Source organism: Argentina silus (genome assembly GCF_951799395.1).
Source record: "Argentina silus genome assembly, chromosome: 7".
In the NCBI taxonomy this organism is placed as follows: domain Eukaryota; kingdom Metazoa; phylum Chordata; class Actinopteri; order Argentiniformes; family Argentinidae; genus Argentina; species Argentina silus.
The window spans coordinates 23,977,431-24,046,040 of NC_139661.1; the positions used below are offsets into that span (position 1 = coordinate 23,977,431).

The 68,610-nt window shown below is 45.0% G+C and overlaps 6 protein-coding genes across 8 annotated transcripts in view; 3 read left to right on the top strand and 3 right to left on the bottom strand.

The window, feature by feature from the left end:
• Window positions 1-3,216, bottom strand: part of pole (polymerase (DNA directed), epsilon) — a gene marked incomplete at its 5' end in the record, with an annotated part of 16,070 nt that extends 12,854 nt beyond the window's left edge. Inside the window, 13 exons of one of the 2 annotated variants that reach the window (XM_083673581.1) lie at window positions 59-191; window positions 307-426; window positions 529-614; window positions 707-817; window positions 939-1,046; window positions 1,366-1,446; window positions 1,585-1,729; window positions 1,884-2,038; window positions 2,240-2,332; window positions 2,445-2,489; window positions 2,573-2,653; window positions 2,821-2,956; window positions 3,140-3,216. In XM_083673581.1, coding sequence (XP_083529707.1) covers window positions 59-191; window positions 307-426; window positions 529-614; window positions 707-817; window positions 939-1,046; window positions 1,366-1,446; window positions 1,585-1,729; window positions 1,884-2,038; window positions 2,240-2,332; window positions 2,445-2,489; window positions 2,573-2,653; window positions 2,821-2,956; window positions 3,140-3,216 — 1,371 coding nt within the window. Of the gene's footprint in view, window positions 1-58; window positions 192-306; window positions 427-528; window positions 615-706; window positions 818-938; window positions 1,047-1,365; window positions 1,447-1,584; window positions 1,730-1,883; window positions 2,039-2,239; window positions 2,333-2,444; window positions 2,490-2,572; window positions 2,654-2,820; window positions 2,957-3,139 lie in introns of those variants that run through there. The other variant, XM_083673582.1, reaches the window with a different exon arrangement.
• A 5,090-nt stretch (window positions 3,217-8,306) lies between these two features.
• On the top strand, window positions 8,307-28,295 carry acacb (acetyl-CoA carboxylase beta). The gene is made up of 53 exons (XM_083672602.1): window positions 8,307-8,416; window positions 10,392-10,524; window positions 10,732-10,870; window positions 11,068-11,177; window positions 11,347-11,428; window positions 11,548-11,646; window positions 11,875-11,984; window positions 12,115-12,225; window positions 12,324-12,533; window positions 12,653-12,823; window positions 12,974-13,135; window positions 13,230-13,393; window positions 13,491-13,641; window positions 13,766-13,869; window positions 13,966-14,047; window positions 14,133-14,278; window positions 14,408-14,558; window positions 14,682-14,816; window positions 14,927-15,073; window positions 15,200-15,388; window positions 15,716-15,816; window positions 15,926-16,014; window positions 16,145-16,269; window positions 16,390-16,503; window positions 16,653-16,766; window positions 16,859-16,948; window positions 17,102-17,220; window positions 18,121-18,144; window positions 18,715-18,858; window positions 18,989-19,088; window positions 19,493-19,600; window positions 19,738-19,794; window positions 19,926-19,967; window positions 20,082-20,297; window positions 20,416-20,571; window positions 20,741-20,944; window positions 21,681-21,836; window positions 21,948-22,070; window positions 22,168-22,437; window positions 22,558-22,655; window positions 22,795-22,915; window positions 23,019-23,129; window positions 23,316-23,459; window positions 23,946-24,066; window positions 24,198-24,294; window positions 24,430-24,526; window positions 24,629-24,764; window positions 24,881-25,058; window positions 25,181-25,293; window positions 25,437-25,591; window positions 26,115-26,285; window positions 26,404-26,540; window positions 26,707-28,295. The coding sequence occupies exons 1-53, from the start codon at window positions 8,367-8,369 to the stop codon at window positions 26,831-26,833; spliced, it is 6,804 nt and encodes a 2,267-aa protein (XP_083528728.1). The 5' UTR covers window positions 8,307-8,366; the 3' UTR covers window positions 26,834-28,295.
• Window positions 28,296-29,135: 840 nt separating this feature from the next.
• foxn4 (forkhead box N4) lies at window positions 29,136-34,912 on the bottom strand (the record flags this gene model as incomplete). The annotated part of the gene is made up of 9 exons (XM_083673629.1): window positions 29,136-29,386; window positions 29,513-29,902; window positions 30,055-30,262; window positions 30,388-30,484; window positions 30,602-30,726; window positions 30,849-30,956; window positions 31,158-31,270; window positions 31,575-31,741; window positions 34,833-34,912. 9 exons carry the CDS (start codon window positions 34,910-34,912, stop codon window positions 29,136-29,138), a joined length of 1,539 nt encoding a protein of 512 aa, XP_083529755.1.
• Window positions 34,913-43,941: 9,029 nt separating this feature from the next.
• Window positions 43,942-57,408, top strand: myo1ha (myosin IHa; the record flags this gene model as incomplete). Its single annotated transcript, XM_083674098.1, has 31 exons — window positions 43,942-44,091; window positions 44,192-44,307; window positions 44,435-44,633; window positions 44,717-44,797; window positions 44,873-45,052; window positions 45,305-45,403; window positions 45,524-45,637; window positions 45,738-45,809; window positions 45,976-46,095; window positions 46,193-46,260; window positions 46,365-46,470; window positions 46,625-46,705; window positions 46,834-46,925; window positions 47,203-47,297; window positions 47,413-47,459; window positions 47,832-47,912; window positions 48,129-48,234; window positions 48,385-48,502; window positions 48,599-48,712; window positions 54,887-54,963; window positions 55,065-55,133; window positions 55,255-55,339; window positions 55,449-55,611; window positions 55,711-55,794; window positions 56,166-56,259; window positions 56,352-56,407; window positions 56,563-56,698; window positions 56,784-56,854; window positions 56,978-57,075; window positions 57,170-57,269; window positions 57,382-57,408. The coding sequence occupies exons 1-31, from the start codon at window positions 43,969-43,971 to the stop codon at window positions 57,406-57,408; spliced, it is 3,072 nt and encodes a 1,023-aa protein (XP_083530224.1). The 5' UTR covers window positions 43,942-43,968.
• Window positions 57,409-57,992: 584 nt separating this feature from the next.
• Window positions 57,993-62,059, bottom strand: kctd10 (potassium channel tetramerization domain containing 10). The gene is made up of 7 exons (XM_083673736.1): window positions 61,931-62,059; window positions 61,195-61,408; window positions 60,523-60,692; window positions 60,306-60,392; window positions 60,146-60,198; window positions 59,818-60,013; window positions 57,993-59,468 (listed from the first exon to the last, which is right to left on the bottom strand). Exons 1-7 carry the CDS (start codon window positions 61,931-61,933, stop codon window positions 59,250-59,252), a joined length of 942 nt encoding a protein of 313 aa, XP_083529862.1. The 5' UTR covers window positions 61,934-62,059; the 3' UTR covers window positions 57,993-59,249.
• Window positions 62,060-62,330: 271 nt separating this feature from the next.
• Window positions 62,331-68,610, top strand: part of ube3b (ubiquitin protein ligase E3B) — an 11,444-nt gene continuing 5,164 nt past the window's right edge. Inside the window, exons 1-21 of one of the 2 annotated variants that reach the window (XM_083674187.1) lie at window positions 62,331-62,510; window positions 62,969-63,090; window positions 63,315-63,484; window positions 63,699-63,816; window positions 64,055-64,114; window positions 64,236-64,340; window positions 64,442-64,538; window positions 64,634-64,719; window positions 64,866-64,948; window positions 65,286-65,391; window positions 65,500-65,620; window positions 65,846-66,023; window positions 66,277-66,443; window positions 66,676-66,843; window positions 66,931-67,102; window positions 67,313-67,431; window positions 67,559-67,673; window positions 67,814-67,913; window positions 68,016-68,135; window positions 68,329-68,505; window positions 68,601-68,610. The exon at window positions 68,601-68,610 is cut by the window's right edge and continues 101 nt beyond it. In XM_083674187.1, the coding sequence (XP_083530313.1) occupies window positions 63,324-63,484; window positions 63,699-63,816; window positions 64,055-64,114; window positions 64,236-64,340; window positions 64,442-64,538; window positions 64,634-64,719; window positions 64,866-64,948; window positions 65,286-65,391; window positions 65,500-65,620; window positions 65,846-66,023; window positions 66,277-66,443; window positions 66,676-66,843; window positions 66,931-67,102; window positions 67,313-67,431; window positions 67,559-67,673; window positions 67,814-67,913; window positions 68,016-68,135; window positions 68,329-68,505; window positions 68,601-68,610 (2,263 nt within the window). In that variant the 5' untranslated portion in view covers window positions 62,331-62,510; window positions 62,969-63,090; window positions 63,315-63,323. Of the gene's footprint in view, window positions 63,091-63,314; window positions 63,485-63,698; window positions 63,817-64,054; window positions 64,115-64,235; window positions 64,341-64,441; window positions 64,539-64,633; window positions 64,720-64,865; window positions 64,949-65,285; window positions 65,392-65,499; window positions 65,621-65,845; window positions 66,024-66,276; window positions 66,444-66,675; window positions 66,844-66,930; window positions 67,103-67,312; window positions 67,432-67,558; window positions 67,674-67,813; window positions 67,914-68,015; window positions 68,136-68,328; window positions 68,506-68,600 lie in introns of both variants that reach the window. The other variant, XM_083674186.1, reaches the window with a different exon arrangement.

Genomic DNA, 68,610 nt, shown 5'->3' on the forward strand with positions numbered 1-68,610 from the left:
ACCTGCCTACAACACATTCACAGCTAACAGCGGTGCCTGTGTGACTCCCTGAATGTACCTGTGGCTCCTCGGTGGCCATGCGACACATCTCCTCAGGGTCCAGCTCCACAGGGTCGTAGCTCAGCTTGGCCTTTGCTGCTGCCTTCAGGTTTTGGCTGCCCACGGGCAGGTAGCTGTCTCTCTTAACCCACCTGACACAGAGAGGGAGAGTAGAATATGTGTATGTTAGTGTTCGTGTGTGTGTAAGTAAGTATTTGTACAGACAAATTACAGAGAATTCAAAATGTATCAAATATAGCACCCTACCTGTAGCAATCCATGTGGATGGCCTGACTGGCCTTGTACTCTCCCTGACTGTCCTTCTGGAAGCCAATCTCCCTGTACATGGTCAGTCCATGTTGGGCAGCCCTGGTCTCCACAAAGGGCCTGGAGGAAATGGAAATGATTAGCATAAGTGGACAAAACCCCATGTAGGAGGCAGAGAGACAATAAAGTTGAATGAAGAGGGTATCTGATCTTCTGACTCACCAATCGAAAAAGTCACCATTGTAGGTGACAAAGATGTTCGGCTTGGTTTCCAGGATATGATCAAACCACCTTTGTATGAGAGCTGCCTACAACCAGAGAAAATGCAAATAATTAAGCATTTATTGTATTCACTCAAACATTGCCCTTCACCTTGTTTTAATATACACCCCCTCTTTACCTCGTCAGGCTCATTGAAAACAGTGAAAGGTCCATCATACTCTGGTTTAGGGGTGAACTCAAAGTCCTCAATGTCCTCAGAGACGATCTCTCTGTTAGTGATCAGGTAACCCTGTCAGGGACAGGAAGAGACAGGAAATCAGTTGAAGCAGCAGGCACAGATACTCTCTGGTTACTGGCATCATTAGAACCAGGATGTAAACGTTTCACAGTCTCATCACGGACAAACAGACCTGTCCATCAATCATGTAGGAGAGCATCATAATCTGATCAGTCTCTGCGTCTGGGAATTTCAGAGGAAGTTTGGTGGTCTCTATGTCAAAAGCAAGCACAACTGGGTCCTGAAGAACAGATAAACAGAACAAAAAAACTGGTCAGAGACTTTAATAAATGTAACTTTAACTGGTCAGAGACTTTAATAAATGTAACTTTAACTGGCCAGAAACTTTTATAAATTCAGATTTATCTAAGAATCTCTGATGACTGAGCATCTTGTGAGGTGAGAGTGGAGATAAACATTTTTCTACCATAAGAGCACAACAAGAGACAGATGGATAAATAAAAAACGAATATATATATATACACACACACATAATTGGCAAAGACATCATATAAATATACAAAATATATATTCAAAATATAGGGCTAAATTGTTCTTACAGGTCGCTCCACAAGGTCATCTCTGTGTATGATCTCAGGTGGATAAGCACTGCCCCTGTATCGGACGTTGTACCAGTGAGCCTAGGGAGGAACAAAGGCTGAGTCAGCCACACTCCACACAGAGAGCCACACAGAGAAACATAATCACTCTGCTGACAGAGGAACATAATCACTCTGCTGAGTGTCTACCGTCATCCCAAGAACCTGCCATTTCCTTACCACGTGGATCTTGAGGTCAATAGACAGCCGAACATGGTAAGGCACATCATACTCTCTAATGTCCAGGATATTATCCATCTGGTCAGAGATCTTCTTTGACATTCCATCCTCATCTGCTGCCATCACACTTCCACCTGCCAATGCACTAATGAACAGAGATCACTTAAGAGAGCTCTCATCACAACCTGAACAAACCAGAAAAAGAAGCTCAATAGCAAGACCTTATCGTTTATGCCGTACAATCCACGACTAATCACAGTCATTCTGCCCCTCCTAAGGAGCAGCACCTGAACAGGTACCTTGACAACAGAGAAGTGTAGGTGTCGCTGGACTTCTCCCTCTCCCGGTTCTTGCGGACAGCTGGAAAGATCTCACGCTTGACCTTCATGAGGTCATCCACAGTGTTGAATGACAGCTTGACGTAGTTCCTCTTCAGTCCCACCAGGTGGTTGGGCTGTGAAGAACAGACAAGTGATTGACAGGTTGACCAGCATCTCAGCTTTAGGCCATGGCAAAAATTAACTAGCAACAATAACACTGGAGGCTCATCATACATTCATTCACACATTCAGGCAGATCAGACAACATATTATAATGGACACTGTATAAATTCATTGTCCATTGCGTATAAATGGGGCACAGATTGTTTTCTCACCAGATCCAGGTCCTCTTTGGGAAGCATCTCAAGCTTTGCCACCTTCCCTTGGAACTTCTTGGACAAGAATGAGATGACCTCTCTCTCACAGTTCTGGATGGGGCACGGAGGTGGATACAGTCACATACTACAGTACTTTGTCTTCTACGTAATAAGTAGGCTGCATCTTCATTTCAAAATGATAAAATGAGGAATCAAGACTTACCTTTTTAGTGGCTATGTACAAATAGGGCTTAAAGGGGAGGGCCACCTACAACACACAAGCAGGTGAGATGGCAGAAAAGAAGAGTTTTCATCGCTATTTCAGCAGTGCTGAAGTGCTCTGATCCTCACCTTGAACCTGCTACCATCTTCCTGGATGAAATAATAATCCACAGCACTGATCATCCTTTTGTCATCATCCAGGATCTCTGTCTGAGAGAGAAACATGAGGATACATTGACAATTATCAGGTATTGATTAGAGTAAAGATATGATGTGGTTGTCCATGTTGACAGAGATCCCTGCATTGGTACTACAAATGTAAGATGAACAACGATATAGACCATTTCATCCACAGAGCTCTTGTCTGGGTGACCTACAGAGTGCATATTGATGAGCCAGCCTGTCTTCTCCCCCGGGTCCTTCATCCGTTCGAAGCCGAAGCGAGCGTCCATCTCGTCGGTGAACTGGCTGCGTTCCAGCCGCTTGGCTGCCGACATGTCCGACTTATCATCCCTGGATGAAACATAACAGCCAGTCAGACATACACATCGGTAACAGTTAGGTACAGCTGTGTATTTAGTTTGTACGTGACAGATTTTTGACTAGATATCAGTTGCAGCAGGTGTTTTCTAGACAATGACATCAGCTGACACAAAATCTAAAATGTGCCATTGATATATGAGCTGACGATCTTACTGTTGATTGTCTTCACCATCCCCGCCTTTTCCACGCTCTGCCCACGGCTTGTACCTTCCACTGTTTTGTAGAACCATGTTAGTTTGCAGGTAAGGGGAGGACAGCCACGGTCCTCAGTGAGAATGCAGGTAAGGGGAGGACAGCCACGGCCCTCAGTGAGAATGCAGGTAAGGGGAGGACAGCCACGGCCCTCAGTGAGAATGCAGGTAAGGGGAGGACAGCCACGGCCCTCAGTGAGAATGCAGGTAAGGGGAGGACAGCCACGGCCCTCAGTGAGAATGCAGGTAAGGGGAGGACAGCCACGGCCCTCAGCGACCACCGGGAGGTCGACTCTACCAGGCTGTAATGTCGCCTAGCAAACGATGCTAGTAGAGTTCGTAGTCCTTAGCAAGCTAATGTCACCCTACTGTGCTGAAAACACAAACTAATTGTAAAACTTTTCTCTAGCATCAGCAAACACTAGCTGCCATACACAAACCGTCATATCGACATTTATGTGACGATATGTTACAATATCTAATTGTATTTAACGCTGTAGTTTAAAGACTGGTTAGATCTTTTGACAGATGTTGTTCTCTGCAGTCAGAATTTGGCGCGCTCTCCGCCGTTCCCGCGAGATCAGAACCATTAACTCCGCCTCTGGGAGGGGCCTCGCCGGCCAAACCCCTCCCCTTTTACGTGCTCAGCTCACGCCCTGATTCAGGACATTCTGTGATAGTTACTAAATGGCTATTTTTCCATCTTACATTGTTAACATAGTATTTTCTTTCTTTGTAAGGAAATGTTGATACGTAAGTTCCATCTAAAGCCGTATGAGAGTAAAGCATGTATAGTAAGTGCACTTGAATTTATGGCACATCATCAACTAGCATAACTTGCAACTGAGGAGCCTCACCAGTTACAACTAAATCGCTAGCAACTGGACTCTATCCCAACATTTTCAAGTATTTACAAAAAGATTCAAGTCAAAACAAAATAAAACATTTTTTTTGTTTATTGGCAAGGACTCACGCATTAGCTGGTGAGTATTCAACAGTCGTGTGCTATTTAAAGGTACTCCAGGGAGTGCATACTTCAACAAAGAATCTTGTTTTCACTTTATGCACCTCTCTTATGTGCAGCATGAAAATAACTATGGCAACAGTCCCCCGGACATTCTGACGTTTATGGCCGGGAGGAGATTCTTAACACTTATATTTAATGCAAAACCGATACCAGATACAAACCCGAAATCGCCAGCTAATGTGGACAAAATATGATATGCGCGCTTCCCTAGACATGGCTCTCTACATGAACCATCTGCATGAGCATCTGACTTGGTTGGTAAATAGTGTCCTCGGTGTTGTGATGAACCTGGTTTGTTTGGTTGATAAGCGGATCGCCAGCAGGTGAGCGAGCTAGCCTAGCCCCGGTGCTGCTGCTGCACGCGTGGCCGCGGCGGTCGACGGCACGGTTAACGTCAGTCCGCGCGGCAGGAGGAGGTTGCAATGGACGGTAGAGGTGAGCCCACTAAACCACCCTCAATTAATTGACAATAGCTAAAAGTTATAGCAATTGAACATTGCATCATTGTCTGCAATTAATAGGATATAACAATATGATTATACACGTACATCTACAGTAACATGCAGTATTAGTCCATTGAGTAATTTCTGAGGCATGTAGCTGTGTCTACCTATGTTCTAGTTCTTTGAATGCTTTCCTCTGACACTTTTGGTCTTTTTAAGTATATTTTGCAGTGTCTGACAGAGGACGTAACCAGCAGTTGTTGTGCGTGGGATTTGAAATAGTGTGAAAAGAGAAGGTATTATTGGTCATGTAAGGCAATTGTATGAATATCTGAATATGTATATTTTGTATATGAGTAGAGTAGCCCCTGAATAATGTGGTAACACAGTGAACACGAGTTTAATGGAGTTTGTCTATAGTGTCGGCAACCTCCACTAAAAGCAGAGCTTCTTACTCTCCATCTTACTCCTCATCCTCACTGTCATGATCAGTTTGGATGCAGAACATTGTTTGTGTTTGTGCCCAAATCTAAACTAATGTGTCAGAACATACTAGAAAACGGCCATGTGTGCAGCCTGTGATTTCAACAGTACAGTTTCAGATCCCAGGTAATTTGAAGGTCATGAGGACTTTGTATGGGAATGTAAAGATACAGTAGGAATTATCTCTTGCAAAGATATCTTGTTTTGAACAGTTTTTGTATTATATGACTCAGCGGCTTGTACATCCTTTGATGCTTCCTCCTATACTCTGTTATTGTTTGTTTGACTAGGTTGTCTGTCCCTCCCCCGCCCACTTCATTCCCTCACGGCCGACCTTTACTCCATATGGCACAAGGACAACCATGCTTGTATGAAGCACACTCTGCTCTCTCTTGTCAGCTGCCAGAGGCAGGCTGTTTACTGTCCAGTAGTGAAGGAATAGCATGCTTAGCTCTGCCTGTTTACAAATACCATGTGTCTCCATTTCTGGAAATGCCATGGTATCAAACACATACGCACTGAGCAAAATTTGATCAGAAAATAATTAGATTAGATTAGTTTATTTCCACAGCCATTTTTGATGCACGATGTTCTGCTCAGGCATGTTCCTTTGGTTGCTCGTAGTTTACATTCCTATTTGGGGTGGGCTGCAGAGAGGGGCCTTTTCTTCTCCCTATGAGAGAGCCTGACAAGTTGCCTGTAACCACAGATCGAGGATCAGATTACCCTACTCCCTGACCTAAACTATTAGTGGGATTAAAAGACATCTGACCCCTGACCCCTGGTTTGTGGCAACCCCTGATTACTCTGTGCTTATCCAGTCAGTGGATCAGTGTTTCTCAGGTCTTGCAGAGGAAAAAGTTACGTACTGTATGAAGGATTTGTAGACTGGTGTTAACTACTGTTAATATTCTCCTAGGACCCTTTGAACATTGAATACAGCTTAATGTTTAATTTAATCTTTTCATGGATTGCAGTTTGAAGAGGATGTCTGTGAATGCCCCCACTTCTACTCGCAGGACTAAGCCTACTGATTTTGTGGCTACTCTGGAGGATTATTGAGACCAAGCTAATGTTAGAGAAAGGGGAAGACACTCAGACTGGCTGTGAAACCCCTGCAGCACAGGAGGAGATGCAAGCTGGTGGGACAACTCCACATGGCTTTGCTCTTGTTGAGCATTCCACAGCAATGGTTCCTACATCTACCTCCACAGACAGTGGGGAGAACAGTCTCCTAACCCACAGTGCCTCAGCTGCAGGTCCCATACCTAAAACAGGGGATCTTCAACCTCCCCAGGCCTCTTCAGAGGTGAAGACAGAGCACCCACATCCATCACCATCACCCGTCGCCCAGGCTCCCAGAAGAGTGACCAGACCCAAGTTCAGTTCGGGCCCTGAGGCCAGAGAACGCCTGAAATTCATCCTGGGAGCATCAGAGGACAATTCTTCTGATGATGAGCCTGTAGTCAGCAAACCACCCACTGGTTCTTATGTGCCGTCTGCCACCTTCCCACCCCCACAGCAATCTAGATCAACTACCGCTGCTGCTGCCCCCACCCCCGGCATGAGGTAAGCTCTCTCTTAACAACTGTTTGTTGTTTTGTTTTCATTGATTGATTGTCTTTACTGTAATGATGTCTGTTGAATATAGACATGAGCCCTTCTGTGCAGAAATGGGTGGCAACAAAGGCAAGAGCTTTCACTGTAAAACCAGTGAAAAACCAAAATAGACTGATAGTGACTTGAAACCATAGCAGATAATAAGCCAATGAATCATCAACAGGTAAGAGTACAGTACAGTGCAGTTGCTTTGCATTGCCAACAGAGTGCACTGTGTCTCTACAGATAAGTGTCAGGTAAAGAGAAAGCTGCAGCCACGTTGTCATATTGCAGTCATGTACACTCACTGAGCACTTTATTAGGAACACCTGTACACCTTCTCATGGTGGAGGAACACCTGTACACCTTCTCATGGTGGAGGTGGTGTGTTCAGTGAGTTCAATGAGTTCAGTGTTCTTCAGTGGCCTTCCCAGTCACCGGATCTGAATCCAATAGAACACCTTTGGGATGTGGTAGAACGGGAGATTCACAGCTTGAAAGTGCACCTGAAAAATCTGCAGGAATTGCGTGATGCAATCGTGTCATCATGGACCAGAATCTCAAAGGAATGTTTCCAACATCTTGTGGAATCAACGCCACGAAGCTGTGAATTGAGGCTGTTTTGAGAGCAAGGGGAGGCCCTACCCAGTATTAGTATAGTGTTCCTAATGAAGGGAGGCCCTACCCAGTATTAGTATAGTGTTCTTAATGAAAGGAGGCCCTACCCAGTATTAGTATAGTGTTCCTAATGAAGTGCTCTGTGAGTGAATGCTCTGCCCTCACAACCAGGCTGTGATCACCTGACCCACAGCGTTCTGTGTTTTATTGTTGCGTGCCGCACGTCTCTGCTCTATTATTGGAACAAGTGTTTCTGACTTTGACTTTGAAAACATGGTCCAGGGCACGATACCATACTGCCTGCTTGGAAGACTGCAGCGCTGATTGTATTATTTTATACACGTTTGGAAGACCAACATTTCTACTATCCTTTGGGGTCCTCTGCAAAGAAATATGACTGTAGTCTGCAGGTGTTCAGGATAAGAAGCTATTGTTTATAATTTTCTTCTCAGAGTCTTGATTTGTGACATTATGGATATCTCAGGTAGTTGGTCAGCTGTCCATACCATGGTCACCAACTTGACGTAAGTTCAGTTGGCTCAACTTTCCCATTGCAAATGGATAATGGGTCACTCAATTGAGCCCTGAAAGCTTGTTTGTATACTTGAGCAGCACGTGCAGGAATTACCATGAGAGGTAAGACAGCTTTTAATGCGTCAACTGTGAAAAGCACTTTAAGTTACTGTTTACACATAACGTGACTGTTTACCTGCCGTCTGTTTGCAGCCTACGATTGGCTGCTGAAAACTAGGCTAACTTCTGGTTGAAGTTTTGTTTATTACATTAGGTAGCGGAAGTTCAAGTTAGGATTGTTGGTGAAAAGACATTGTATGAAAATTGAATCAGAACGTAAACTGTGTGTGTGTCACTTACTGTGGGTGAATAATGTTTTGCATGAGGGAGGAGGGAGGGAGGGAGGGAGGGGCTGAGAGAGGAAGGGACTGGTGGAGGTCGTATTGTTTTGGTGTTAGATTACAACTCTGCGCTCCATACATCTTAAATGTGTCTGATAATCTGCCATGGAGGGAGATGGCAGGCAAAGCCTCAACTGGTTTCAGTGTCTCAAAAGGTTAGTCTCAGACAGTCAACTAGGCTACTTTGTTTTACAATTTAGCGTTTCTTTGATTCTTGGAATGCATGCTTTGTATGCAACAGTTTATTCCTAGTTTTGCAATTTCAGGAATATTTACATAATTCTTCAAAGTAGTTTGAGACGTTTAGGTTTCCATTGCTGATGGCAAATGTGTCCATGAGTTGACGGACAGGAAGGCTGTGTAGTAAACAGTGATGCCTCTGAACAGTGTGGCTGTTATGTAACTGTACAGAGCTTTGCTAGTCTGGGCACGTGTGTGCTTGAGGAAGTCAGTGAAATACGAAAAAAGAGAAATCCGAGTGTTTTCCCCTCTCTGCAACTTCCTTGTACATTAGAAGCCGATATCATAAAGTAATAGACCCACTAGGTCTTTCAATACTTTATATTTAAAAACTATTGATCAGAGTTGGAGTGTTACATCTTGATGCAGCTTGTGTGCACTTGCAGCTCCTCGGGATTAGACTTCAAATACCCTCTTTTTGTTTTAAGACTTTAAGAACTTGATTCCCTGCATAAACCTACAGTATGTTAATAACTGACATAACACCCAGTTTTTCCATCCTCAGACTTTGCAAGCTTCAGTAGAATAAACAAAGCAGTGTTATTGTAATGCCAAACATTTCCATCCTCGCGGATGGTTTTCCATGTGATGGCTGGAGGGTTAGAATGATCAGTAGCAGCCAGAGAGAACTTTACTAAACTGATTGCCAGCAGTTTACTGCCCCGCCAGTACGTCATATCACATCATTTGTGACTCGTGTTCCTGCCGCCTGTGTGTATTTCCTCATGGTCTTGAGCACCCCTTCACTCTGTAGCTTATTGCTCAGTGATCATTAATCATTCTCTTTAGGACAGTATAGTCTCGGCTTACTTCTCTGTAAGGCCTGGTGATATTTGCTCATGAAAATGCTTTGCAAGCACTGTTGTGTCACCTGAAGGTTTGCTTTTTCAGATGGCTCCAGTGCCTCTGGGCCTGGAAGTGGCAACCCTTGTTTGAACTCTTTCCTGTTCATCTTGAATATGTGATCATGCTCTTTAATGCACTTTCATTTGTCAATATTTTTTGTTGTGATTATTTATCTTTATTTAGGCCGATGAGTGATTCTAGACATTTTAGAATGACTGACCACAAGTAAATAAATCTATATCATTTGATCAGAATAGCAAATATCTACAATATCTAATTTCTTCATGCTTGTGTACAGTTTTCATACTGGCATTATTCATCTAAAGTTGATGTGGGTTGCCACGGTGGATCTGGCAATACAAGGGTTAATGGCCTGTGTGAGTGTGTATTTTTCCTGATAACATGTTAACCTTTGATTGGCTCTGGTCCGGTGAACATTTATATGAGAAAGGTACCAGACACAAAGATAGCTCAGAGGTACCTCTGCAGATTACAGAGAGGACTAGCATTTAGCCTACGTGTGATTGTGTCACTTGTGATTGTAGTGGAGTTGTAAAGTGTCTGTCAAAGGGCTGAACACCTTGCTAGGATGTGGCTGACGTGATCTACGGTTAATTTTACAGATGAGGTAAGACGTGTATGACAGGTATAGCATGAGGAACACAGCCTTTACCTTCTGGAGGGACTGAACTTTGGGCTGGTTGATGTTCGGGTCTGAACTTTGGGCTGGTTGATGTTCGGGACTGAACTTTGGGCTGGTTGATGTTCGGGTTAATTGATTTCCAATGCTGTTGTTTACTCTTTGTGGTCATGAATTTGGTTTGTGACATGTTGAACTATGGTATGATCTCTTACATTGAATTGGAGTGGTAATCTGAATATTCCTCTCGACTACAGTGTTGTACATTCTACTTTATATGGCCTTAGATTTGTCTCAACACATAAACATTGGGTGTTGCTTGAAAATGTGCTTTACAATGTGATTGACAAAATACATTGTTGTTGTGTGCTATCCAGCTAGTTTATTTTCCTTTCTTCCTCCAGGCCTAGCATGTCTGGCCCACACCTGGTGAAGAAGGGACGTGAACACAGAAAAATGGACCTGCAGCGAGACTTCACTGTGGCCTCACCGGCTGAGTTCGTCACACGCTTCGGTGGAAACAGTGTCATAGATAAGGTGAGATGTCAGTCCCTGTCTGTCTGTGCCTTGATGAGTGTTGCAAAATCCTTTACTCCTGTCAGTAAACTAAGTGAGACAAACTAAAGACCCTTTGGCCTTTAAAACCAACTGTAAATGCTGCCGAAAGTACAGCTGGAACAGTATTCAACAGTCCTGTACTGTATAGTTTTCTTAAACTGTCAGTCCTATTTGTCTTTTCTGAAGGTGCTGATAGCTAACAATGGCATAGCAGCGGTCAAATGTATGCGTTCCATCCGCCGCTGGTCCTATGAAATGTTCCGGAATGAGAGGACCATCCGCTTTGTGGTGATGGTCACTCCTGAGGACCTGAAAGCGAACGCAGGTCAGACATGCTGTCCTGAAGCTCCACAGCAGACTTCTCCCTCATTGTATCACTCAGCACATTTGCAGATAAAGTCAGTTGGGGAAACTGGTTAACTGGGTCTGAGTCATCTGCACTAGATTTAACAACATTGTTCATTGGAAGACTTGTGATTGACTTCCCAGTAATAAGAGATGCTACGTGTGATTCTTTTTAAGAGTATATAAAAATGGCGGACCACTACGTCCCAGTCCCTGGTGGTGCCAACAACAACAACTACGCCAATGTAGAGCTGATAGTGGACATTGCCAAGAGGATCCCAGTACAGGTGCTCCACTATCACTCACAGACACAGAATATGGGTTTAGATCTGATATGATAGAGAACGATTCGTCAGCGTTTGTCTGAATGGCCTCCACATGAAGTCTAATGTGCTTGACCTTGTTTCAACTGTCAAAGTCTTTCTTAACAGTTTTTTTCTTTATCATTGTTTACAGGCAGTCTGGGCCGGCTGGGGTCATGCCTCTGAAAATCCCAAACTGCCTGAGCTCTTGAACAAGGCAGGGATATCATTCTTAGGTACAGCTGAACATAAAACTGTCAGTATATGATATATTATTCTTTTCCAGTGCCAGTTTCAGTTCTGAAGGAGCTCCATTTATTTGGTGTGCCGTAAATGTTGTTGGTTTTCTTGCCAGGTCCGTCCAGTAAGGCCATGTGGGCACTAGGAGATAAGGTGGCCTCTGCGATTGTGGCCCAGAGTGCAGACATCCCTACCCTGCCATGGAGTGGATCAGGTGATACACCCCTCTAATATTCCCCTCTATAATCACATTACTACATTATGGATTACCTACATATGGTGTTAGGATTCCTAGCCACAGTGATTGTGTTGTATCTGCAGACCAATGTCTAGGTAATATTTTGTCTGCTGTAGATTTGTTTTTCCATGATAAGAGTGTATTGGTCATGAGCAAGGTCTTACTATGCGCCCCACGTCTAATCTTGTCTCTTCTGTCTACTAGGTCTTAGAGTAGACTGGGAAGAGGAGGACCAGATCTTCGGTCATGTGATTAGTGTGCCTCCAGAGGTTTACGTGCATGGCTGCGTGCGCGATGTGGACGATGGACTGGAGGTAAGCTGCCCAGTGCCATGAGCAGCGGTGTACTCCAAATAATTGCTTGATCTACTGTGCTCTGTTTGTTTAAAGCTGTGCCCTTTGATGCCTTTAGCCAACATCATTCCTCTATGCTTTGTCCTTGAAGGGAGCAGAGAGAATTGGCTATCCTGTTGTGATCAAGGCTTCTGAAGGAGGAGGGGGGAAGGGGATCCGGAAGGTCGAGAGTGCGGAGGACTTTGCCAACTTCTTCAGACAGGTTTGTCCAGACACATTACACTGTACTGTAATACACTCCTATGTTAGTTTCCTGAGGGATGCAAGTTTGACCATGAGTGTTGCTCCGTCCACCCACAGGTGCAGGCTGAGGTACCTGGCTCGCCTATTTTCATCATGCAACTGGCCCAGCATGCCCGGCACCTGGAGGTGCAGATCCTGGCCGACCAGTACGGCAACGCCATCTCTCTGTTTGGCAGAGACTGCTCCATCCAGAGAAGGCATCAGAAGATCATAGAGGAGGCTCCAGCCACCATCGCGTCCCCCACAACATTTGAGCTAATGGAGCGGGTGAGGGGGGGTTTCAGATCATTTGATCCACCATTTAAACTTGCTCTGATAAACTTAACCTATTACAGTTATTTAATTTTAACAGTAAAAGGTACAAACCTCTTTCCCTCTCCGGTTAGTATGCAGTGCGTCTGGCTAAGATGGTGGGCTACGTGAGTGCAGGCACGGTGGAGTACCTCTTCTCTGAGGATGGAAGCTTCCACTTCCTGGAGCTCAACCCCCGTCTGCAGGTGGAACACCCCTGCACAGAGATGATTGGAGACGTCAACCTGCCTGCCGCCCAGCTCCAGGTACACTACAGACACAGGTCAACAGAGCAGTGATGACAGAGAACGTTTCAAATCACAAAGCCATGGCCGATTAGCCTCATGGTTAATTTCAATGCTCCAAGACTTTAGGAGAAGATATGCCATGTTAACTCTCTGTCTCATCCCTGGTAGATTGCGATGGGGATCCCCCTCCACCGGATAAAAGACATCCGCATGTTGTATGGAGAGACTCCTTGGGGGGACACGATCATTAACTTTGAGGCCCCCGAGTGCACCCCCTGTCCAAGAGGACACGTCATAGCAGCCCGGATCACCAGCGAAAACCCAGATGAGGTGGGCATATACTGTGGAGGAGCTAGTTTATCACATTCAAAATTCAAGAGGCAGCTTTAGGTAGCCACTGACCTGTCCTCCATGTCCCTCCCAGGGCTTCAAGCCCAGCTCAGGGACAGTGCAGGAGCTGAACTTCCGCAGCAGTAAGAACGTCTGGGGCTACTTCAGTGTAGGTGCCACCGGAGGCCTGCATGAGTTTGCCGACTCCCAGTTTGGCCACTGCTTCTCATGGGGGGAGAACCGAGAGGAGGCCATCTCGTGAGTCTAACTTTGTTGTTTCTGTTGACCACCTACAGTACATGTATCTGATCAGTGGCTATCAGTGGATCATCATGTGACTTACTGTGTGGTGCAGGAACATGGTGGTGGCCATGAAGGAGCTTTCAATCAGAGGAGACTTCAGGACCACAGTGGAGTACCTCATCAAGCTGCTGGAGACAGAGTGCTTCAGGAACAACGAAATCCACACGGGCTGGCTGGATCATCTCATCTCAGAGAAAGTACAGGTAGGAGACCGATGACACGAAGCCAATATGGCCCATGTGAATCATTGAATAACTATCCCTAAGGGTATAGCAGGTTGAAACAAAACCCCTCCTGTGAGTGAATACATGTTTGCTTTCCCTGAAGGCGGAGAGGCCTGACACCATGCTGGGGATCGTCTGTGGGTCGTTACATGTGGCGGACGCCAACTTCAGGAAGAGCATGTCTGACTTCCTGCACTCACTGGAAAGGTACCACACCATCTCCCCCAGCCTAATGTCCTATCACTGTAAATCCTAAGCCTAAACACCGTTTCTAAACACAGCATCTGAAATGTACCCCTTTAGGGGCCAGGTGCTGCCTGCAGACAGCCTGCTCAATACGGTCAACGTGGACCTGATATATGAGGGTGTCAAATACAGCCTCAAGGTACCAAAACCTCTTTGGCTATCTCTCTCTTTCAGACTGTACCTCCCTCTCGACCCTGTTTAACACTAAGCTGTGTTTCTGACAGGTGGCCCGCCAGTCCCCGACCACGTACGTTATCTTCATGAATGGGTCCGACATTGATATTGACGTCCATAGGCTGAGCGACGGTGGTCTCCTGCTCTCCTACAACGGCAGCAGCTACACCACCTACATGAAGGAGGAAATAGACAGGTGAGACTTCCTGCCTGCCTGATATCGGCATGTAGTCTCATACAGTGTTTCTGATGTTATGAGCTCTAAATAAGCTTTGTGTGTTACACTTCTTTCTGCTCCATGATCATATCTACTTTGATGCTCTAGCTACCGCATCACTGTTGGCAACAAGACCTGCGTGTTTGAGAAAGAGAAGGATCCCACGGTGCTGAGGTCGCCCTCTGCTGGTAAACTCCTGCAGTACATAATGGAGGATGGAGGCCATATCTGTGCAGGGCACTCGTATGCAGAGATAGAGGTGAACTGAGCTAATGACAAGCAAATATGTTCTCACAAATGGGCTGGATGTGTGACGTCTTCAGTGTGTGTGTGTGTGTGTGTGTGTGTGTGTAGGGACTGACTCTCTATGTTGTGGCTCCAGGTTATGAAGATGGTGATGACTCTGTCAGTGCACGAGTCTGGTTGCGTCCACTTTGTGAAGAGACCCGGGGCGGTTCTAGAGCCTGGCTGTGTGGTGGCCCGTATGGACCTGGATGACCCCAGCAGCATCCACCCTGCAAGTTACCCTCATAGCCCTTGAACAACTAAACACAGCTAGTTACCCGTGCCACATTTCAATACTGAATATATTCTTCTCTCTCTCTCTCCTTTGGTCTCCCACCGTAGGTGGAGCTGAACATAGGCTCTCTCCCTGCCCAGCACCCACTGCCTATGGTGGGGGAGAAGCTCCACCAGGTGTTCCACGGCATTCTGGAGAACCTAATCAACGTCATGGAAGGGTTCTGCCTCACAGAGCCCTACTTCAGCAACAAGGTGAGGGTCTCCATGGTCTGCAACACTTTACAATACAGTGAATGGAAGCTTGCAGAGACGTAGTTCTGTAAACTGTGGATTGGTTCAGCTGGATGAGGTTGTGATGGTCGTATGTCCCCTCTGCAGGTGAAGCAGTGGGTGGGCACACTGATGAAGACACTGCGGGACCCCTCTCTGCCCCTGCTGGAGCTCCAGGAGATCATGACCAGTGTGGCAGGTCGCATCCCGCCCACTGTGGAGAAGGCTATCCGCAAAGTCATGGCCCAGTATGCCAGCAACATCACCTCTGTCCTCTGCCAGTTCCCTAGCCAGAGGGTGAGTGATCCAGAGCACCTAACTAGCAGTACCACTGTTACTCCTGGGATTAAGTCAACTGGCACAGTGCATCCCCTTCTTCAAGCCTTTTACATGTGGTCCTCTGTGGCTCAGTTGTGGTCCTCTGTGGCTCAGTTGTGGTCCTCTGTGGCTCAGTTGGTAGAGCATGGCGCTAACAACGCTAAGGTTGAGGGTTTGATTCCCACTGGGACCATATATACTGAAATGCATGCACTCACTGCAATGTAAGTCGCTTTGGATAAAAGCGTCAGCTAAATGGCATATATTATACATTATAAATACTGAATTTTTCCTCCTCCATTCCAGATTGCCAATATTCTGGACAGCCATGCGGCCACCCTACAGAGGAAGGCAGACCGTGAGGTGTTCTTTATGAACACCCAGAGTATCGTACAGCTGGTGCAGAGGTCAGAGGTCGTCCCACTTCACATTTGGATCTTCATCCCATTATGTACATTACCTTTTGGAGTAATTAGAGGTTATGAGAGATTATAGTAGTTGATGTATGTTCCGCAGGTATCGCAGTGGAATTCGAGGCTACATGAAGTCTGTGGTTCTGGATCTGCTGAAGCGCTACCTGCAGGTGGAGATGCAGTTCCAACAAGGTAACTTAGACTCACTGGGTATAAGTGGGATACGTTGTACTAGATGTAAAGGCAAGATTTATAGCCGTTTATGATGTACTGTGGATTGGGTTGATACATTTTATGCCAAGGCTTTTCCTCTCATGAACAGCTCACTATGACAAGTGTGTGATCAAACTGCGGGAACAGTACAAGCCTGACATGACGCCTGTGTTGGAGTTCATCTTCTCTCACGCCCAGGTCTCCAAGAAGAACGTCCTAGTCACCATACTCATAGTAAGACTGTTCTCTCACTAAACCACACACCTGCTTTGTTTTTTTACTAGAAGAAAATGAATTGATCATGGTTTCTATAACACCCACCAATACTGATGAGGTGCCTCTGTTGATGTTCAGGACCAACTCTGTGGACGGGACCCAACCCTAGCAGATGAGCTGATGACCATCCTGAACGAACTGACACAGCTCAACAAGATGGAGAACTCCAAGGTGGCCCTGCGTGCCAGACAGGTAAGACCTCCACCAGGTAAACTAACCTGGTCTGAATTGGACAGTGCACCTAATGCTACACTCTCGTCACTTGAGAGTGAAGACTTTGGAGAGTCGAATAGCTACTACACGATGGAGGTGATATTGATGATCTGAAGTGTGTTTTACAGGTTTTGATAGCCTCTCATCTACCCTCTTATGAACTGAGGCACAACCAGGTGGAGTCCATATTCCTGTCTGCCATTGACATGTATGGACACCAGTTCTGCCCTGAGAACCTCAAGGTGAGCTCATCTTGTGTGGTAAAGTACTATCTTGACTGGCAATTTGTTTCTTTAAACAAGCTCTGAAGGATATTATCTTCAAATCTCTGCAGAAACTGATCCTCTCTGAAACCTCCATCTTTGATGTCCTGCCCAATTTCTTCTACCACTCTAATCGGGTCGTGTGCATGGCTGCGTTGGAGGTAAGCAGTGTACTGTAGTCAGGGTCCTGAGTTTTGGGTCCTTAAGTTTAATGTATGGTAGAAACCTGGTTTCGTTAAATCCGTAGCTGTTTTGTTGAATTCCCTCCTTTTATATTATCTGTCCAATGGGACGTCTTGCTCTGCCCTCCCTAGGTGTATGTGCGTAGAGGCTACATCGCCTATGAACTCAACAGCCTCCAGCATCACCAGCTGCAGGACGGGACGTGTGCTGTAGATTTCCAGTTCATGTTGCCTTCATCTCACCCTAACAGGTACCCAGACATTCGGCCCAAAAAAACTCAAAATATATACAAGATTCCACACCGACAGTACAGCACAAAGCAAGCTGTGCCATTTATCCCATGACACAATACTGCTGATTTAGTCAAAAAGACCTCCACCCCCTACAATTAATTTATTCACCACATACCTGTAAATATGAATGGACACCTATTACATCTTTGTAAGGTAATGTCAGTGATTGAATCCATTATGGTACGTTTTTATACCATGTCTCTGTAGTCCAGTCTTCCTCTGGTTTTCATTGACTTGTTTACCATCTCTCCCAACAAGCGAGCGATTCACCAGAGTGATTCCCTCTATGAGAACAAACACGTAATACATTCTGCCTCCTCAGCATCTCTCAGGCAGCGTTTGTCACGCCCCATTGAGAGCACTAACACGGCCTATAACACATGGTAGTGGTGCAGTGTGCTTCCATTGGGCAGAACAGTAGGAACATCTCAATATTGACATCCCTAATACTTCCTCCAATGCCTTCATTCCCGGCGGCATTTTGTGTAGACATTGACAGGGTAACCATATGATTGTGATTCACTTTTGTTTTATCAGATTGCTCTCAAGATGGCGAAACTCCGATTGCACAAACCAGGAAAACTATTAAGCCAATTATTTTAAAAGAGACTTTAACAAAAGCTAATACAGTTAAATACATACAAGTTACAAAAATGAAGAAAAAGAAAAAAAAGAACCTAATACATAGCTAATCATGGCTTTAGCTGCTTTAACTATTAATGCAGAGCAATTTGATCCTTGGGCATTAATGTGTACAGAGCTACAGATTCATAGAGTGCTTTACACTAATGAGAATGCATAGAGATAGAGCTTGATTATCTACTGCTAACATTCACCTGTCAATCATCTTATTTCAGAGGGAGCAGCCCTACTCTGAACAGGTAGAGTAAAGCTCCTCCCAGCCACCGAAACCACTTGGCTCTGTGTATGTCTCATAGCAAAGCATGCACTGTGTTGTATCTTCTAGCAAGTCCTTCCCGTTGTCTTTTTTTTTTTTTCTCTTTTTTGCTTTTAAAATTGAATTTCCTTTCTCAGTTTTTCATAATGTTAAGTTGCATTTGAGAGGAACGTGTCATTTGTCAAATTCAGTGTGCCTCTTAAAACCTCAGCCTGATATTTGTTAGCCACAGGTAATTCTGTATTTTCCATTTTTCCAGATTTGACCAATCAAACACAGTAAAAGAAATCCCGTCTATACCTGCATATGAAAGATGAACGATTTATAATCTTGAACATGTCTGCTTTGCTTTGTGGAAAAACATATACAGTATTAGCATTAGCAACAGTATTAGCATGGTGATTTGTTCTCCGTGCTGTATTACATCATCCTTAGTGCTGATGGCCGTACATCATCCTTAGAGCTAAACATCCCACCCTCATCTGTAGCTGACTGCTGCTCCCAGTGCCCATGGCAACCCTACCCATGGGTGACCTGTGTGTCCTCCTCTCAGGGTGGCAGTGCCAGCAGTCAACAGCTCGGGGCAGTTTGAGATGAGGCGCCAGGGCAGCGAGCTCTTCCTGGAGGGGGCGTTCTCCCCCCCGTGCCAGCGCATGGGCGCCATGGTGGCTTTCCAGTGTTTTGAGGACTTCAAAAGGTAAAACGCAGTGTTTACCCCAACTTGAGTACGTATGAGTCTATGCCATATTCAGTATCATTCAAAATGCCTGAGTGCAGGCATTAGATACCCAGGACAGACATCAGAACATGGCTATCTGTTTCTACAGGAACTTTGACGAGGTGATTTCCAGCTTTGCTGACCCGCTGCTGGAGAGCCCGATGTTTTCAGAGGCCTGCTCCAGCCTGTATGACGAGGACAGCTGCAAGGTGAGGGGAGGGGAGCATTAGAGAAGCATTGAGAAAACAAGGGGAACCTCAGATGTACATTTACATTACATTACATTTATGGCATTTACCAGACGCCTTTATCCAAAGTGACTTACAACAAATACATTTGTTTAAGTAAGTGAATCATGTATCCAACAGTCATCATAAGATAAAGTAATCAATGCTCAGACCAGGGGCCATAGGCAGTCATAATGGTAGAAGAAGGATATATATATATTTTTTTTATTAACAGGAGAAAAACTTATACAGGGGGGTAGTGGGGGTGAAGAGGTCTTTAGGAGCGACCGTCAGATGTAGCCTGAAGAGATGGGTCTTCAATCTACGGCGGAAGGGTGGTAGTGATGTCCGTGGTGTCACTGATTGTTTCCCTTCCTCCCCTGCAGAACACGAGGGAGAACCCCATTCACATCATTAACGTGTCTATAAAGACAGCTGACACTGAGGATGATGATCCCTTGGTCACCGCCTTCGCTGCCTTCGCCCAGTCTAAGGTTGGTACTGTTCAAACCTCAAACTCTCCCTTTTTGTTGCGGTGGATGTGCTTCCCATTATGGCTGACATTACAGTAAATACAGTGTACCTTTATCTCTGCACTAGATAATAACTCGTATGACATTTCTAATTACAGAAAGCTCTACTCTTTGAGCATGGTATCAGAAGGATCACCTTTCTAGTTGCACAAAAGGTGAGATCTTGACATCTTTACGACAATTTGTCACTCAGAATTTCACCTTTCTGTTGTATATCAAGCTATTTACGATGTTTCTAATAGATAAAAGCATACAGTATAATGCTGATTATCTTTTTTCTTATCAGAGAGAATTTCCCAAGTTCTTCACCTTCAGAGCTAGAGATGGGGTAAGAAATTACCTCTCTCACAAAGTGCTTACCACAGTGACAGCACACTGTGATCATGATTCAGAGAGTGTACAGAGCAGCCATTGAACCCTCCCCATCTGCCCCTCCCCTCAGTTCCAGGAGGATCGTATCTACCGCAACCTGGAGCCGGCTCTGGCCTTCCAGCTGGAGCTCAACCGCATGAGGAATTTTGAACTGGCAGCTGTGCCGTGTTCCAACCACAAGATGCACCTGTACCTGGGCGCCGCCCGCCCGCAGGCAGGCGCTGAGGTCACAGACTACCGCTTCTTCATCCGGGCCATCCTCCGCCACTCTGACCTCATCACAAAGGTATGACGATGGAAGCATCCTGCAGTTTCATTTGTAACTTAGAGGGGAAACCATATGGGTAATGATGGTGTTGGTGTTCCCTCTATAACCTTTGCACCCCTCTCTCTGTGCCACCCAGGAAGCCTCCTTCGAGTATCTCCAAAATGAGGGAGAGCGTCTGCTGCTGGAGGCCATGGATGAGCTGGAGGTGGCCTTCAGCAATACCAACGTCCGCACAGACTGCAACCACATCTTCCTTAACTTTGTCCCCACTGTCATCATGGACCCCTCCAAGGTCAGTGTGTGCCCTACCTCAGAGTGAGTGCCCATAGCATGTGCTTGCGAACTAGAAGTACAGTACATTGTGTGACCTCCTACCTGTCCTTGTGTAGGTAGTTGGTAGTGTCTGTGGCAGCTCTCTGACGCATTACGTTCGTCTCTGTCCTCTGACGCGTGGTTCTTAGATCGAGGAGTCGGTGCGCTCCATGGTGATGCGGTACGGTAGCCGGCTGTGGAAGCTCCGGGTTCTCCAAGCAGAGCTCAAGATCAACATCCGCCTGACGCCCACCGGGAACGCCATCCCCATCCGGTTGTTCCTCACCAACGAGTCTGGATACTACCTTGACATCAGTCTGTACAACGAGGTCACTGACCCAAGCTCTGGACAGGTATACACTAGAATCAGCTCCCTGGGTTACTGTAGCAACAGAAGATTCACAATCTCTATTAGTTCTTACTTACTGAACTCCTCTGCAGCACCTATCAGTTATTGATAGTTATCAGTTATTGATACCAGCTCCTAAAGGCTTTAGAAAAAGGGCACTTCTATGGCTATGAACTGGCAGTGGTCATTCTTGGGCTCATTATTTACATGTATATGCCATTTAGCTGATGCTTTTATCCAAAGTGACTTACATTGCAGTGAGTGCATACATTTCAGTACATATGGTCCCAGCGGGAATCAAACCCACAACTTAAGCCACAGAGGACCACATATTTATGTACATTCACATTATGCGGTCCAAAACTTCTGAAAGTTGCATATTTAAGAGATATTCATACTCACTGACCAAAGTTACACCGAAGCCTAAACAAGCCTAATGATACCAGTAAGATAGCAACATAGAATCTTGCTAAGGAAAGTTTGGTCAGTTGACCAAAAACATTCATAACTTTAAATGCTCATATGTTTTAATAGTTTTGGACCACATAATGTGAATGTCCATAAATGTATGTAAATATTGAGCCCATGAATGACCGTTGCCAAGCTCAAAGCCATAGAGGCAACACAGTACGAGAGAGTGGCCTTTGGAATATTAATAGAGGACAGGACTTTGTTTATGTTTTGTTTTTTTTATATCAATTCAATAACTAAAATGACCTTACTGTGCTCTGTCTCCTCAGATAATGTTCCAGTCCTATGGAGACAAGCAGGGCCCTCTGCACGGCATGCTGATCAACACTCCCTACGTGACCAAAGACCTCCTCCAGTCCAAGCGCTTCCAGGCCCAGACCCTGGGCACCACCTACGTCTACGACTTCCCTGAGATGTTTAGACAGGTGCTGCTTTGTCACTGTCTCAATCAGAAATGTTTTAGAGGGAGCATCCGTTTCTGTTTAAAGTGTGGGGGGCTGTTTTTTTTTTACCCTTTTCTATTATGTGTCTTGCAGGCACTCTTCAACCTGTGGGGTCCAGGGGACAGTTATCCTAAAGATGTGGTGATGTGCACTGAGCTGGTTCTGGACCCTCAGGGCCAGCTGGTGCAGATGAACCGCCTTCCTGGGGACAATGAGGTAGAACGCATGCTCAACGTATACTCTCACTGAACCAAAACCTACTTTAAGGTCTTTAAACCCTTCTTGGCAAATAACACCCTTCACTCTTCCTCAGGTGGGAATGGTAGCCTTCCGGATGAAGATGAAAACTCCGGAGTACCCAGAGGGGCGTGACATCATCGTCATCTGCAATGACATCACCTACATGATCGGGTCGTTCGGGCCCCAGGAGGATCTGCTGTTCCTGCGGGCGTCAGAGCTGGCCCGGGCTGAGGGGATCCCCCGGATCTACATCTCAGCCAATAGCGGGGCACGTATCGGCCTAGCTGAGGAGATCCGCCACATGTTCCAGGTGGCCTGGATCGACCCTCAGGACCCCTACAAGGTGACTCACTGGTTGGGCTTAATGGAGGCATAATCCAAATCCTCTCTACATAGGAATGCCTTGTAAGACTTATCTTACCTAGGCGCTGTGTTGAATGGTGTCTTTTGTTTCCATCTGGAGGGTTTCAAGTATCTGTACCTGACACCCCAGGACTACACCCGCATCAGCTCCACCAATGCTGTACACTGCCACCATGTGGAGGAGGGTGGAGAGTCCAGGTTAGAACACGTCCCTCACCCTTCAGACTTAACCCAAAAATGTAACAAACTGGGCTTTGGCGTAAAAAAGCCTTTTTCTTAACCCAGAGAATCAACGACTCACCTTAACACTGTCTCCTGCACCGCCTATTGACTCCAGGTACATCATCACTGACATCATAGGGAAGGAGGACGGGCTGGGGGTGGAGAATCTGCGGGGATCAGGTACCATCGCTGGGGAGACCTCTCTGGCCTATGATGAGATTGTCACCATCAGCATGGTGAGGAGGACACTGCACCTGGTTCTGTGTCGGAGGTTGCACACTAGAGATCTGCAGGTGTCCTGGCCTCTGTTAGAGCTGTGTTCTGCCCTGTTTGTTACAGGTGACGTGTCGTGCCATCGGCATTGGGGCCTATCTGGTCCGTCTGGGGCAGAGGGTCATCCAGGTGGAGAACTCCCACATCATCCTGACTGGCGCAGGAGCCCTCAACAAGGTTTCCACCTCATCTCTTTCATTCTAATGAGTCTCATACGTGTTGCGTTTCTGTGGATAACACCAGCCAGTCAGACATAATCATAATCAATCACAGTGTCATTGTGAAATATACTATCTGTGATACAATCAGCTGGATATAAGGTTGTATTTTTAGGGTTTTTACATTGTAGCTGTTTAACTGCAGGTTCTGGGTAGAGAGGTCTACACCTCCAACAACCAGCTGGGAGGGGTGCAGATCATGCACAACAATGGAGTCACACACACCACCGTGCCAGATGACTTTGAGGGCGTTCTCACTATCCTGCAATGGCTCTCCTATATCCCTAAGGTACATTAGAAGATTCTTATTAGGTGTTTTAACTCTCTACATACCTAACCCTAACCTTAACCCTAACCCTAACCCATAGCTTATCCATACCTAACCCTAACCCATAGCTTATCCATATCTAACCCTAACCCATAGCTTATCCATACCTAACCCTAACCCATAGCTTATCCATACCTAACCCTAACCCTAACCCATAGCTTATCCATACCTAACCCTAACCCATAGCTTATCCATACCTAACCCTAACCCATAGCTTATCCATACCTAACCCTAACCCATAGCTTATCCATACCTAACCCTAACCTTAACCCATAGCTTATCCATACCTAACCCTAACCCATAGCTTATCCATACCTAACCCTAACCCTAACCCATAGCTTATCCATACCTAACCCTAACCCTAACCCATAGCTTATCCATACCTAACCCTAACCCATAGCTTATCCATACCTGGGGATCTCTAACATTGAAGTTCTCTCATTACAGAACAACCATTCTCCAATGCCGGTGTTAGCAACGAAGGACCCAGTGGACAGGGAGATAGAGTTCACCCCCACCAAGGCTCCCTACGACCCCCGCTGGATGCTGGCCGGGAGGCCCCACCCCAGTGAGACTCCCTGCATACTGAAACTCTGACCCTCTGAGTGGATACACATGGGTCCATTCCTATTGTTTGTTGTGTTTGTGTTGTTGTGAATGTGCAATTAAACATAAATTATATATTTTTAATGTTTTTAGCTGTTAAAGGATCCTGGCAGAGTGGATTCTTTGATCATGGCTCGTTCATGGAGGTGATGGGGTCCTGGGCCCAGACGGTTGTGGTGGGCAGAGCCAGGTTAGTGCAGTACAGACTGGCACCATAGAGAGACATCGTACAGAAGACTAGATCACTTGGATGTGTTCTTAACACAGGTTATCTCTCATGTGGCTCCTATATTAACCTATTAAACTAATTTATGGAAAAATACAGGTTAGGGGGGATTCCCCTCGGTGTCATCGCCGTGGAAACACGCACTGTGGAAGTTGCCATCCCAGCAGACCCGGCCAACTTGGACTCAGAGGCCAAAGTGAGTCGTTTTATATGCTGTGATGTTTTGTGGAGCAGTAGTTGTGGTGCCTGTCTGCAGCAGGGTTTAACCTGCCCTCTGGGTGGTTGGTTTGTCTCTCAGCTCCTGCAGCAGGCTGGCCAAGTGTGGTTCCCAGACTCTGCCTTCAAAACAGCCCAGGCCATCCGGGACATCAACCGCGAGAGACTGCCTCTGATGGTGTTCGCCAACTGGAGAGGCTTCTCTGGAGGGATGAAGGGTATGGGAGGGAGCGCTGCAACTGGGAACAACGTTTCTCAAAGCAATATTATATAAAAAAAAAAAAAAAATCATAAAACCATATTCCCACAACTGGACTACTCTTTTGCCTCCCAGACATGTATGACCAGGTGCTGAAGTTCGGGGCCTACATCGTGGACAGCCTGCGTGAGTTCCGCCAGCCCGTGCTGATCTACATCCCGCCCTACGCAGAGCTGAGAGGAGGATCCTGGGTGGTCATAGACCCCACCATTAACCCTCTGTGTATGGAGATGTATGCAGACAAGGAGAGCAGGTGGGGAACAGGGACTTATTGCTGTAAGACAGGAGGAAAACCACCCTGAGATACAGCAGTGTGTGAATAAGGTTTTTTCCCTAACCCTAACCTTCCCTCCCTCCCTCCCTCTCTCCGTCCAGGGGTGGTGTGTTGGAGGCAGAGGGCACAGTGGAGATCAAGTTCCGCAGGAAGGACCTGTTAAAGACCATGCACAGGATAGATTCAGTTTACTCCAGTCTGACTGAACAGCTGGGTAGATTCACTCTTACAATATCCACCATTGTAATCAATTCAGCATTCCGCCTACATTACCTCTCAACTTCCTACATTACCTCTGTCAATGGGGACAACTTCTATTCCAAGTGGTTGATGACTCCTCCTCTCTCTCTTGTCCAGCTGTCCCAGAGCTATCAGACAAACCACGCAAGGACCTCGAGGCCAAGCTCAAGGCCAGAGAGGAGTTCCTGCTGCCCATCTACCACCAAGTGGCAGTGCAATTTGTGGACCTCCACGACACCCCTGGGAGAATGCAAGAGAAGGGCGCCATCACCGTAAATCCACTTTGCTTTGTTTTGCAAGAACTCTCACTTTTGATTGCGATCCCACCATTGAAGTTGTTAATGTCAATTATGCAAACATACAGCAAAGCAAAATCATAAAACTCACAAAAGAGTGCACCAATTCCATCATCACAATTTATTATGAACTATTTAAACTTGCCATATCCAGTCTGGACAAACATGGATTATTGTGCTATGCATTTTGCTTTGAAAGCCTACGGAGTGCCAGGGGCTTCAGAGTTACCCAAACATCTGATGATTTCCTGGTTGTGTACAGGCAAACTAAAGGCCTTGTTTCAGTTATACTGTGTATACTAAGATCAATGGAAGCTCAAATAAACAGTTGGCTATCTTTGAAACAACATGGAAAATAGATTTTCCATATAAACAGGTCCACTGGACTATGTTGTGATAAACACTTTAAGTGCATAATTGTCCCCCACTGATGAAATCAGGGAGGGGACTATGATTCGGTCACTGTGATTCGGTCACTCATTATGTTGTCTATTTGCAGGACATCCTGGACTGGAAGAATGTGAGGACCTTCTTTTACTGGCGTCTGCGGCGCCTCCTGCTGGAGGATTTGGTGAAGTGTGAGATCCTGCAGGCCAACCGGGACCTGAGTGACGGCCACATCCAGTCTATGCTGCGCCGCTGGTTTGTGGAGACAGAGGGAACCGTCAAGGTAGGCAGGGAGGAAAAGATAACTAGTCAGAAATAAAGGCTTTCTTTTAATCTATTCCAATCAAATACAATAATTGTGTGGAGGTGTTTTAAGAGTGAGGCTGCGTGTGCCTCTCTAGGCTTACCTCTGGGACAACAACCAAGCTGTGGTGGAGTGGCTGGAGAAGCATCTGGCCAAAGAAGATGGCACTCGATCAGCCATCCGAGAGAACATCAAGTACCTGAAGAGGGACTTTGCCTTGAAACACATCCGCAGGTACATACACACACACACTCACACACTCACTCACTCACAAACACACTCTCTCTCTCTCTCTCTCTCTTGATTTACCACAAACAAAGTTAATGTTTTTGGAGCAGTTTGGTCTTTAAAATGTTACCATAGCATCAAGTAATGCTGTTGTGTGTGTTAATTCTCCCAGCCTGGTGCAGGCCAACCCAGAGGTAGCCATGGACTGCATCATTCACATGAGCCAGAACATCACTCCATCCCAGAGGGCCAAGATCTCCCACCTGCTCGCCACTATGGACAGCTCCAGCAGCAGTTAACCTCTGGGACGGTTCACCCAATGCTACACAGGAGGCCCCTATAGTTCAGAGGGGAAGAATAAGCCAGTGGACCTAGAGGCACATCAATGCCTATTTGTGCCTATTTTGTATTGTAAACACGTGAGATAATAAAGGTAAAACCGAAGAAAGAAGCTTGTTTAATTGTCAGGATTCAAGTTAGGGCAACTTACTGTAACTGTGCACAGCATAGACTCCCCTTACCACTCCACTGCACGCTGTGCTCTGTCATACTGTGACATTGTCCACAGTTGTTGGAGTTGGTATTATCTATGCTAACTCCGCTACGTAGCATTACAGAATAGAATTAATGATAGGATAAAATTTAAAAAAGCGCCATATGCTTGAAAAATGGTGCATTATAAAACGTACTCATTGTATGGATTAGACCATGTGCCTCTTAACAGTATTCAGTCAAGCCTCTTATAGCTAACAAATGCTGCCAACTACAAGAGTCTGCCGGCCTCTGAATGTATGTCAGTCAGCTGGAGGCCAAACAAACCACTGCCACTTCATATATAATATAATAATATATATATCTGCCATTTAGCTGACGCTTTTATCTAAAGCGACTTGCATTGCAGTGAGTTCATACATTTCAGTATCTATGGTCCCAGCAGCAATCAAACCCACAACCTAAGCGTTGTTAGCGCCATGCTCTACCAACTGACCTGTACTACATAATAGTGGGAAATGTGCCAGTACAATGACTTACCTTGTGTGTCTGGGTTTTGGCCTGAGTGATGTCTCTTTAGGTATTTGTGACAGTAAAGACCAGTTTAGCCAAAGACAACTGAGCAGGGTTTAGTCCAACTATAATGCTGAGCAGGGTTTAAACTACTAGTCAGTTTCAGTGACGAGATGAATTTGCTGTTTTCTTTCCTTTATCAAACCAAAATTGCGTTTTATATATCAGTATTGTCATAGAAAAAGTAAAGTTGTGCAATTGAAGAGTCGGGTAAGATTTTCTTTTCGTACTAAACAGTGTTCATTTGTGTGCCTTTGATTTAGTGTTGTTGCATTGGACAGTTAGATAGTTAGTTAGACTGGATAGAAAATCCATCTGTCATTTCATTTCAATTTTGTTTGCTGTCTGTGATTCTGAGTGAACAACCTTTTTGTAAATGCTAGTGTATAAATTTGTGCTCTTAGTATTTGTAAGGTCCTCATTTGACAAATGGATACTAAAAACTTGATTTCATGATTTATTTTGTAAATGATGTGTTCTTTGCAGGGTCTGGAATATGCAGTAATTGTTGGTAAAACTCAGGTGAATAAAGAGGTAGATGATGGTGTAATGGCTTGATGACCAAGAGACCATGCCTTTCCCTTGATCAAAATACCAGATACAGGAGATGTTTGCCATGTCAAAATAATGTATGTTGAATCTCTATACTGTATTTTACCCCCAAAAGGGGTATGTAGTAAATACAATGGATCTATTTTCAGCAAGAAACGGGTGTCACCTTTTTTTAATTCACCCATTGTTATTTTATTGTTTGTGTTACTGTACATACATCCTGACATCCAGACATGTTAATCACAGTGCAATGTTTAACAAAAAGTGATGTCCAACACATTTCAAATGACAAATAGAATGTTGTAAAATGGTCAACTAATGCAATTTGTAAAGTCAATAGCAAATATTGGCATGCATTGGCAATTTGAAAAGAATGGGTAAATACTGTTTAAAAAAGCTTTTCTGTGGAGATAAGGATTTGAAACATACACATATATACAGTACACAGTGTTTGATAAACTCCTCACCCTCTCCAGCTGCCATTCATAAATATAAATAAAACATCACAGTAATACTGCCTAGCACGATACAAAGACAAAGACAAGGATCTACAGTATCAGGGTAAGACTTACAAACATGGTGAACGGTACAAAAACTGGTGGGTCGTAACTTCTGTCCACAAAGTTTGTATACCTACAAGATAGGACAGCTCTTGAGTCTTTGCTTGGCAAAGTTCCCCTATAGACATCAGTATATTTTAGATAGTCTGATGTAATTTTATCCCAATTTTAGTTTTCCTCTAAGCTGCCAGTGGTTTTTCCTCTGGTGTGTGTATGTTTTCACAATGGTTTTTTTGAATCATTCTCCAAACGTACATTTCCCAGCTGAATGTGGGAGTTTAGGCCTTTCAGTGAAAGAAGATGATGTTTTTGGTGCCAGGAGTGGGACTGATAAGAGCCACTGAAAAAAAAAAAAAAGATGTTTTGATTCTGTTGGTGCTGCTCAGTGTTGCTCTGTGTCTTTTCAGTCAGTGCTGCGGGTGTCTTAAAGCAGGGCGATAGGCTTGCTGTTGCCTGGTGTGCCCATATACTGGGAGGAGAGGGCGTCCAGGGTGGTGTAGGAAGTATACAGGCCGCTCAGCTGGAGGTCTGAGAAGGGCAGGCTGCCCCCGCTGGAGACAGGGGGAAGGCTGGCTGTACCCAGGTCACAGTCAGACAGACGTAGGGGAGAGTTACTGAAGGTTCCCAACGCCTCCAGGTTAAAGCTGTCGTCCTTCATCTCCTCCCACAGATTACCTGAGGACAGGAAGACAGGTGTCACCGTCTGGTTCTGAGAGCAAGACAGTCAACAAGTAACATGCAATGTAAGATTCACTTGCTGGTCATTGATACAGTGAAGCATTGTGGTTAGACTAAACCCACCTTGTAGAGCGAAGTCCATGATGCTGGGGTCGAGCGCGTCCACCTCTGTGTTGACGTCACCATGGAGACTGTAGAAGTCGTGCTGCTGCTTGCTCTGGTGCTGGGCGAGGGGGCTGTGGGACAGGTCAGGGACGGCGTGGAGGGGGGGCGTCTGGGCGGGGGCGGGGGACATTGGGGCTAGCCGTGCCTGGGCTTGCAGATGAGCCTGGAGCTGGTGGTGCTGGTGCATGGGCAGGCACTGCAGGGACAGGGTGACTATCGGCTGGGGGTGCAGCTGAGCCGGGCCAGGCAGGGGCAGGCCGGAGGGGCAGCTGGGGAGCCGTGTCATCCCAGGGTCGATCTTCCGTCTGCAGCCCTCTGGCCGGTCTGTGATAAGCTTGTCCAACTCATCTGAGAGAGAGCAGGAGGACAGAGGGTCAACAACTGTGGACAGAACAGGTTTTAAAACCAAAACCTGTTGCATAATATAAAACTTAATGGCATAATCATGGTTTTCATTCGGGATTATATGTCCAGTTTGTGGCCTCAGGCTGTGTTCTGACCTGGATTGGCCATGCTGCGGCGGATGGCTGGGAGGTCCTTGCGTTTCCATTTCTGCATCTCCTCCTCCATCTTGTCGATCTTGGCGGGGTTCAGCGCCCACAGACAGCCCTTACGAGAAGAGCCACTCATCTTGTTCTCCACTTTCTCAAAGCATTTGTTCAGGGACAGGTTGTGTCTGACTGAATTCTTCCATCCGTCTGGTGCAACCTACAGAGAATACACCCCCAGGAACAAATAGAGACATTTAGGGGACTCATCCCATTGTTTACCAAGATGCATCACCCCTGCTCCAATAATAGTTTCTGAGTTTAGGGTGTTAGAGCCAGCCTGACCTTGAAGTAGGGAAAATGGTCCTTCATGAAGCTGTAGATCTCGCTGACGGGGAGACTCCCGGTTTTGCTGTTCTTTAGCGCCATTGCGATCAAACAGCTGAACAACGGATCAAAGTGAGAGATTAGTTAGTTTCAGAGATATGCCGCCTTAAGCGTTGAATTCTTTACAGATGACTAGGGCTTTTTGATAGCCCTTGATCCAGGAGAGGCTCACCTGTAAGAGTAGATGGGTTTGGGGAAAGACTTGGGCTGCAGGTCCTGGTTTTGTGGAGCCAGGCGAGGTGTTGTGAACAGGCTTTGGCTGTTGAAGGAGACATTGCTATAGAGCCCAGGAGAGCACTGAGAGAGAGAGAGAGAGAAATTAATGAGATGCCCCATTTGAATTTCAAGATTATTATTATTTATTTTTTACTACTAACTACTGTGCAAGTCAGGCATCCAAATGATGTTGTTGAAGTTACCTGGCCAGCCTGAGTCAGGGTGTACACCTGCTGGGGCTGAGATTGGTAGACAGAGGCAGGACACTGGAACCCCGGGGATGGCTGTCCATTCATGGAGAATGGGGACATCTGTGGAATTGACCCAGGACACATTTAGAATTCACTTCCATTTTGGTTTCTCATTCTGCTCAAATATATAACAAGCAGATCCTCCATCACGGCTCAGTGTCCTGTACTCTTGTTCTAGTTGTGTTGTACCTGTTATACACACTTACCGTATACAACAGTTATTGATAATGATTTTGTTGTTCAGGCAGGGGTATCACTTACACTTCCGCTGTGGGCATTGATGACGTTGATTCCCAGGGGGCTGTGCTGCATGTTGCTCTGTAGGTGGATCATGGAGGCCTGTCCCCCTGCCATGGTCATGTTGTTCAGCTGAGCTGTGGGGACACCACACCCAGGTCTTTCTCCACACATCATGGCTCTGTCAACCTCTGGCGGAGACCATCAACTCTACTTTTTATTTTTTTACCCTCAGAGGGGATAACGTTATCATGGTTTGCTTGAAATCTCACCAGCCACAATTACAATTGCAGCTTGTTTCTGACTTTTAGCCCCTTAGTGAAATAAAAAAAACAACTATACTGAGGTCAATATTCCAAACCAAACACTTGTCCTGAAGCAGCCAATCAGGGTGTGTGTGAGTGGTTTTTAAATGGTGCAGCTCCACCCCTCATGGCTCACCTGTCTGTTGCTCCAGCAGGCTGGCCTGGGAGGAGGGCCCGTTGATGTGGCCACGGCCATCGGCCATCTGCTGCAGCCGGGGCACGTCCACGGAGGTGAGCCACGACAGAGACTGCAGGTCCCCAGGGAGATCTTCCCTCAGCTGGGAGGGGTCTGTGGTCAGGAGTCTGCAGGGGGAGGAGCACAAACACACGCATGGATAAACAGCCTACAAGTGGAGGTTCAATCGCCTGGCAAGAATAAGACAACAGCACACTGAACAGTCAGTCATTCAATGTCAAAAACCTCAGTAATCTTATAGTGAAAGATAAGTGAAAACCTCAGAATCCAGGGCTGTTTTCTCAACTAAGATTCACCATAAGGAGATTATCACCATGGAGTGCTATTTGATTCCCTAATTACAGTACTTATCAACATAAAATTGAGAAAAAAATAAAACATTCTCATCGTAAAAAAGATTGCCCCTGACCAACATTTGCAATTTAATTTGTCTGTTTCACAGATATTGTGAAATAGAAAATTATTACTTGTAGATACTTGATTATTTTCCTTTTCCAGGTTTTACATTACTATTTATTTTCAGACAGACTTGCTGCATATGCCAAAACGAATGTTCTGCATAAAATGAAAGCATTTGTGCTTAATCGGGGCACGGGGGCGCTGATCAGCCTTCCCTCATTATTTCTTTTATACAAGAGGGCTCAGAGGAAGAAAAGAGAAGAATCCTCTTGAATCCTCTCCAGTCTTCTCTGCACACACTTACTGTAGAAGTGTTCAGTAATTGGGGTCGCTATGACAACACTCACCATTCAGTTACTTTGTGGGTCTGGACACTGTAGGACCCCCGGCCCCCCCAACTCCAAATAAAATCACCCCTATGTCAGGTGACCACATTTTCCCTCTAACCATTGGCTGAATCATAAGTAAACAGCGGATGGGATCATTTGAAACACGGGGGAGCAGCACATGTCGCCTGCAACAGTTGGCCTCGTCTATTGAAAAATGATCACCTATTGTGTCCCAAACGACAAATCTGCCCAGTGGCACGTGGCTCCATTGTTTCCCCCAGACCCTTCCTTGATTGTCTCTACCGTTTTTTTTTTCTTTAACCAGCCCTTGCATTAATCTGTTGGAATGACAGCCCTCACACAAGAGGGACAAATAGGATGCCATCTGCTTCCCTGTCCCTTTCCAGCCTATATCCTCACACTGTCCCCCCTCATCCCCACCCCCCTTCCCCTAGAGGGGCAGTTGACGGGGCCCTGGGGGCCAAGGGGAGGAGGTAGGGGCCCTGGGGGCCAAGGGGAGGAGGTGGGGGTTGATAGAGGTCAGGCCACACTCCTCACTCAACCTGTCATTTTAATAAATTATATTATTTCACCCAGGGCTTGGTAAAGGTCCTAGACACCTTGGTAAAAGTCCTGGACACCTTGGTAAAAGTCCTGGACACCTTGGTAAAAGTCCTGGACACCTTGGTAAAAGTCCTGGACACCTTGGTAAAAGTCCTGGACACCTTGGTAAAAGTCCTGCCTGCACCAGTAAAGGCTTATGAATAATCATCCCTTTCAAAGCAGACAGGAGCTCCTGTGAAATTCAACACCACATACAACATTATCTATTTCACCTTCAGCTTTGAAGTATGAGTCCCCCTCCTTCCCAAGACACACACACACACACACACACCCACACACACACACACACACACACACACATAAGCACGCGCACACACACACACACACACACACACACACACACACACAGAGTCTCTCTGTATGAAAAACACTTCATTCATGTATGCCTCATAAGGCAGTAACCTAAGATACACTGTAACATAGAATTGAACAACAAACAAAGTCAACCCTGGCTGAGGTGAACAGAGGCCACATCCAGATGAGTCAATCTAATACTGGGTGTTGGTAAAGACTTGGTATGCAGGCCTACACCATTAGTACATGTCTGTAAGCCTGGCTGCACACAGGTTAGTGATTCCTACAGGAATCTCATAGATTTTCATAGAAAACAAATCAACTCTATAGTTTTTTTTTTTTAAATATTTGTAAAATCTCACACGCAGCTTCAGGCCAATATTCACAAACATATTTTTCCTGCTTTTGGGATGTTGGCCTACAGTGCCCCCCCCCCCCCCCCCTCCTCCTCACACTCACAAGAAAGAAAATGCTCAGCGATGCAAAGCATGTTGAGCTGGTGTCCCCGTCTATCACCCAGTCACACAAGCTTTCCCAGAGGTTCAACACTAAACATCACCCCCACCTCCCTCCCTCCCTCCCCCTCCCACCTCCTCTAATTGGGAGCCACTTCTCTCCGCTAGTGACCCAGAGAGCCCCCTCTCCCCCCTCTCCCCCCGAGCCGACAGGGCAAGAGGCTCAGTCTGTCCGTGTGCCGACAGCGGGAGGGTAAACAGAGCTGATGGTTTCTGACAGATCTATTCAGACTGAAAATCATTTATTCTTCTCCTTTTTCCTCCACCCCTCCCTCACCCCTCCCTCACCCCTCCCTCACCAAAAGAGCTGTCCAACTACCTTCAGATTAAACATAGTGAAGACAGTCTGAGGCCCCCAATTCAATCAACTGGAGAACAGGTTTCCAGGATAACTCAAAAATATGATTGTTGTTGTGCAGCAAAAAAAAATCAGGCTCAATTTGGAATGCAGTGAACTTTGTTTTAGTTTCAGACTGTAAACAGTGTTTTTACTCGGGACAGGGTTAGGGACAGGGTTAGGGTTAGGGACAGGGTTAGGGTTAGGGTTAGGGTTAGGGACAGGGTTAGGGTTAGGGACAGGGTTAGGGTTAGGGTTAGGGACAGGGTTAGGGTTAGGGTTAGGGTTAGTAAGTGTTAATTCATAAGAGTTAGTACTGTAAATGTTCCTTGCCACTTTTGAGAACACCTTATTGAGTTTCATTATTCTCAATATATCATATATCTAATGTGTGATAATAGTTGTATTATATATATATATATATATATATATATATATATATATATATATATATATATATATATATATATATATATATATATATATATATATATATATATACATACACATTATACATACATTATACATATATATAAATAAACATACATATATATACATATGATATATATATAAGTATAATATATACACACACACATATATTATATATCAGTGGTTTAACATATACGGTTTTAACGTTGAAAACTTTGTAAGGCTCCTACTATACAAACACACCATAAAGCCAATCAAGGGCCTACAGTACCTGTAGTCTTGAGGAGATGGATGATGACCAGAATGTTCCATAATTCCTGACATTCCGACCGTAGTTCCACTTTCTATCATTTCCAGGAATATTTGTACTCCTGCAACGAGAATGTGTCACTGCTTAATATAAAATCTCAAGTAATTTATTATTGATTTCAAAAAGGGACCTAGACTCAACAATCCGGGTTCATTTTTGATTATATGACCCAATACGCCAGCATAATACATTTTTATTTGATTTAATTGAGTGCTCTATAACAATCATCCTGAATCTGAATGTACCCTAAATTAAATGATGTCAATTATAACTTCAACTATTTTATCAAAAACATTTGCAAATGAAAGTGGTAAACAATAATTATTACATGTTTTAGTGCTGAAAAAAATTACAACGTTACTGATCGCAGTTCAAATGTATAGGCTATGACTCAAATTATGCAAAAGTTATATTAATAGATTCATTCACCTTGACTTATTTACACTTATTATCACTTATCATCACAATTTAACTTATTATCAAATTACAAAAAACTTGTTCTGTGGAGGTGTTGTATCAAAGTAACTTTCAAAGAGAAAGATCTTATTTTATTGAAATAATCACACTCAAACTCAATAATACATGGTGTCAACATGATTTGCTGACTTTCATCATTATACTACAAGAATAAGAGAAAATCTCACCTTGTTTTGGATAATCTGCAGAAAATGTGATCCGACGACGTGTCCGTGTACTGTATGTTGACTGTGCTGAACTTGTTTCCCAAAAACCGTTTTTAAATTTCCCTCTCTGGAGCTGTCCAGCAGCCTGTCATGCGCAGTCTCTCAACGGAGCCTCTTGCTCAAGAGGCAGGATCCCAAGGGTTTGACAGCTGCTGCCAATGGAACCATTTTTGACAGTCGTATAGAAGACAGGACACCTTACATGTACTGAGGGACTAAAAATCTTCTATTTCTTTTGCATTTCTACTTTTTTTCATTACTGTTCTTCCCTCAAACAAATGTGATTATTGTGCACCCTGCAATCTGTATCCATAGGCAATAACGCGGTTGACAAAGTTAGTCTAGTTTAAAACCATACCATTAATCAACTACATTAAGCCACTGAGTAGTTATTAAATATGATTATCATTATGCTAAAGATAACATTGTGATAAGCCTTTTTTTCGGTCAGTTAAATTATTGTTTTGTTGTTGAGCGGACGCGCAAAGGTGCGCTAGATGCGTCTTTGACTGTGCCAATATTTACATTAATAAATGCATCACTTGCCAAAAGTTCATTAATTACTAGAACCAGGATTTTTGAAAAATGGAAAAGAATACAATGATAAAAAAGGATCATGAAAAATAGTGATTGCTAAGAAATACAATCTAAATTCCCCTTTGATGAATAATCTCCAGCTCTTCTTCCTTAAATTCCAGTTTTCTAGTATTCCAACAACTGCCAACCCGCTCTCTGGTGTTGTGTCGCTACTTGGGAGTTTCTAAATGAGTGTGAATTTCAAGCAAGTGGTTGCAGACAATCTGTTTCCCCGCCGCTGCACCCGCGTCTTTCTCCGTTCAACAGCGGGAAAAAAATGCCGTGGTGGCGCGCAGGAGGCCGGGGGCAGCAGGAGGCAGGGGTGCAGCAGGGGTGCAGCAGGGGTGCAGCAGGGGTGCAGCAGGGGTGCAGCAGGGGTGCAGCAGGGGTGCAGCAGGGGTGCAGCAGGGGTGCAGCAGGGGTGCAGCAGGGGAACAACGGGGCGGTAAAGCTGAAGCTTGTCAAAAGAACTCCGTAAGCTGGTGAGGTCCAAATGTGATTTGCGTGCCCAATAGCACCATTACCAAATTTGACAAACTAGGATTTGAGGAACTCCTTAATCAATGATTTATTCATGAAGCAAAGGAGTTTTTCTGAATTTAAAAAGAATCTAAACACAGGCTATTTAGTTTTGTGCTATTTTGTACGGAATTATGATGTATGTGTAATATACACGGTAAACGGAAAGACCCCAGAAAACAAAATTCACAACCGGAAATTAAGAAAAATTCCTTTAAGTCTGTGGGGAAAGAGCCAATGACAGCAGTGTCGTGTCAACCCCATGGGACACTACAGATGGTAAATCGCGCTGTCACAATGGACACAATCAATGATTACATGCATGAACGTAACGGACAAAATAAGACCTTCCCCAAAGACCGAGAACCTGTAGGTCCTAGAGTCCGTGGCTTTCCACTGTATCCACTCACTTGCTCGTGGCTCCTTTGATTATCAACTGTGACCCCAGCCTCATTACTGATTCAGGCATGTCTAGTGGAACAAATTATTATCATCACATTGTTTTTGACATGTAAAAATCTATGTGAAACGTTGGTATTTTACAGCAGTCTGTATTTTAGAAAGAGAAAGAGAGAGAGAGAAAGAAGGAGAAAGAGACAATGGTGAATGTAACCAAATACTTGATTGTGATTGATACTGATTGTGTACCTGTGGAGTGGACTGCCAAAACATTGGACTCCACTGTACACTTGTCTAGCCAAGGCAATCAACCAAATCACCAGTCAGTCAACTAAACAAGTAGTGCCACTGGCCACTGCAGCAGACAGGGATGTCCCAGTAAATCACTCCCTGTGGTTTAGGAACAGAATGTGATGGCATTCCTCTCTCATGCCTGATCAGGAATAATGGGAAAACAATGGGATCTCCGTCTGAGGGCAAGCCGGTGTTTGGTGGCTCTGTTTTTGTCTTGCACCAAATGTTTACCAAAAAACACAAGTGTCCTCTGGAGGAGGGGGGGGGCAGGGGGTGGGGGGGTTCTGTCACCCCTCTAATCTGCTCCGCAGGCAGAGACACAGTGTCCCCCAGAATGACATGTCACCCACAGTGACCTTCTGGCCAGAGGAAGCTGCTGTCACCCATGCTTAGCCAAGGTGCAGAAGGAGAGACCTGCTAAGGCCTCTGATTAGGATCTGACTTGATGGGAATTACATTTCCAGACTGTGTGTCACTCTGTCAAAAGATCTGCCGGGCAGCAGAGGCTTACAATTGCTACCTAAAATAAGACGGTAGTGAGGAGATTCATTTGTACCAACTGGACTGTTTTAATATACTCGAAAACCAAACAAGGTTTTTGGGGGAGATTTATGCAACTTTTTGAAGTACCTAATTCTCCCCCATTCAGTGTGCACATTTGGGATATTTTCCTGTGAGCCATTGGCCCTTGACACTTGGTTGTAATTAGTGTCTGCTCTGGCTGTCACAGAGGGAAATGGAGGAGGGGCTACTGGACTGGACATGGTCTAGTGCATCTCATTAACCATAAGGGCACATTAGTGGGTGTTATTCCAACAAAGGACAAAAACACCATAAATTCACATTGTTGATTGAGGTGGTGTTTGCATTCTGTAATGGGGGCAATCTCTCCACTATACCACACTGTGTTGACTAACATAAGTTATTTTGTTTTGTTATAAATTAGTCCAGACAGAGACTTTATAGGTTACCTCAGGGATGGCATGGCAACCCTAACCCTAACCCTAACCCTAACCCTAACCCTAGGGTCAGGGCAAATAAACAAAATGTTATGATAAATATACACCACAAACTGTTGACTTTGAACCACTCAGCTTTCAAGATGCTCCCACATCAGCAGCTGTCTGTTTGCATCAGATAAAAAGTGAAAAATGATCTTTCACCCCTCTATATCTACCATGGCAGATGACTGCACAGGAACCGCTGGACGTGATGCCTAAAGGATGTCTTTCTGTCACAGTGCCTTTGTGCTGAGGGATCACAGACACTTCATCTTTCAGGTTTAGAGAGGTCAATGGTTTTGACCTTTATATGACCTGGGTCAAGACCATCGGACCATCGGAAGGACAGCCCTTTTCATGGGCTTAAAGGATAAGATGGGAGCAAAAGTCCTCTTCTTATTCACCAGGGATTGACCACTAAAGAGGCTTTTGATATTGCCTCATCTCCAAAAGATGTCTCAAATATGCTGACATAAAGACACAGCAGTCAAGGTGTATTCCAGAGGGATATCACTCAGACATGTCAAAGTCAAAGTTGTCCTTGATTTTCGGTGTATTTAGCCGTGTCTGTGACCTCTGAAAGGCGTCAGTGTTAAGCTGTGGCCTCAGTGAAAGGTCGGCTAAGCCAAATAATTACTTTTGATCACTTTTTTATTACCATGCTCTGTATGGATGCTCCTTTTCTCTGCTTCTAAAGTCTTTTGCATGACTATAGAAGACATGGCCCTAGGATACACACTGAAACTCATTCTCCAAATACATCCACTGTTACAGAGCAGGGAGGAAGGCATAATTATGTCATAGAACTTTCTTGGTGTGTAGAAATAGACATACATGTTGTGAAAGTAACAACTTGCCTTAGATGTGTGCTGGTTGGAGCCTCGCCGACCCGATGCTCTATAGCTGGAACCTGAATTGAAGATGGGGGCCCAGCCTTCGTTACGCTGCTCCGGAAAATTTGAATAATGGACTATGCGAGAGAAAGGGAGAGAGAAAGGGAGAGAGAAAGAGAGGGACAGTGGAAAGAGGGGAATAGGACACAGAAAGAGAGAGAGAATAAGTGAGTATCCTGATGTGAGTGTTATCATCAGCGCTCATTCTCAGCATGGAATGTCTAATGGGAAAATCAACCTCTCTGACTCCTGTGTAATTGGATTTGCCGGGTCTCGTGCTGAATCAGGGCCCAGTGGGTAGCGCAAAGCTTGTTAAGATTGGACAAGCATTGCTGGGCTGCCGGGTTGGGGAGAGGTGGGGGTCCAGGCAGAAGTAGCCCTGACAACTTTTTGGACTGGAGTGTGAATAATTGAAATAGACAACAACTGAACGTCCATTATGTCTAACTTTACTGGAATGCTGGGAAGCAGCTCTCACTGCCATAAATAGAGTGACATTTGATCTTTTCTCTCATTAAGGTCATTAGGCCAGAGGAAATGGACACCTGTGTTTCCCCAGTGTGTGTGTGTGTGTGTGTGTGTGTGTGTGTGTGTGTGTGTGTGTGTGTGTGTGTGTGTGTTCCTGCAGGTTACTGAGGTAACCAGGTTACTGTCCCCTCTTAGTGTTTCCTAAGTAGGAAGTAAGTGTATGTTTGGAAGAGGAGAACGAGTTGAGGACACAAAACCAACCCTCTTTGTTAGGAAACTGACACCAACGTGTTTCTGTGTCCAACGGGCCACATCGTGAGCTGCCTAATGTACTGTCCAAGCCTTTTGGAGCTGACCCTGTTCATACTGTACATGTAGTTTCATACTGTACATGTACTGTACAACATCATGTTTTATGGTGCAGAATTAAAGCAAAGCCTGTTTCTGTCATCCACAATCACTGGCATCTGATCAACTTCTCCAGGCACGCAGAGAGATCTGAGATTTGACATCAGCTTGGCATCAGATGAGCAACATTGTGGAGATAATGGACGTTTTGCTGTCTCAGTAGCCCACATGCTGGCCTAGTGGTAGTCTGGTACAGCTCTGCTGAGAGGTTTGGAATTAGTCAGTAATGTATACATCTAATCAAAGATCAGTAACTGGACCTACTATTCTGTGCCAGTAGGGGGGTTGTGGCGGTGCAGTTGCAGTGGGGGGAGGTTGGAGAAAGAGAGAGGGTGTTGGATTGGATTGTGTTTCTGCATCTTTGTGTTACACCCAGTAGAGCAGTAGATACTCAGGTAAGCACTGAATAAGATCTCCCTGTCTCTCCACCTCCACCCCCACTGCATGAATGATTAAGCACCCGGCCCACAGTGCCCTGAGCCTAGGTCAGTACGGTATGGAGCAGAGCACAGGTAGACAGGTAGGCAGTCCACTATACAGCAGCATCAACCCCTGATGGTCAGCATGATTCAATGGACCCATAGTGGCAACAGAGAGAGAGAGACAAGGCTGTAAATACAGGATTTCTCCACAATTGGATTTGGCCGACTAACTGTGATCCACCCATCCACCCACAGAACCGGTGGTTGACTGTGATCCACCCATCCACCCACAGAACCGGTGGTTGACTGTACGACCTGGCATGAGAGGATACTCTGTACATGTGTGATATTGCTGGATGGTGGAGGAAGAGATCTTACCAGCCTGGATGTCATTGCGTTTCAGAGTTTGACAGAACACTGATCAACACAGTTTTCAATAATGCAGGTGAAGTATGATTCCTATCTATTATGTGGCATTTTGTAGTTTCAAATTTGGGATGTTTACTTCTCATACATGACGGCTTCCTGTAAAAACATGTTTTGTCTCGTTTAAAATTAGTATAATTTTTTTTTTAATGTTTTTATTTCAAAGTTGGCTATCAACAGTCCAAGAACAGGTGTTTGCAAAATATGCAGGCCCTTTTTAGGGGGCTCAATGTCTGTCTGTTTTCTTGTGGGTGGGATGGAGGCCCTGTCAATGGCAGACAGAGTGCTTCTGACAGGGGTGGAGGCCCACCCTCTGTTGGAGAGGCGTAACAGGATCTCGGGGGTCAAGTGAAGAGATTGCCGGCGTGGGGCATAAAAGAAGGCAGACGGACAGAATCCTGAGAAGACAGATAGACTTTCCAGTTCCATGTTAAGAACTCTTCCACAGAGTTAAGTGTCTTATCATGTCTCACTGTGTCTCTGAATTCTCTCTCTCTCTCCGCCCCCCCCCCCCCCCCCCCCCTGTCTCTCTCCCTGCCTTTCTTTCTCTCATGGGTATGAGGTCACCGAGTTTCAGGCGACATTGACACTCTAGACCAAGATGAGGACCATCTCTTAATTAAAAGACAATTGGTTAGGCTCTAACTAGCAGGCAAGATAATTCACCTGATCTGACAATAGGTGATTGGGTTCATGACCTAACCATTCTTTCCACTCTGCGTGTGCTTTGTCTTTCTTACGTGTTAGGTCCTACTTTATTCTCTGAGTCTGGTGAAGATATACAGAAACATGGAAAAGGACATTTGCTTTCTGAACCAAATAAGTAATAAGAACCTGCCTCCAAACAGCCTTAATTCTTCTCCTAGAATAAGTGTGTGTGTTCAGTATGTAGGACAACACAGACATTGGTTTACTTTAGTCACTCAAAGTATAGTACTGTACATGTGCCAGTCAGTGGTATGAGCTGGTTATAGCTTAATTATTTTTGTTCATGTTCTGGTACTGTAATGTACTGTATTGTATTAGTCTTTTTTTTATCCTTTTTTAAAACAAGATGATGCTGGTTACGGCCCCCCTGGGCTTGTGTTTACCGCTGTCCTTGTTATCTGTTATGATATGTTATGGTAGACCCCAAATGCCCCTGTCTCAGAACACTGCACATCGTCTGTCGCCTGCCTTACAGAGCAGGCTTGTTCCCATGAAGAGAAGGGGTGTCAGAGATACACCACAGCACCACCACCACCATCACACCGCCAGATTGATTCTGACGTCTCAAATGCGGTGCCTTCAATGATATTGTTCACCTGTCTCATTGGCTTAAAGTGGGGTGAGACTATGGGGAGGGTTATTGGTGGGGACACGGGGTGAGGGGTATTGTTAAGGAGAGGGGGTGAGATTTGGGGGGTGGGGGGCTGACAGGTGGATAAAAACCCCTCCCATCCGACTAGCCCCCCTCCATCCTTCCATGGGGCCCTGTGTGAGCGGAGTAATGAAGTCCAAATTACAGCACAGGATTGCTTAGAACAAGCCCCTATTGTTCGCCCCCAGGGCACACTAAATGAGTGTCACAGCAAGCAGCGGGGCATAGACCGTTACTGCACTATTTAGTCTGCCCCGTTGTCTCAAGACGGCCCCGTTTCAGAGGTTCTCAGATCAGACAAATAGTACCCCCCCTCCCTCCCACCCTCCTTTGCCCTCACCCTTCCTCTGTCCAACCGACCCCCCCCTCCTCACCCCAAAATAGGGCAAATCTCTTCTATTGTGTTTCGACTGCCCAGTGTGAAATTCACTGTGACGTTAAATGTTTTCTAATGAATAATTACTGAATGGATATGCAGGGGGAATATGTGTAATGGATTGTAGACTGCATTTTAAAAACGTCTTTTTTGTCTCGGCTTCGTGGTATTTACAGGACAAAAACACGGCCTTTTTCAGAAGAAACGAGGGCTGTGGAATGAGAGGGGGAAAGGGGGGTGGGGGGGCTGAGGGCTTTGTGTCAATTAGATCCAATGGATTATCTTTTTTAAATGTTTTTACAGAGAGAGTTGAGAATCAAAGGACTTCTGCCTTCCAAAGAAAAAAAAAATACAAAACCAACAAAAGCTGTGAAAACCTTTGGTCCAAGTGTTGGTGTTGAGAATGCAAAATAGATTGGTGGAATTTTTCCCACTATGCATCTCAAATGTGCCGCTCTTTTGGGCTCCCCCTGGTCCATCTGCACAGGGTGGTGTGTTTGGTCGGTGTGTAAGCTGCAGTGGACTATGGGCCACTGGCCAACACCCCAATGTGTTCTATGGCAGTCATTAGATTCTGTCTGTTCCTCTGCACAATCACAGGACCTGGCTTCAAAGCCTATGGAGACCCGCAGATCCCTTTATTTCTAAAGAACTAACAAGGTCTCTGCTTGTGCTTTTTCTGGTGCCTTTTCATCTCAGCTCTCCCTCAGCAAGCCCCCGGTAACATGACTCAAGTCCACTCACAGATCCATTCACTTTTGTCATAATGCATGTCTCTAAATTTGAATATAATGGATTAAAGTACATAATGTGTCATACAATGTATATGAGTGTTAGGGTGGTGGTGTACAGGCTGGTTTTGAATTAGATGAGAACATGAAAGGCCGAAGGAAAACTAAGCCAAGCCAAAGGATCGCTGATCATGAGGTATTGTGGGTATTGCTCCAAATGATAACATCGCAGGACACGGTGTGCAGACACATAATCAGTTACATCAGAGATTTCTGCTGGAGGATGTGAAGAATGTGTGGACAAGGATGTGTTAGATTAGAACCTAATATGCACATTCAGGGTATGTTTTTATGGGCCTCAACCTTGAAAATTATGAATGAATACCAATGAGATGCAGTACTTTGTACAATTCAACATTGTGACAAACTGTGTTTTAAAAAATACACTTGATAGATTAGTTCATTTTATGTTATTTAAGCCGGTGAAAACCTGCTCTGTGATTGGCTGCAGGGCCATAAAGCGCGTGGCGGTCAGCTGGACATGGAGGGGGCGTTGACGGCCAGGGACCGGGTGGGCATCCAGGACTTTGTGCTGCTGGATGAGACCAGCGAGACCGCCTTCATGGACAACCTCAGGAAACGCTTCAGTGAAGACCTCATCTACGTGAGTCTAGAAGCTGTCGACTTTAACTCTGTATCTCAAAAACGGCTTCAGATGTACTGTAGGCAGACCTTTGGCTGACTTTTTTCCTCTTCACTTGAAGACCTATATAGGAACTCTGCTAGTGTCCATGAACCCCTATAAAGAGCTGGACATATACAGTGGCAAACAGATGGATATCTACATGGGCGTCAACTTTTTTGAACTTCCACCGCACATGTGAGTGTATCATCTTATATCAATGCATGTATGTGTATTCATGTCTGTCTGCATATGAATTGTCTTGATTGTCCATCTAAAGAGGACAGTCCAATCCACGTGATGCTCCTGCTGTGTATTTCTTTAGCTATGCCCTGGCAGACAACGCCTATCACACCATGCTGGCTGAGGCCAACAACCACTTCATCCTCATCTCTGGGGAGAGTGGCGCTGGCAAGACAGAGGCCTCCAAGAAGATCCTGCAGTACTACGCTGTGAGCTGTCCTAGTACCACTCTGCTGGACAGTGTCAGGGACAGGATGCTGGTGTCCAACCCTGTTCTAGAGGTATGGCTGTCCCCATCAGTCAGTACTGTCTGCCAGGATTACACACCAAACCCTCTGTTTGACCTCTCTCTGTTACCACACAGGCTTTTGGCAATGCCAAAACGCTGAAGAATGACAATTCAAGTCGGTTTGGGAAGTACATGGACATCCAGTTTGACAGCCAGGTAGGGATGGAGACCATTGGATGGTTTTACTCTAGCAGTGCACTGCAGCTGATTTGGATCATTGCTGTCTCTTAGGGGGACGCAGTGGGGGGCCACATCCTGAGCTACCTGCTGGAGAAGTCCAGAGTGGCCCATCAGAACCATGGGGAGAGGAACTTCCACATCTTCTATCAGCTGGTGGAGGGAGGGGAGGAGGACCTGCTGCATCAGCTGGGCCTGGAGGGCAACTGCCAGCACTACAGCTACCTGGTGCAGGTACGGCCACCACTGTGTACCGCTTCAAATACTGGTGCATTGTGGTTCTATTCAGAAAATGTTTAAGGGCCATATACAACACTGAGCCATTGAGCCCCTTCTGGTTCTACCCAGTATGACACCATGTGTTGTGTGAGTGTGGTCTACTGAAGGGCTAGGTTACCTAATGCTACAGTGGTTACAGTGGTTACAGTGGTTACAGTGGTTACAGTGGTAGGAGTGCCGCTGTTATGCGTTGATCTTCTGTAACAGGGGGAGTGTGCCAACGTGTCCTCCATCAATGACAAGAACGACTGGAAGACGGTGAAAAACGCCCTGTCAGTCATCGACTTTGATGAGAGGAAAATTGAAGTGAGTTACATGGTTTGAAACACACTTTGTGTGTGTGTGTGTGTGTGTGTGTGTGTCTGTGTGTGTGTTTGTTTTGTCCACTACAGTACCTTTCCTCTCACAAGTATCTGTTCTGTGCAGCACCTGTTTGGGATCATTGCAAGTGTCCTCCACTTAGGGAACGTACAGTTTGATGCTGACAGCAAAGGTTACGCCACCTTGAGGAACATTGCAGAGCTCCGCTGGGTCTCAACGGTAAGACGTGTTCTTCTTTCGGCACCTTCCACCGTTCCAAGGCCCTGGTCTCTCCACTTAACAGTACTGACTCTGTGTTGCTGTGTGTCCTCATCTGTAGTTGCTGGGAGTCAACGTTCAAGTGTTACAGGAGGGTCTTACATACAGGAAGATTGAGGCCAAAACAGATGCGGTGAGGAAGGGATCCATGATACTATATGTTCAAGAGAGGAGTCGTCACATCCACTAATGATACATAATGACATACTGAACCTCCTTCCGTGATTTATTTCAACAGATTCATAAGGTTTTACCAGGCAGCTTCCGATGTGTTACTTTTTTCTTGCACCACCACCCAGGTCCTCAGTCCCTTCACCGTGGACCATGCCATCTATGCCAGAGATGCCCTGGCCAAAGCCATCTACGGACGCACGTTCTCCTGGCTGGTCAACAGGATCAACGGGTCCATGGAGAATAAGGTTAGGAGATACAGTCAGTGATTCTAATCCAGGTGAAAATGACACAAGAATACATGCCTTCTGTCAACGGGTTTTGTTCTCCGTGTGTTTTCACCAGGACTCGTCAAGGAAGACAGTTATTGGCCTTCTGGACATATATGGCTTTGAGGTTTTCTATGTGAACAGGTGAGCTGAATGTCGTGTGTTTTGGTGACGCATTGATGACAGAAATGAACCGTAGGGGCCTGAATTGTAAATGTACACTCACATCATTCGTCTGTGCGCTCCAGTTTCGAGCAGTTCTGTATAAACTACTGTAACGAGAAGCTGCAGCAGCTCTTCATCCAGCTGACCCTGAAGTCTGAGCAGGAGGAATACGAGGCAGAGGGGATTGAGGTAAACACCATTCAGTCAGACATGTTCTCAGCTGACACGTTGCCAAGGCACGTGTGCAATGTGGCATTTTCCCATTGATATACTGTAGTATTGTTTGTTTTCTAGTTATTGTTTTGTTCTTTTATGGTGTGTTTCTTCCCCCTTTTTTCTCCAGTGGGAGCCGGTGCAGTTTTTCAACAACAAGATCATCTGTGACCTGGTGGAGGAGAAATACAGGGGCATTATCTCTGTGCTGGTGAGAACACTGAACTAAGACACATGACCCATACAGTAGTGTGTCACATTACAGTATACTGTGTACAAGTGTCTCCTAGGAAGAACATCAGCTGAAACTCAGTAGTGATGGTATTGTTGTTTCCTCAGGATGAAGAGTGCCTCAGGCCGGGAGAAGCTACAGATCTCACATTTCTTGTGAGACTAGAGGAGAAGATGGGCAGTCACCCTCACTTCGTCACGTGAGTAGTACCTTCCTGCTCCTCCGTCTTGTCAGCTACATGTTTACTACACACCCCTTACCTGTTCTGGCTTGTCCGTTACGGACATTATCTATCAGCCACATTCATACTAGTTGAATACAGTGTTCTCATCAAGGATAAATGTAATTCAAAACTTGACCTCCCCTTCACTTCCTTAACCATTCTGCTGACTGATGGCTTGTCGTCACCCCCAATGAGCTGACAGAATAGGAGGCTTAAGCTCTTCATCCCTCCCTCTCTGGCCCATTGACCACAGGCACAAACTGGCTGACAAGAGGACACGTAAGACTCTGGAGAGGGGCGACTTCCGCCTCCTGCATTACGCGGGGGAGGTCACCTACTGTGTTGTAGGTGAGGGAAACCATCATCCTAACATAAAGAACATAAAGAACAGAAGTGTTATATTAGATCTGCATCCCATGTCCCTTCTCACTCAAAACTAGATTTTACTTTTCTGTCATCCTAGGGTTTATCGACAAAAACAATGATCTATTGTACAGAAACATCAAAGAGGTGAGTCTGTGGGGTTTCTAACAGCGGACTATATGAGACATGGAAGGGGGCAGATGAAGGGACTCTGTGGGGTTTCTAACAGCAGACTATATGAGACATGGAAGGGGGCAGATGAAGGGACTCTTTTCAATTGGTTCCTTAATTATTTAATCTCCTGTAGACTTATTGTAAATAATACAGGAGAGGAATGCAGTAAATTTGAGTCTTGAGTATCTACTTGATGGCTGGTGCGTTTGTGTGTGTGTGTGTGTGTGTGTGTGTGTATGTGTGTGTGTGTGTGTGTGTGTGTTTCTGTGTGTGTGTGAGTGTGTGCATGTGCGCTCGCGTGTGTGTATACGCATGTACGCGTGTGTGTTTACGCCCACCTCATAGGTGATGTGTCACTCTAAAAATGCCATAGTCAGCGAGTGCTTCTCATCTGTGGAGTCGGAGAGCAGGAGGAGACCAGAGACGGTGAGAGCTCACCAAGTTTCACCCCTCCAGTTTTCCCATCTGTCTCACTGAGGTCAATATGACACATTCATTCATTACAGAGCCTCAGTAGAGTGACAAAAATGTGCATTGCACGGTTCACTTCTGTCACTGGCAGCCTATTCTTGTTCACCAGCCATGTGTATTTGACAGACAAACGGTAGTCTAAGCTGTAACAGACTGTCTGTTTGTCTGTAGGTGGCGACCCAGTTTAAGAACAGCCTGCTGGGATTGACAGAGATCCTCATGGCTAAAGAGGCTTGGTATGTGCGCTGCCTCAAATCCAACGAGTCTAAGCAGCCTGGTGAGCCCCCCTGGACTACAGTATTGGATCACTAGCTGGTGGCAGTGGCACTTTCAAACTGTGGTATAGTTTGTACAGCAACTTCTTTCTCTCTCTATCTCTCTCTCTTTCCCCCCCCCCCCACCCCCCACCCCCATCTCCTCCTCGTAGGGCGGTTTGATGATGTGCTGGTTAGGCACCAAGTGAAGTACCTGGGCCTGATGGAGCACCTCAGGGTCCGGCGAGCCGGCTTTGCATACCGACGGCGATACGAAGTCTTCCTGAAGAGGTATGAAGGCCATTGGAAGTCATTCTAAGAGCTTTTGCCAGACAACATTCTAAAGAGAGCTGTGGGAAGGATAAGGCGATATGTGGTCTCTTCCAGGTATAAGGCACTGTGTCGAGACACCTGGCCACACTGGAAGGGAGTTCCTGCTGATGGGGTACAGAAGCTGGTCCAACATCTGGGATACCAGCCTGACGAGTACAAAATGGGCAGGTAAGGGTATTTATTTATTTTATTTTTTTTTGAAATATGTTTATTGATCAAACCTCAAAGTATAATACACGCTGTAAAGAGAATGACCATGAGTAACAGGTTTGACATTTTCCTTGTTTTTTTTTTTAAACAATATACACAAATTCCCACCCATTCCGCCCCTCCCTCACACTCCATTCATTTACATAGATAGTGAACAAGTATCTCCTACCCATCCACTCACTCATGTCCCTCCCACCCACCCCATCCCTGTGTCCTATTAGTCGGCTAAGGGAAATAAAAAACTGTATAGATAAAATTAAACAGTGAAAGGATTAAAAATAAGTAGGTAAAATAATATATACACAATGAATAATAAAATGAGTAATAACAAAAGTCAAATATCAAACAAACAAACAAATAAAAGGGGAAAGAGGGGGATGTTAGCTATTGGCTTGAGGGCTAATGGTTTGTATAAGAAAGAAAGGGATCCCAGGTTTTGTGAAATTTCTTCAGAGATCCTCTGACAGTGTGTTTGATTTTTTCAAGGTGTAAAAAAGACATTACCTCTTCTAACCAGGAATTTGTGCTAGGCGGCTTTGGGTTCTTCCAATGTATCAGTATTTGACGCTTGGCAATCAGAGCAGCAAATGCAATAACATCAGCTTGATAGCTAGTAAATCTTCCCACAACAACAGGAGGCACACCAAATATAGCAATCAAGGGGCATGGAGACATACGAATATTAAAGACTGCAGAGAGGGTATCAAAAAAGGATGTCCAGAAAGAGTGTAGTTTAGGGCAGGAGAAAAAAGTGTGTGTGTGGTCTGCTGGAGATTGAGAGCACCTAATGCAAGATTCATCTGCATCAGCGAACAGTTTTTTCAGTCTGGCCCTTGTGTAGTGAATTCTGAAGACAACTTTGAATTGGATGAGGCTCATACGTGCACAAATACAAGTATTATTAATTCTAAGTAAAACTTTACTCCACCAGATTTCATCTAGCGTGAGACCTAGTTCCTTTTCCCAAATATCCTTCAGCCCTAAAAGAAGAGAAAGTTGAGATGAAAGAAGACCATGGATTGAAGAGATACTATTTTGTGATGATGGAGAGGACATGATGTTTTCTAACATAGTTTTTTCAGGCAGTGCAGGAAATGAGGTGAATTGTGTTTTGGTGAAATTGCGCAGCTGGAAATATCTGAATAGACCTAATTTAGAAACACCAAATTTTGTGGCAAGGTCAGTAAAGGTTCCAAAGGTCCTATCTACATACAGGTCGCTAAAGGAGACAAGGCCCATCTTCTTCCAGTGTATAAAGGTTTTGTCTATGCTTGAGGGTAAAAACAGGTGATTGTTGCATATGGGAGTAAGGACAGAGGGAGATTTTAACCCATAATGATATCTGAACTGTTTCCAAATTTTCAGTGAGGAGAGAACAACAGGATTATTGGTGTATTGGGAGGGCCGCAGAGGAAGGGGTGCAAAGAGTAATGCAGGGAGTGAAGTAGAAGTGCAAGAGTTGGCTTCCATGACACACCAGATAATATTTGGGCGATGGCACCATTTTTTTAGCATTTGGATGTTAGCGGCCCAGTAATACAACAGCATATTGGGTAGGGCGAAACCCCCTGCCATTTTGGGTCTTTCTAAAATGATTTTCTTAATCCTTGGAATCTTGCCAGCCCAGATGAAAGACAGTATAATGGTATCCAATGATTTAAAAAACGATTTGGGAAGAAAAATAGGGAGGGTCTGAAACAGAAATAGGATTCGAGGTAGAACATTCATTTTGATGGTTTCAATTCGGCCAACAAGTGAAAGAGGTAATGTACGCCATCTTTGAAGGTCTGAGTTGATATTTTCAGTCAGTTTTATGAAATTATTTTTATGAAGGGAATTGAGAGAGTGGGAGATATTGACACCTAGATACTTGAATCCGTTGGGGGAAAAGTAAAAGGGCAAAGCCCCTGGGGCTATGGATTTGGCTGGTTGATTAACAGGGAAACAGAGACTCTTAGAAATATTCAGTTTGTACCCTGAAAAAGTACCAAATAACTTCAGCAGATTCACTATTTCATCAACGCAGTTCACAGGGTCTTGCACATATAGCAATAGGTCATCTGCATACAATGACACTCTGTGTTCTATGCCTCCTCTGACTATACCTGAGAATGCTAAAGAGCCTTGAAGGGCTATGGATAGGGGTTCGATGGCCAGTGCAAATAATGAAGGTGAAAGGGGGCATCCCTGACGTGTGCCACGCGTGAGAGGGAAGGGAGAAGAAATTTCTGAATTAGTTTTAACACTAGCTACAGGGGCAGAGTATAACAGGCGAATCCAAGAGATGAATTTGGAGCCAAAACCGAATTTGTGTAGTACAGTAAACAGGTACTGCCACTCCACGCGGTCAAACGCCTTCTCTGCGTCCAAAGAAATCACCATCTCTGGGGTTGAAGAAGCGGAGGGACATAGAACCACACTCAAAAGTCTACGCACACTAGATGACAGTTGACGGCCAAGGATAAAACCTGTTTGGTCTTCTGAAATTATGCTTGGGAGACAAGTCTCAAGCCTACGCGACAGCACTTTTGCCAACAGCTTTACATCATTATTCAGTAAGCTTATAGGTCTGTAGCTACCACATAAATTAGGGTCCTTATCCTTCTTTAATATAAGAGAAATCAGAGCTTGGTTGAGTGTTGGAGGCAAAACACCCTTTTCTAGAGAATCATTATAGACTTCCAATAGTATAGGAGCAAGTTGTGTAGAGAACTTTTTATAAAATTCCACTGGATAACCATCTGGGCCAGGACTTTTGTTACTCTGCATTTGAGAAATACAGGAAGTAATTTCTCTCAAACTTAGGGGTTCATCTAAACGTTTTATTAATTCTTCACTTAAAGTTGGAAAATCTAAATTATTAAGAAAAGCATCCATAACAGATGTGTCAAGAGGGGGTTGTGATTTGTAGAGCGTAGAGTAAAAGGAAGAGAATTCTGAATTTATTTTTGATGGGTCGGTAGTCAGGGTATGAGATGAGTCTGAGATTTGTGGTATAAAGCGGGAGGCGCATTGATGCCTCAGTTGCGAGGCTAAAAGGCGACCAGCCTTATCCCCATGCTCATAGTAAGTTGCTCTTGTACGTCTTAGTAGATATTCTGCCTTCCCTGTTGATAGTAAATCAAATTCAGTTTGTAACTGCAGACGTTTAGTTGTTAAATCTGGATTAATTGTTGAGGCCTGTTGTCTGTCTATATCTAGTATTGCGTCCAATAGTTCCTGCTGTTTTAATCTCCTGTTTTTAGTTAAATGTGCACTGAAAGATATGATACCCCCACGGATAAATGCTTTTAGTGTTTCCCATAAGAGTGATGGGGATACCTGATCAGATCTGTTTGTTTCTAAGAAAAAATCTATATTTGTGGACACAAAGTCACAAAAATCTGTATTAGCTAGTAAGCCTGAGTTAAGTCTCCATCCTCCTTGATATCTGTGCGAGTTAGAGGGGAGACAGAGGTCTAAAATGTGAGGTGCATGGTCAGAAATGACAATGGCAGTGTAATGTGCAGAATTAACGAAAGAAAGTAGAGCCTTGTCAATGAAAAAGTAATCAATGCGAGAATAGACCTGATGGACAGTGGAGTAATAAGAGAAATCTTTAGCATTAGGGTGAAAGAAACGCCAGGGATCAACACAGCCAATTTGATCCATATAAGCTGATAATGCCTTAGACATTGCAGTAGGGTTGACTGATTTAGAGTGAGCGCGATCTAATGCAGGATTTGTAACACAATTGAAGTCTCCTCCCAAAATTAAATTATGGGTATCCAAATTTGGAAGATGAGAAAAGATTGTGGACATAAAGTTTGGGCTATCCCAGTTGGGAGCATATATGTTTGCTAAAACAACAGGTGTTTGGAAAAGCTTTCCTGAAACTATGACATAGCGACCACCAGAATCACAGTACACATGGTCTGGGGTGAACTTGATTCGTTTGTGTATTAGAATGGCAGTGCCTCTGGATTTGCTATTGAAATTGGAATGAAAGATTTGTCCAACCCAGGGCTTACGAAGTCTCGTATGATCATCTATGCGTAGGTGCGTCTCCTGTAGAAAGACGACATCAGCGGAAAGACTTTTTAGGTGTGAGAAAACTTTGGAACGTTTAATTTGCCCTCCTAAGCCGCGCACATTCCAGGTAACTACTTTAAGATGATGCCCGTTTAAACCGCCTGGTGTCATATTGGCATTTGTCATTTGTAATACCCCAGGTATCTGTCAGTAAGAAAGGTGCCCTGCCATAAGTATTGTGTCATGGTATAGTGGGAATAGGGGAAAAAGAGGGAGCAAGAGAAGAAACACACACAAAATAAAATAAAATAAATAAAACAAAAATAAAAAGTAACAACACCAAAAAAAGACATAGGACAGCTTACCAACCCGGCCACCCCCCCACCCCCGCACTCAAATTCCCAACATTCCAACTGGAAACGTAGAACAAACGCCTGATGCTCGTCTGCAGAAGGCAGCGAGCAGCCATAGTACATGTACATACAACCGATTTTTCATGTAGTGTTATGTTATCTGCTCCTAATATTGTACTTATGGTATACCCTAGGCAGTGCAGTGACCCAATAAACTGAGACTATGCATTTTTGCACTCTGAACGGGAGTCTCAAAATGGTATGATATCTAACTTGTGGAAACAAAACGTATAAAAGTCCAGGAAATGACATTAGAGAAAAATAATAAAGAGCTAATGCTGGCCGCTAACTGTAGAAAAAGTAAACCTTCCTCGCGGTTGGCAACAGCCACTTCAAAACGGGTTGGATACACTTTAAAGACAAAATTAACAAGTTTAAATAAAAAGCAAGCCTACAGACTTTTCCATTAAAACGAAAGTGCATGAACCTCAATCAAAACAGTTCAACTTGTTAATAAACATAGATTAGCCAGCCAGCCAAGAGCTAGTATTCACCTGAGCAATGTGGCTCTTTAAGCAATTCAGCGATCCTCCGTGGTAGAGCTTGATTTCTCCGGGGTAAAGATGCGTTGTTGGTAGAATGCCTCAGCGTCTTCAGGGGAGTTGAAGACATGTTCTCTGTTGTCGTAGGTGACCCTGAGACGGGCTGGATACAGCATGCCAAATCTCACCCCTCGTTTGTAAAGAAGTCCTTTGATCTCGTTGAATGCTGAGCGCTTCTTTGCCACTGCCACGCTGAAATCCTCGAATATACGGATTACCTTATCGTTGTAAGAAATGTCCTTGTGAGATTTCGCCCACTTCAGCACAATCTCCTTCTCGATGTATCTGTGGAATCTTAAGATAAAAGGTCTGGGTGCATCTCCTGGTCGTGGTTTGGGCTGTAAACTTCTATGGGCGCGATCCAGCTCAGGAGGCTCAAGAAGTAATCCACCAAGCAGGGTAGAAAACATTTTAGCCATGAAATCCCTAGGATCTTTCCCCTCAATATTTTCCGGCAGTCCCAGCACTCGGAGATTTTGACGCTTTGATCTCGATTCCAAATCTTCCACCTTAGCCCTGAGCGCAGCATTATCCTGAACCACCGACTCTAGGTTGGATTGTAGCCCACGCGCATCGTGCTCCATCTGCGTTATCCGATCGCTATGATCAGATAGGCTAGTTTCCATTTCTCTGATTGTGGATGCCTGGGTCGATAATGTCGCCTCAATCGATTGAACTGATGAACGGATAGGTTCCAGTAGAGTTGTGAATTCGCCAGTCATCGTTTTTCTAAGTTTTTCGAGTTCTTCAACCAACCTTTCAGTGGTAAGCGGTGATGGACTATCCGACATGTTGCTAGCCCAACTTTTAACACTTGGGGTTGAAGTTTGAGTCGACGTCTTGTTGGTTTTCGACGACCTGCTCATTTCTGTCCTTTTCGAATGTCGATATCATACGATGCACTTGAAATTAAATGGAGATATAGGGTATTTTGGTATAGATTATTTGAAAGTTATCGGAGCACAGACAACGCACGTCTTAACACCACATTGCGTTAACCGGAAGTCCAAGGGTATTTATTTGATTGTGCAGGTGAGGGTATTTATTTGATTGTGCAGGTGAGGGTATTTATTTGATTGTGCAGGTGAGGGTATTTATTTGATTGCTCTTCAGGCGATGCCAAACCAGTTCCATCTCAACCTCCGTTGTTTTTTTCATTTCATTAGAACCAAAATATTCATCCGGCACCCAAGGACACTTTTTGCCACAGAGGATGCCTTTGAGATCTGCAAACATCAATTGGGTAATAGAACGCTTACAAGAAAGCTTAGAGAAATGTTATTCATTTGTTTGTTTATCTATTTATTTGCATAAAGAGTTCCAACCTTTACATTGATATTACAGCAACAAGAATTCAGGCCAAGTACAAGGGCTATCGGGCGAAAGGGGAATTCAGGAAACAGAAAGAAGCTGGTAAGTGACTGCCAAGCTACAAAGTAGTGCGACAATTTAACTGTATAAGTGTTATTTTTATAAGCTGTGTTATCTTTTTAAGAGCAAGAGAGGCTAACTACCAGTGTGTTCTGTTCATTAGCCACTAAGATAGAGACTTGCTGGAGAGGAGTAGCAGCCAGGAAAGAGAAAGAGAAGAGAGCCTGGGCTGTCAAGGTCATCAAGAAGTACGATACAGCGGCCATCTTGGTCTAGATACAGTGGCCAACTGGCATCAGTTCAGCTCTTACAGTAGATTCACATACTGTAGATATCTAATTCTATCTCCCCCCACAGGTTTATCAAAGGATACATGACCAGGGGGGAGGCAAAGACCACAGATAATTCAGAATACCTGGCCTTTGTCAGACAGAACTACCTGAACAGGTTGAAAGACAATCTCCCCAAAACAGTTCTTGATAAGACCCGCTGGCTAACCCCTCCAAGTGTATTGAAAGAGGTGCGTATTCATTTTTTAATAAGGTTCCATTCAGAACTGTCATGTTGGTCTTGAAGGAGAAGCTTAATGAGGTTTCCTCGTTCCCCTCTGCTTGGTCAGACCTCAGATATACTGCGTACTCTACACTCCCGCCTTCTGGTCAGGAAGTATGTCAGAGGGATAACTCCACAACGAAAGGCACAGGTAACCATGGTCACCCCTTACCTTACAAACATATCATATAGAGATAGGCACAGGTAACTATGGTCTAACCCTTACCTTACAAACATATCATATAGAGATAGGCACAGGTAACTATGGTCTAACCCTAACCCTTACCTTACAAACATATCATATAGAGATAGGCACAGGTAACACTATGGTCACCCCTTACCTTACAAACATATCATATAGAGATAAGCACAGGTAACACTATGGTCACCCCTTACCTTACAAACATATCATATCATATCATATCATATCATATCATATCACATCACATATCATATGATATATGCTTTTTAATTAACAAGCATGTCTTTGTGGTGTTCATGATTGTTTAACTTCCCCTCTAGATTCAACTGAAGGGGATCACCAGTGTCATGTTCAAGGGCAAAAAGGACAGCTATCCACAGAGCGTCCCTCAGCCCTTTGTGGACACCAGAATCAGTCAGTATAGCAGCAGAAAACACACGTGCTGGCTTACTTGTGCTCCTTTTTTAGAGTTAAGTATAGCTTTTTACACCATGTTCTTTCTCCAGGTGAACAGGACATAAACATGAAGGTTTTGCAGATGATTCGCAATGAGCGCATCAAGGTGAGAGAGAGAGCAACCTGTCTGCAAATCAATACAGAGATATATACAGTATTTAGGAAGTATGAGGAGCTGCTTTATGCTCTAAAAAAAACAAAAAACTATAATAAAAGGAAACTCATCTTGTATCACACAACCTGCTCACTCTGTGTCTGCAGTACAGCGTCCCAGTGGTGAAGTACGACAGGAATGGGTTTAAACCCAGACCTCGACAGCTCATCCTGACCCAAACAGCAGCCTATTTGGCCGATGAAGCCAAGATCAAGCAGAGAGTGTTGTACACAACTCTCAAAGGTGACCAGCAGGCCTTGGATTGGGTGAATCTGATTAAGTCATTATTTAAATGTACTGACCTGAATCACTGCTTCATTGTTTGCAGGCTTGTCTGTCAGTTCCTTGAGCGATAGCATCATTATCTTCCATATTTCATGTGAAGATGTGAAACAGAAGGTAGGATACAACATCTGTATGGTATTGTGAGTTACAGAGAGTATTGTGAGTTTCTCTCAAGTGATTCCAACGAGGATAAGTCCAGACAGAAGTCGTAATGCTAATGTGTCATTACTTCTTCAGGGAGACCTGGTCATGCAGTGTGACCAGCTGTTTGAAATGTTGACCAAACTCAGTGTGGTTGCTAACAAGCAGAGTGCCATCAAAGTGGTTCATGGCAGGTGAGGCTCTATATGAAATGATTCTGGGAGTATCTGTCAGATTTATTTCATGGCTGGATTTTTTCCTATGATATGATACATTGCTGTTTTTCAGCATCAAGTTTGAGATGCAGGCGGGGAAAGAGGGCACAGTGGACTTTAGCACTGGCCAGGAGCCCATGGTGTACAAGGATAGGAATGGACACCTCATGGTGGTGAGTGTTGTAGTGAACTGGGGAACGTTTGTACTGGATCATCTGGAGCCCTACAGTGTCGTGTGTCTGCTTCGTGCTAGCTAAATGAGTAGCATCATCTTTGTCACTGCAGGTGTCTCCTCGGGCCAGGTCTCGATGACCTGTGCAAGGTCCAGGCAGGGACGCAGAATCAGCTCCTGCATATTTCATCAGAAGGAGAGACCCCTGAGGGGCTACCAGACACACCAGCACCACCTGGGGACTCCTGGGGGCATCTGGATCAGCCTGGCCAAGACCTTGAACAACGTGATCATGAACAGCACACATCTACAAATCTTTCAGATCTATAGATCACCATCACTCAATGCACTATTGTTTAAATGAAGATGTCTTTATGGCCAGTGAAGTATAGGGTTGATGTAGACAGTCAGAGTTCAGTCATTACGAGGGGAGGGCTGTGTGTATACCAGCTTAACACTCTAGTTGTAGTTGAACAGTACAAATATTAATTGACCTTTGAGCAAATTATTTAATTGAAAATTAGGGCAGGCTAGAGGTTCAGACTTTATACACACTGCAGATCCTTTAATAACTGTGTCTGGTTATATTTGAATGCATAAAAGAAGACTATCAGAATACTCATATCATTTATTGATTGTACAATGAAGCCATATGTATCATAATTTTGTACTTAAACACACAAAATAAGTTAGAAAATGAAAACAGCAACAACAGAAATATATTGTACAAATCTTTTATTTGTTATAAGGTATGTATAAATATATGTAATACATTTCATGTGCACATCTGTACAAACAGATCTTTCTACAAGTCTTGTGTTTGATAAAGGATACACATTTAAACCGAGGGTGTGGACACACAGTACATTCCTTAATGAATGCTATGATGAGGGACAGGTCTAATTTCTAGCCCTGTTAAAAGCTTGCACGAGACAGAATCCCCTTCTTTCGAGGGAGGTCTCAGGTTTCAAGCCATTCATTCAGCCCTTGGGTTCCACCATTCAATCACCCCAGTACACTTAACACCTCAGTCCACAGCTCAAGTTCTCCCCTTTTAAATGATCACTTACATGGCATGAAGGGACACTGGGTTAAATGGTAAATGATACTAATTAAAAAGACAGTGGGGTGGCCGTATTGATTTTAAATAAGGTATACCTGCATGTCCAAATTTGATAATATTCAACACAGCCCCCCCCGCCCCCCCCAGCATTGACATCTCGTGTGAGAGAACACTGTCACCTAGTGGACACTTCTTGTAGAACACCTGATTCACTGCCATCATACTGATTTACTACAACCACTAACCCTTTAGAAACACAAAGCAAACCTAAATCACCATTCAAAAACATCCAGATTCCAAGATGTATACATCATATGATTGTTGTTCTTCTGGTTGTAATGTAATACAGACTCATAAAAAAGCATGATACTGACAGTCCTCTCCTGTAACCACTTCTGTTCCCATTCATAATCCCATTCATAATCCCATTCACACAGTAGAAAAATGTCATCTCTTACAACTCCAGATATGGGCTCCCATTACCATAAGTCTCTGAGCTACTTTACACAAAGGGCAACAAACAATTTCGATAACTTTTAGACAAGAACAAAACATCACTACACAAAACGTCAACACACATGAAATCACTTCACCACTTCAAACCAAGTAAAGCCCATCTCTCCAGCCGGGGGACGGGGGGTGTGGCCAGACCAGCGTGGAAGTGGGAGAGAGAGGCGCGGGGGGTTGTAAGGCACAGGCGAGGTCCACAGACTGTCCAGGGTCAGAAGGCCAAGGCTGGGTTCTGGGGTTGATGGTGGTGGTGGTGGTCAGGTCACGAGGTCCACAGACTGTCCAGGGTCAGAAGGCCAAGGCTGGGTTCTGGGGTTGATGGTGGTGGTGGTGGTCAGGTCACTGGTGGTGGTGGGAGGCAGGTCACTGGTGGTGGTGGTGGTGGTCAGGTCACTGGTGGTGGTCAGGTCACTGGTGGTGGTGTGTACGGTCGTCAGGCCGTTTGACATGGATCCGGCGCACCCTCTCGATGCGGTCCCGCTCATCATCTTCGTCCAGGTGGTGTGAGCGTCCTGCAGCGCCCCCTGTGGCCTCCAGCAGGGCATTGTCAGGGCCCCGCCCATCCTGGGACTCATACAGGAGGATGTTGAGCGTCTCCTCATAGATCCTCGCCTCAGGGAACTCCACCTGGAGTAGGAGGGAGAGGGTGAGAGGGAGTGAGGGAGAGAGGGTGAGGGAGAGAGGGTGAGAGGGAGAGGGAGGAAGAGGGTGAGAGGGAGAGAGGGTGAGAGGGAGGGTGAGAGAGGGAAGGAGAGGGTGAAGACAAGGTATGATGGTATAAAACATATCAGATTGTTTAATCTGGTTTAAAGTGTATTGTTCTCCCATCAGAGTAGTACATAACATTAGAAACCCATGTACCTACTTATACTGGGCCGAAACAAACCCATCCTAGCTCTGCTGCCCAGCTACATGCTAAACCATCCTAGCTCTGCTGCCCAGCTACATGCTAATGGTGGTTTGTTGACATTATTACCTTCGTCTGTTTCTTCTCGGTGGCGTAGACGATGGACGTGCAGCACACCTCTGCTATCTTGCGGCCCTGGCCGTAGAACGACCAGCAGCAGATTTCATCTCCAATCACGTCTTTGATGAAGAGGACGCGGTTATTGAACCTCAGCGACAGCTTGTCAAACAGCTCAATGTTCTTCAGCATGTTGTCATCCGAGTTGCTGGATTGAGAGATTGGCGGCATCGTCACTCAGTGTTTCCGGAATTCAAATATTCTCTCTGCATCAACTGAAATCTACAGCCTTTTAGTTCATCTTTAAATCACCCACATCTCTTTAAGTCAAGAAACTCACCTGGTGTATGAATATTTGTTGTTGCTTCTATTATATAAGAGTTTGACAGTGGGCTGTATGGACCAAAGGAAAGAGGAGTTAGTCATAGTTAATATGAGCATAGACATTTTCCAGTAGATGAATATGTTCAGGTTCTGATGTGTGAGTTGGTCAACAGTACCTTATTAGAGGTAGCGATGAGTATCTGCTCTTCCTTGGATGATGTCACCAGAGGCACTTTACAGAACGGCTCATAAGTGTCTTTGTTCTACAAGACAGAAAGACCAGCTTCAGGTAAATGTGAACAGTCGACTATGTGTAAAGATGTAGAGGGGACTGTGTGAGGGGAGAGAGGACCACAGTCTGAGAGTGAGGGGGAAGTCTACAGGTTACTGTACCTGCAGTGCAGCCTGGCACTCATCAGCCAAGCCCTGGACGAGGTAGTACTTGGCCTCAGCCAGCAGCTCCTCAGTCTCCCGCCGACTCTCTGGGAGTGGGACCGCCCCGTCCCGAAGGTAGTTCAGGATCGTTCCAAAGTGTTTCCCACACCGGTCAATCAGGATCCATCCTTGACAGGGACAAGAGAAAAGTTACAATAACTTACTCACAACTTTTCAATAATATGCACAAATACAGAAGCATATAACAATTACTCCTCCAGTAGTCTAGATCCCTTTATTTCTGAGATTGTAGATGGGAGTTCAACAGAACCCATTCCTACCTTCACTGTCTGAACCCTGTCAGAACCCGTTCCTACCCTCACTGTCTAAACCCTGTCAGAACCCATTCCTACCTTCACTGTCTGAACCCTGTCAGAACCCATTCCTACCTTCACTGTCTGAGCCCTGTCAGAACCCGTTCCTACCCTCACTGTCTGAGCCCTGTCAGAACCCATTCCTACCTTCACTGTCTGAGCCCTGTCAGAACCCGTTCCTACCCTCACTGTCTGAGCCCTGTCAGAACCCGTTCCTACCCTCACTGTCTGAGCCCTGTCAGAACCCGTTCCTACCCTCACTGTCTGAACCCGTTCCTACCCTCACTGTCTGAACCCTGTCAGAACCCGTTCCTACCTTCACTGTCTGTGAGGACCTCCATCCTGCCGCTGAACATGGCCTTTAGCATGGTGTCCTGCTTGGTCAGCGTCTGCATGGTGGTGTAGTAGAGAGCCCCGCCCACGTTCAGCTTCACATACTTGGAGCTGGGGCTCGATCCCTTGAAGGAGGTGGTCCGGGTTGTAGCTGCCGGCACCGCCGAGCTCACAACACTCTCTCCTGACATCTCTTCCTGGAACAGCCCAAAATATCACCATGTCAAGGCGTGTACACCCACAAACAGAGAACAACTGCAGATAACTGCACACTAACCTAGATAAAACCTTAGGTGTCTCTGGTGCAGGGAACATAGGGTTGCCGTTAAATCAGGACAAAATATAAAAAACACAGAAAATGGGTTCTAGAAAAACGGGAATCAGGAAAAGCATGAAGAGGTTAGGTAGTTTCTATATCGTTATGAAGCTGGCACCACAGCAGAACCACATGCCAAGGCCCCATATATGCGAACATTGCAATAATTCTACAATAACTATAAGTTGTATTGTTTTGTAACGTAACGACCCAAAACATCTGTTAGCCCGATGGACGGCTAGCAGCATTAGCAAGCTAATAGAATGTCAACGGATATAACTCGCCAAAGAGACAATAACATAACTTAATCATTTCAGAGATCACGGTGATCAGACTAGCCTCCCTTTTTGAAAGATATGCTGATATGAAGTTAAAGATGTCAACAGTATTAAGTGATTCTTACCATAGAACCCCCCAACAGACTCGGGTATCAGCACCAGTCAGGAAGGAAACGCCGACTTCCGGACCAGCACTGCGCACTTAAAATGACGTCAACGTATAAATCACTTTTCTCTGTTTGATTGTATTTTTGTCTGATCATTCATTCCTAAATTGTTCAGGCGATTGATAAATAAAGGCCAGTACGCATAAGTGAATTTTTTTTGCAATTATTGTATGTTTCCCTCATTTGTCACATCTGTCAATCAAGAGGGTAGCAGATAATGTCTTCCCCATGTTCAGGCGGGTGGGTAAGGGAAATGGTCCGGCTCCGCTGGCAACAAATACCACTTTAGACGCGATCGAGTAGCTATGTATCAAACATTGCGTATGCAAATATGTCTGTGTGTCAGATGATATATAAATATTGAGACATAATCCACTTTAATGAAGACTACTTTGACAGATATACATCCCACTCGGAGTGATTTGAGTGCGACAGCGGCAGGATTAATGGCTGCGGTCCGTGTAGGCTGTTATTGTTTACATGGTAGAACGGAGACACGGCCTTTACTGGCCACGGTGGCATTGACAGAAAAACATAGGTTATTCTTGAATTATGTGTTTCTGTGGGGGGTTATGTTGATTAAATGCTTTTTATTAGAATGTCAAACATTGAATACGAAATAGCTACTAGCTAGCTTTCTGCTAGCGGTAACTAGCGGCAGGCAGGAAGGAGGTCGGGGTGAGAACAGTCAGCTAGGCGACGTACAGAGACAGAAGTGGTTAAATTAGGATTTATATTTTCTGATTGTTTGGTTGTCAATGACACTCACTTCACCAGCTAGCAACCACATTAGCTTGTCCTCTGCTAACTATGTGTCATCTCTTGAGACCAGCCTCACCAGCAGTGAGAGCTGCTGTTCCACTGTTGTCTCTGAAGCAGGGCTGTGCTGCCGTTCACATCTCAGCTGTTCACAGGAACACCCTGACAGTGGCTTGCAGCTCGGTTGATCAATGCTAGTTACTGCTAACAGAAGTGCTGTGTGTTGTTTCCCTGCAGAGATGACCGACTGATCCGTTCTCTAGGCTCGACAGCTCTGGTTGTTTCTCTGGAACCTGAGGACGCTCAGATGTCTGGAGAAGCATAGAAGGTCTAGACAATATCATCAAGGGAAAATACTGGTAAATAAGAACATATTTGGCTTGTTTGTGATTTCCTATTGGTTTGATCTGACATAAGTGTTAAAATTGAAGTAATTTTAAACCAATGTTATGTGTTTAGCTAGATGTAAGTTATGAACATGCTTGAATATTAATGTTTCTCTTTCTCAATACATTTTCTTCAATAGATGCATTTGTTGGTTTATGCAACAATTAAATCTCCCCATTTTTGCTTAATGTATTAGGTGTGCACAATGTTTAGTGCAACTCAGAGTTCCAAGTCAGAGTTCCTGGACAAAGCCAGGCAGGCGCGCGAGGAGAGGAAGGGTCACAAGGAGAAGGACCTGGCAGCCACCCGAATCCAGGCGCTGGTCAGGAGGTTCCTCTGTCGTTGCAGACTGCAGAAGCAAATAAGGTCAGCGTTACAGGCAGTGTTTTTCATTATGCAGTTTGACAGATCTCTCTAGAAGACTGTCAAGTAAAATGTGCTTTCATGAATAGTAGATCCAAATATTTATCTTAGATTTTTTGCATTAGTGGAAAGATTATGAGCCTGTCAGAATAGTCGATCTGTTGAAAACAATGTGTTTGATGATAAGCATGTTAGAATTCTTTCTCTGCCTCACTAGGAAAGATGTTGATGACTACTTTCAAGCATCTGATACTGGGACAACAAAAAGAAATGCACTATCCATTTTCAAAATTGCACGAAAGTTATTATTTGTTTTTTGCCAAGATGATAAGCTGGTGAGTTAATGAAATCTTACATTTTGCACTTACTGATTTGAATCTTAGTTGTGCAGTTGATATGCATAATGGCTGCAAGGTACACTCATATATTCTAAATGTGATGCTGTCTGGAGAACATTTGCTATCTACTTACTCAATCAAAGGCATTATGAAGGATTTATGTAAACATAGCTGTAGTGGTTTGGGTCACTTTTAGTTCACATTTTAACAAGCTCTGATACTGTTTGCTACACAGAGGTTCGAGAAGCTTTGCCGTTCCATTCTTAGCAGCATGGAGGTTGAAAATGAGCCCAAAGTGAGTATGCTTAAGACTTAACTTATCCACTGAGTCCACATAACAAATAATACCAGTACAGATCCTCAATGAATCCAGTTTGTGATTGTTTCAGTGACTTGATTCTCTTATTGGTCATCAGGTTTGGTATGTGTCATTGGCCCTTTCCAAAGACCTCACCATCCCCTGGATCAAACAGATCAAACATGTCCTCTGGGTCTCCTGCCAGTTCCTGAAAAAGTTAAAGGTAAATCTGAATGCTTTGATAATTGTCATGGTAACGGGGGGAGTGTTTTCGTATCACACTGTAATTCCATCCTTATGTTCCTTCTCTTCCGTCTCTTGTAGCCTGACATACTGCAGGACAATAAGCTGGTGACCCTGTACCTTTCCATGTTAGTGACCTTCACAGACACCTCAACTTGGAAGATAGTGAGAGGGAAAGGTCAGTGGTCACTATTGTTGCACACACATCTGCTGATCACGTCTTGCTTTTAAAAAATCCTAACAACAAAAAAAATGTTCCCTCCTCTGCTGAAGGAGAGGCTCTCAGACCAGCGCTGACTCGGATCTGTGAGAACATCATGGGGCACCTCAATCAAAAGGGATTTTATTCTGTACTTCAGGTAGTGTAACACACACTCATTTTTTAATTCTTACTATGCTGTTGCTCAATATGGCTGTATTTGCATTTATGGTTATTTATGTTTTTAACATTTCAGGGAATATTTAGCAATTTGATGATTTTGTCATTTTTGTATTTCCGATACAGATTCTACTTACCAACGGATTGGCACGTTCCAGGCCCTCTCTTTCAAAGGGCACCCTCACAGCAATATTCACACTGTCTTTAAGGTGGGTGGTCAGTGGAAGCCCAGTAATCCCCATTCACGGAAAACAGATGCATGATCTCAACTTCATTATTGCAAGCAGAGGGCAGGCAAACCTTTTTGTAGATATTTCCTGGTCTGCTCTTTGCTTCCTCTCTTGCCATAATTGGGTTTGTTGTGATTTGATTAGGACCCAAGATCACATTCTGCTTATTCAATCTTCAGTCAATGGCTTGGAAAATAAGATCTCTTAGTTCCCCAAACAATGAAGTCTTATTGGTGTATAATGTGCTGGGATGATGTGTATGATGTGCTGGGTACCAGCTTTGGGAGCCATTTCTGTAACCTGTCTCTGTTTCCAGACCTGTCATTGCTGCTCACTTCTCTGACAACCTGCTGAGGTCTTTCCTCATTCACATCATGTCTGTTCCAGCGGTCGTATGCCACCTCAGCGCCCTCACCCCAGAGGTAAACACACTCACATGTAGACCAGTCATAGTATAGAGAGTTTGTAAAATGACATTCGGAGAAGTTTGGGTGTCTTAACACAGCTCTGAATGTCTTGTTTCTGGGCAGTGCATGACCTCCATCCAGACTCATGACCTGCTGCGGAGGTTCATTGTGTTCCTCAGCCGGGAGGAGCAGTGTGTAGACATCTGTGTGTGCCTGGAGGGAAGCCACACCCTCTGCTTACTGGGTGGGACCCGTTATACTCACACTGACACTATATACTGACACTATATACTGACACTATATACTGACACTATGTTTTTGTCTATGCAGTATGTGTTTGCACTTGTGTGTGTGGGTGAGTGCATATTTTTAGGTACCGTGTCTAGGCTTTGGGGAGGATACTGAACAGAATGTTACTGAATCAGTTTTTTCGGTTTGCTTTGTGGGGCTTCTGTTATTTCCTTATCAGGTAACCTGATTCACCTGGGCTACCTCAATGAGAAAGTGCTAGAAGAGGAAGCTAATGACTTTGTGAAGGACCTGACAGACATGCTGTCTTACTGCCAAAGATACGTGTCTCAGAAGAAATCCAACCTCACCCACTGGCACCCAGTCCTGGGCTGGTTCTCCCAAACTGTAGACTACGGGTCAGTAAGAGACCCTCAGACAACCTGAATGTGCTTTTAACTATGGAGCCACTCTGATCTCTCTCTCCCTCCCTCCCTCTCTCTCTCCCTCCCTCCCTCCCTCCCCCCCTCCCTCTCTCTCTCTCGTGTGCACGTATCACATTCCTACAATTGATGAAAATTGATTGCATGGCCAAATAAAGAGCCGTCGTCTTCTTCTTCTTCTTCTTCTTCTTCTTCTTCTTCTCTCTCTCCCCCTCCTTCCTCTCTCCAGTCTGAATGAGTCGATGCCGCTGGTCACCAGGCAGCTGCAGTACCTGTGGGGTGTTCCTGTGATCCGGACACTCTTCAGCGATGTACTCAGCAAAAAGCTAGAGAGCCAAGAGCCCACGCCTCCGCCGCAGCAGCCAACCACGTCACAGAACAACCTGCCAGTCAAGAGTGAGTGGCGTTCGGAACATGTAGTATCCTCTGTGTGTTTTGCATGAGTTCGGTTGGGTCATTGTTTTTGTTTTTATATTTCTTTTCTGAGCACTTAATGGATTCCATTCTGTTGGAAGTTTTGAGAGTCCACTAATCCAACGTATTAGACAGAAATCTGTTTGTTATAGAAGTCGAGGTACAAAAACAAGGAGTCACATGGTGTGTCGCTGATGTAGAATGTTTGCCGTAGACCTCTTCAAGCGGGCGTTTCAGAAGTCTGCGTCGGTGCGTAACATCCTGAAACCGGTCGGGGGGAAGCGGGTGGACTCAGCCGAGGTGCAGAAGGTGTGCAGCATCTGTGTCCTCTACCAGACGGCCCTCACTACACTCACCCAGATACGACTGCAGATCCTCACAGGTCAGTCTGTCAGTGGTTCAACCATTCGCCACACGCACGCTAGCTAGCTAGCTCATCATGCTCTCCCTTTCTCTGGTGTTCCCTCAGGCCTGACATACCTGGATGACCTGCTGCCTAAGCTTTGGGCCTTCATCTGTGAGCTGGGACCCCAGGGGGGCCTCAAGCTGTTCCTGGAGTGCCTGAACAATGACACAGAGGAGTCCAAGCAGCTCCTGGCCATGCTCATGCTTTTCTGCGACTGTTCCCGTCACCTCATCACGTATGTTTGAACCACAAACTTAAAACAGAAGTGCACACATACACAATCACACTACTAGTACACACATACACAATCACACTACTAGTACACACATACACAATCACACTACTAGTACACACATACACAATCACACTACTATGTTTCAGCAGAGAATACCATTTCTGGGTTTCATATTTATCAATGTCGTATATGATGTTTCCTTTGTCATAGAATCCTGGATGACATAGAGGTCTATGAAGAACAGATCTCTTTCAAAACAGAGGAGCTTGTCACCATCTCCTCCTTTCTGAACACGTTTGTGTACAAGATGATCTGGGATGGCATCCTAGGTGAGTGTGTTGCCTCCCATGTCAAATCTAAGACTTGGAAGGTGAAGCTGCCCAAGGCGCCCTACGGCAGATGTGCTGATGACAGATTTGCTAAGTCAGTGCCTGTCATGCGTGTTGTCCCTGACAGAGAATGCTAAGGGAGAGAAGCTGGACCTGTTCCACAGTGTTCATGGCTGGCAGATGGTGCTCTATGAGCGGGACTGCAGGAGGAAGTTCTCACCTGATGACAACTGGCTGCGCAAGTGAGTGTCCATTAGAAACGCCGCCTCATCACTCATAAGATGTCTGGACTGTCAGAAGCCCATTGGGGCGTGTGACAGTGATCTATGTAGTCTGATTGTGTTAGAAGGCCACATACTCACTCTTGCATATTTGCATCCAGGGACCTGAAGCCAAGTCTTTTGTTCCAAGAGCTGGAGAAGGGCAAGAGGAGAGCCCAGCTGGTGCTGCAGTACATCCCCCATGTCATTCCACATAAAAACGTGAGTGAATCGGGACGGAATGATGTCACTGCTCTTCCCCCACTTGGTGTTAGTAACCCCGGTGTTGTGTCTTACTCCTGTTCATCGTCCTCCCCAATCTAGAGGGTTCTACTGTTCCGGAACATCGTTACCAAGGAGAAGGAGACGTTGGGATTGGTGGAGACGAGCTCGGCCTCCCCCCATGTCACTCATATCACCATTCGCCGCTCTCGCATGTTGGAGGTATGGAGTTAATTGATTTACCTGCTTATATTACACCTTTTTACTAGTGAAGGGTAAAAGGGCTAGCGGTAACAAAGCACTCGTGTCAGTAGTGAGAGATGGTAAAGGTGTTACGAGGGGTTACACTTACTGACACTGACCACTGTGGTTACACTTACTGACACTGAGCACTGTCTGGACGCTCCCCCTTCAGGATGGATACGACCAGCTCCGCCGGTTGCCAGTGAATTCCATTAAAGGCGTCATCCGCGTGAAGTTTGTCAACGACCTCGGTGTGGATGAGGCTGGTATTGACCAGGACGGCGTCTTCAAGGAGTTTCTGGAGGAGATCATTAAGAAAGTCTTCAACCCTGCACTCAACCTCTTTAAGGTACTTTCACAAGGTGTTTTTTAATTATTTTATTGTCTGTGAACGATGCTGTTGGTGATGATGTTGATGATGGTAATGATGTCTTTTTCCTGTAGACTACTAGTG

Bases quoted from the DNA above. Each gene is read 5' to 3' on its own strand.
- acacb (XM_083672602.1), top strand. From the start codon at position 8,367: ATGGAGGGAGATGGCAGGCAAAGCCTCAACTGGTTTCAGTGTCTCAAA. The intron at 20,572-20,740 runs GTCAGTGTGTGC...CGTGGTTCTTAG, and splicing joins TCATCATGGACCCCTCCAAG to ATCGAGGAGTCGGTGCGCTC. The intron at 22,071-22,167 runs GTAGAACGCATG...ACTCTTCCTCAG, and splicing joins GCCTTCCTGGGGACAATGAG to GTGGGAATGGTAGCCTTCCG.
- kctd10 (XM_083673736.1), bottom strand. The intron at 60,014-60,145 runs GTGAGTTTCTTG...CTCTCAATCCAG, and splicing joins AACAAATATTCATACACCAG to CAACTCGGATGACAACATGC. The intron at 59,469-59,817 runs GTAATAATGTCA...CTCCTACTCCAG, and splicing joins CCGAGAAGAAACAGACGAAG to GTGGAGTTCCCTGAGGCGAG.